General features: G+C 49.8%; 1 protein-coding gene and 1 long non-coding RNA gene across 4 annotated transcripts; one reads left to right on the top strand and one right to left on the bottom strand.

Moving 5' to 3' along the window:
• Positions 1-30,830: 30,830 nt before the first annotated feature.
• Positions 30,831-46,524, bottom strand: LOC138436113 (uncharacterized). The gene is made up of 2 exons (XR_011255340.1): positions 46,410-46,524; positions 30,831-33,027 (listed from the first exon to the last, which is right to left on the bottom strand). It is a non-coding gene; the product is annotated as an uncharacterized lncRNA (long non-coding RNA).
• Positions 39,679-57,219, top strand: CBX7 (chromobox 7). Of its 3 annotated transcripts, none has more exons than XM_069581644.1 (6): positions 39,679-39,985; positions 42,152-42,195; positions 49,172-49,237; positions 53,251-53,317; positions 56,239-56,311; positions 56,685-57,219. In XM_069581644.1, the coding sequence occupies exons 1-6, from the start codon at positions 39,917-39,919 to the stop codon at positions 56,840-56,842; spliced, it is 477 nt and encodes a 158-aa protein (XP_069437745.1). In that variant the 5' UTR covers positions 39,679-39,916; the 3' UTR covers positions 56,843-57,219. The 3 variants fall into 3 exon arrangements, with proteins under 3 accessions (XP_069437745.1, XP_069437744.1, XP_069437743.1); XM_069581643.1 differs by having other exon boundaries at positions 39,685-39,985; positions 56,137-56,311; XM_069581642.1 differs by having other exon boundaries at positions 39,685-39,985; positions 55,960-56,311.
• The last annotated feature ends 13,238 nt before the right edge of the window (positions 57,220-70,457 follow it).

The following is a 70,457-nucleotide window of genomic DNA, read 5'->3' as shown; positions in this document are numbered from 1 at the left end:
TAAGAAACAGTGCAGAGATCCCATGTGCCCTTTACCTAGTACCCCCCAATGAGAACATCTTGCAAAACTGTAGGACGACATCACAATCAGGATGTTAACATGGATACAGTCAAGATAATGAACATTTCCATCCCTACAGAGATCCCCCCTGTTGCCCTTTTACGGCCACACCCACTTCCCGCTAATCCCTATCCTTCCTTAAACCCTGGCAAGCATGCAATTTTGTTATTTCAAGAATGTTATATAAATGGAATCATACAGTATGTAACCTTTCGGGGTCGGCTTTTCCAACTCGGCGTGATTCTCCGGAGAGTCATCCAGGTTGTTGTGGACATGAACGGTTCCCTTATTGTCATCGAGTAGTTTTCCACAGTGTGGATGTCCCCCAGTCTGTTTAACCATTCATTCACTGGAGGACATCTGGGTTGTTCCCAGTTTGGGCTATTATGAATAAAGTTGCCATAGACATCCCAGTACAGGTTTGTTTGTGAACATAAGTTTTCGTTTCTCTGGGGTAAATGCCCAGGAGTGCAATTACCGGATCACATAGAGTTGCATGTTTAATTTTTAAAGAAATTGCCACACTATTTTCTAGAGGGGCTATACCATTTTACGTTCCCACCAGCAATATAAAGAGATGGGAACACCAGACCACCTAACCTGCCTCCTGAGAAATCTGTATGCAGGTCAAGAAGCAACAGTTAGAACTGGACATGGAACAACAGACTGGTTCCAAATTGGGAAAGGAGTACATCAAGGCTGTGTAGTGTCACCCTGCTTATTTAACGTATATGCAGAGTACATCATGAGAAACGCTGGGCTGGATAAAGCACAAGCTGGAATCAAGATTGCTGGGAGAAATATCAATAATTTCAGATATGCAGATGACACCACCCTTATGGCAAGACGTGAAGAGCTAAAGAGCCTCTTGATGAAAGTAAGAGAGAAGAGTGAAAAAGTTGGCTTAAAACTCAACATTCAGAAAACGAAGATCATGGCATCTGGTCCCATCACTTCATGGCAAGTAGATGGGGAATCAATGGAAACAGTGACAGACTTCAATTTCTTGGGCTCCAAAGTCACTGCAGGTGGTGACTGCAGCCATGAAATTAAAAGAAGCTTGCTCCTTGGAAGAAAAGCTATGACCAACCTAGATAGCATATTAAAAAGCAGAGACATTACTTTGTCAATAAAGGTCCGTCTAGTCAAAGCTATGGTTTCTCCAGTAGTCATGTATGGATGTAAGAGTTGGGCTATAAAGAAAGCTGAGTGCCAAAGAATTGATGCTTCTGAAGTGTGGTGTTGGAGAAGACTCTTGAGAGTCCCTTGGACTGCAAGGAGGTCCAACCAGTCCATCCTGAAGGAAATCAGTCCTGAATATTCACTGGAAGGACTGATGCTGAAGCTGAAACTCCAAAACTTTGGCCACCTGATGCAAAGAACTGACTCATTGGAAAAGACCCTGATGTTGGGAAAGACTGAAGGCAGGAGTAGAAGGGGACAACAGAGGATGAGATGGTTGCATGGCATCACCGACTTGATGGACATGAATTTGAGTAAGCTCCAGGAGTTGGTGATGGACAGGGAAGCCTGGCATGCTGCAGTCCATGGAGTCTCAAAGAGTCAGATATAACTCAGCAACTGAACTGAACTGAGTTTCTCTGCATCCTCACCAACACTTGATGTTGCCACTATTTTTTATTTTAGCCATTCTGAGAGGTATGTAATGATAGCTCAGTATGGTTTAATTTGCATTTCACTCACAGTTAATGACATTGAACATATTTTCACATACTTACCTGCCATTTGAATACCCTCTTTGGTGAAGTGTCTCTTTATGTGTTTTCTAATTAGATATTTCCTTCTTTTGCTGTTGACTTTTGAGAGTTCTTTATGTGTCCTAGATACGGGTCTTTTGTCAGATAGTGTTAGTTGCTTGGTTGTGTCCATTTCTTTGTGGCCCCATGGACTGTAGCCCTCCAGGCTTCTCTGTCCATGGAATTCTCCAGGCAAGAATACTGGAGTGGGTAGCCATTTCCTTCTCCAGGGAATCACCCAGGTCTCCTACATAGCAGGATCATTCTTCACAGTCTGAGCCACCTGGGAATCCCTTCTTTGTGAGATGAGTGGTTTACAAACTTTTTTTCAATTCTGTAGTTTGTCTTTTCATCTTCTTAACAGGTTCTTTCACAAAGAGAAAGTTCTAAATTCTGATGGTGTCCAATTTATCAATCTTTCCTTTTATGGATTACGTTTTGGTGTCAAGTGTGAACATTATTCACCTAGCCTTAGATCCCAAAGTTCTTCTCCTGCGTTTTTAGAAAGTTTTATAGTTTTACGTTTTGCATTTAAGCCTATGGTCCATTTTGAATTAATTTTTTGTAAAAGATATGAGACTTAGGTTGAGGGGTTTTTGGTTTTATTTGGGGGGCTTTTTTTCCTCTATGGATATTCAGCTGCTCTGACTCCACTTATTAAGAGTCTGTCTTTCCTCCATTGAATTGCTTTTGTGTTCTTATAAAAAGAAATCCATCAGGAATATTTGTGTGGTTTGTTCCACTGATCTGTGTGTTACTTGCACAGCCAATACAACAGTCTTGATTGCAGTGGGTGTATAATAAATCCTTTATGCCTTATAAAAGTTTATACTAAATCAAGGAGACCAATTCCTCTCATTTTGTTCTTTTTTTTTCCCCAAAGTTGTTAAATGACTGAATCACTTTGCTGTGCACCTGAAACATTGTAAGTCAACTATATTTCAATAAATTATATATATTAAGAAAAAAGCAAAGTTGTTTAAATGATTCACGTGCCTTTCCTTCTTCATATAAATTTTAGAATAATCTTGTCTATAGCTACAAAAAAATCTTGCTGGAGTGTTTAAAGGAATTGTGTTAAATCTGCATGTCAACTGGGGAGAACTGACATCTTTACTGTGTTGAGTCTTTCAATTAATGAACATGATATATCGCTCCATTTATTTATCTTTGCTTTATATGATCAGCATATAGTTTCAGCATGTGAATCCTGTATATATATTTTGTTAGATTTACATCTAAGCATTTTATTTATTTTGAGAGATTATAAATGGTATTTAAAGTTTGGTGCCCGTATGCTTGTTTCTATGATATAGAAATACTATTGATTTTTGAACATATTATCTTGTATCCTGCTACCTTGCTGAATTTCACTTATTAATTCTAGGAGTTTTTTGGTAGATTCTTTGGGATTTTCTATATAAACAATGATGTCATCTGTGAAGAGGGATAGTTTTATTTCTTCTTTTCTGATCTGTATATTATTTATTTTTCTTGCCTTCTTACATAGGCCAGAACTTCCAGCACTTTGTTGAATAAAAGTGTGAGAGTAGATATACTTGTTTTGTTTCTGATCTTGGGGGAAAGGCATTTTTAAGTATAATGTTATCTGTAGGAGTTTTGTAGATACTTTATCAAAGTTAAGGACGTTCCCCCTCTATGCCTATTTTTTCTGAGTGTTTTTATCATGAATTATCATGTCAAATGTTTTTTCTGCATCAACTGACATGATCATGTGATTTTTTTTCCCTTTAGCCTGTTAGTAGAGTGGATTGCATTGATAGCTTTTCAAATATCAAACTACTCTTGCATCCCTGGAATAAATCCCAGTTGATCATGATGTATAAGTATTTTTATATGCTGTTTAATTATATTTGCTGATATTTTGCTAAGGTTCTTTGCACCTACATTCATGAAGGAAATTGGTTCCTTGTTCTGTACTGTCTTTGTCTGGTTTTGCTATTGAGATAATACTAGCTTTATAAAATGAATTGGGTAGTGTTTTCTTCTCTTCCATTCCCTGGAAGAGATCATGTAAAGTTTGTGTTAAAACATGTGGTAGAAGTCTCTGTGAAACTATCTGGGCCTGGAGACTTTTGGTAGGGGGATGAGTTTTAAAAATTACAAATTCAATTTCTTTGACAGTTACAGAATGTTTCAAATTATCGGTTTTATATTGAGTGAGTTGCGGTAGTTTGCATTTTTCTAGAAACGGGTATATTTCATCTAAATTTGTCAAATTTATGTGTGTAAAGTTGTTCATAGCATTTCCTTATAATCATTTTGGTGTCTGTGGTGTCTGTAGTGAAATCTCCTGTCTTGTTCCTGATATTGATAATTTGTATTCTTTCTTTTTTTCCTCTTTGTCAGTCTTGCTGGAGATTTCTCAGTTTTATTGATCTTTTCAAAGAACCAGCTCTCTTGTTTCATTGATTTTCTCTATTATTTTTGTTTTCAATTTCACTGATTTCTACTTTTATCTCTATTATTTCTTTCCTTTGCTTGTTTTGGGATTATTATGTTCTTCTTTTCCTAGATTCTCGAGATGAGATACTTTCCCTCTTTTCTAATATGTATGCTTAGTGCTCTAATTTTCCTTTTCTGTAATGCTTTAGGTGTGTCCCATATTTTGGTATGTTGTGTTTTCATTTTCACTCAGTTCAGTATATTTTTGGAATTCCTTTGAGACTTCCTCTTTGATCTGTGGATTATTTAGAAGTGTTTTATCTAATTTCTAAGTGTTTGGAGATTTTCCTATTATACTTCTGTTACTGATTTCTAGTTTGATTCCATTGTAGTCAGAGAACAATTTTGCATTATTTCATTTATTTTAAATTTACTGAGTTTAGAAAAAATGGTATATCTTAGTACATGTTCTAAAGTTGTTATTGTTGTTCAGTTGCTAAGTTGTGTCCAGCTCTTTGTGACCCCATGGACTGCAGCACATCAGGCTCCTCTGTCCTCCACTATATCCTGGAGTTTGCTCACATTCTTGTCCATTGAGTCAGTGATGCTAACCAACCATCTCATCCTTTGTCGCCCCCTTCTCCTTTTGCCTTTAGTCTTTCCCAGCATCAGGCTCTTTTCCAGTGAGTCAGCTCTCTGCATCAGGTGGCCAAAGTATTGGAACTTCAGCATGAGTCCTTCCAGTGAAAATTCAGGGTTGATTTTCTTTAAGATTGGCTGGCTTGATCTCCCTGCTGTCCAAGAGACTCCCAAGAGTCTTTTCCAGCACCACAGATCGAAAGCATCAAATCTTCTCCACTCAACCTTCTTTATGGTCCAGCTCTCACATTCGTACGCGTTCTGAAAGTACTTGAATGTGTATTCTGCCATTGTTGGGTGGTACGTTCTACAAATGTTGATCTGTTGGTTGCTGGTGGTGTTGAGTTCTTCTGTGTCTTTGCTGATTTTCTCTTTGTTCTATCACTTATGAGAAATGATGTTGAAATCTCCAACTGTAATTGGGAATTTGTCTATTTTCTCCTTTTAGTTCTATAAGGGTTTTCTTCACATACCTTGCAGTTTACTGTTTGGGGCATACATGCTTAGGTTTGCTGTGACTTCTGCGTAGATTGACACTTTTATCATCGCAAAATGTTTCTCTCTGCCTCTGGCAATTTTCTCTGCTTTGAAGTCTACTTAATCTGATGTTGATATAGTCACATCTGCTTTCTTTTGATTAATGTTTGCATGATACGTCTTTTACAATCCTTTTACTTTCAACCTGCCTCTATCATTATATTTGAAGGGAATTTCTTGTAGATGTCATACAGCTGGATCATGTTTTCTTAATCCACTCTGCCAATCTCTCTTTAATAAGTGTTCTTAGACCATTAGTTTTAATGTAATTATTAACATGTTAGGGCTTAATTTTGTTATTGTTTTGTTTTGTCTTCTCTGTGTTCTGTTTTAGATTCCTCTGTTTTCTTTTCCTGCATTCCTGTGGGTTACTTGAATATTCTTAAGAATTCCATTTTGATTTATCTATGGTATTTTTAAGTGTATATCTTTTTAGTAGCTTCTCTGAGTACTATAGGTACATAATATATCACAGTATACTGGTGTCATTATTTTACAACTTTCAGTGAAGTATAGAAATCATAAATCCCTTTGCTTTCTCCTATTTATAATATAATTGTCTTAAATATTTTCTCTAGATACATTTAGAGGCATGTCAGATAGTGTTAAAATTTTTTTTGCTTCAACTCTTGAATCCAAGAAGGAAATTCTCATGTGCTTACCCGTATTTTTTGTTTGCTATGTTCTTTTTCCTTCCGTATGTTCCAAGATTACTTTTTAAAAAATCATTTCCTCTGTTTCAAGAACTTTTTTTTAAAGCTATTCCTTTAGATTGGGGTTGATGATGACAATTCTCTTGGTTTTCCTTCACCCAAGAATGGCTTGATTTCCCCTTGATTTCTAAGGTATATTTTCTCTGGATATAGGATTCTGGGTTGAAAATTCTTTTCTTTCAGCACTTGAAAAATTTTGTGCCACTACCTCCCGAACTCTGTAGTTTCTTGAAAGAAAATCCACTGTCTTTCAAGTTATTTTTTTCTCCTGTAAGTACCATGTCATTTCTCTCCCGCTGCCTTAAAGACTTTTTCTTTGTTTCTAGTTTTCAGAATAAGTTTGACTGTGATATCTTTGTGTGGATTTCTTTGGGTTTTTCCTGTTTGGGATGTACTCAGCCTCTTGAATCTATAGGCCTACATCTGGGGGCAAATTGTCAGCCCTTATTTCTTTGCGTGCCCTTTTAGCCCTGACCTCTTTCTCTTCTCCTTCTGGGACTCCAGGGACATGAATGTTAGATCTTTAGTCCCACAGCTCCCTGAGACTTTGTTCCTTCTGTTCTACTTTCTCTCTCTTGTTCAAGTTAGGTAATTTCTATATTCTGTACATATAGTCTGTAACTTACAATGTTTCAATTTATGACTTTTTCACTTTATGATGGTGCTAAAATAATATTGGTAGAAACCATATTTTGAATTTTGTTGTTTCCCACGGCTTATGATATGCAGTACAATGCTCTCTCGTGATGCTGGGCAGTGGTAGCAAACCACAGGGTCCGGTCGGTCATAAGATCACAAGAGTAAACAACTGATATGCTTACAACCCTTCTCTGGACGCAGACCATTCAGTGTTTCACTCTCAGTTCAGTACATTACATGAGATATTCAATGCTTTATTGTAAAATAGGCTTTGTGTTAGATGGTTTTGCCCAACTGTAGGCTAATGTAAGTGTTCTGAGTACATTTAAGGTAGGCTAGGCTAAGTTATGACATTTGGTAGGTTGTTGCTGCTAAGTCGCTTCAGTCGTGTCCGACTCTGTGTGACCCCATAGACGGCAGCCCACCAGGCTCCCCCGTCCCTGGGATTCTCCAGGCAAGAACACTAGAGTGGGCTGCCATTTCCTTCTCCAGTGCATGAAAGTGAAAAGTGAAAGAGAAGTTGCTCAGTCGTGTCCGACTCTTAGCGACCCCATGGACTGCAGCCTACCAGGCTCCTCTGTCCATGGGATTTGCCAGGCAAGAGTACTGGAGTGGGGTGCCATTGCCTTCTCTTTGGTAGGCTAGATGTATTAAATACATTTTGACTTTTGATATTTTCAACTTGCAATGGGTTTGTTGGGACATAACCCCATCATAAGTCAAGGAAGATCTGGTTTTCACTAATTCTTTATCTCCTCCATTCTGTGGTTGACATTCTTCTTTAAAAATAAAAAAATATTTGACTGTGTGGGGTCTTAGTTGTGGCATGTGGGATCCTTCATTGCACGTGTGGGCTCTTCACTGTGACGTGTGGGCTTAGCTGCCTGGTGGCATGTGGGATCTTAGTTCCCTGACCAGGGATCAAACCCACGACCCTGCATTGGAAGATGGATTCTTAACCACTGGACCACCAGGAAAGTCCTAACATTTTTCTCTATACCTTCTATTTCTTTGCTGAGGTGTTTGACTTTTTTCATTTGTCTCAAGTATGTTCATAACATTTCTATTACCTCAGTCTTAGCACTTGTTGATTGTCTGTTTTTCAGGAAGTTTGGGATCTTCCTGGTTCTTGGCACAATGAGAAATATTCTATTAAAACCTGGACATTTTATGTTTTATGTTATAAGATCCTATCTTCTTAAACCTTCTGCTTTAGCTGGTTTCCTCTAATGCTGCTCTATCAGGGCAAGTGAGGAGGCTGCCGCCTCATTGCTGCTGGATAGGGTTACAAGTCCAAGTTCCCCACTTGACCTCTACTGATACATGAGGCGATGAGGTTCCTTGTTACAGCCTGGGTGGGAGTGGAAGTCCCAGGTTCCTACTTAGCCTTCACCCTGGTGGGAAAATTGGAGCACTCACTGTAACCTGTTGAGGGTTCAAGTATACTTTCCAAACTTGCTTTTTGCTGGCATGGTGGGGCTACAGATTTTTCTGAGGTGTTTGGCTGGAACAGAGTAATTAATTCATGTCTAAAATGTTTCCATTTTGCTAGGCTGCCTCTTTTCTGTTTTTCCTTTTTTGAGTAGAGAGAATAGGCTTTTTTTTTTTTTTTTTTGAGGAAGGGTTGCGTTTATTGTCTAGGCTTCTTGGCAATTCCAGGTTGATAGCTTCTTCAGCTCCAAGTCTGGGATGAATAAGGCAAATAAATTATAAGAAAGAAGGAAAACAACAACCAGAAAACTCATCAGTGTGTTTGTTTCTTGGGTTCTTGGATCCCAAGCTAATCTGTCTTCTTCTCCGCTCCTTTTAGAGTCTCTTTGTGCTTGCTTTGTATATTACGTCTAGGTTTCTGGCTGTACTTAGGGGGAGGAACAGGGAAGGAAGTAAGCCTCCTACATCTTCCCAGAAGATGTAAACATTTAAAATTTAAATTTTATGTTTACCTCAAAGGGAAATTATTGAATTAATTAAAATCCTTTGTTCTTAGTACACTTTCAATGTCCATGCAAGGCTCTCTCCTGTTTTATATAAAGTATGCACTTGTATTTGTATGTGTGTGTATTAAAAAAATCTCCCCTCATCCATGAACCAACTCCTATTCCCCTCCCTCCAAAGGCTCCATACCTAGAATACTCAATGTATGTCCTTAAGTACGTATGCAGCCCCGGAAGATATAGTTTTGTGTGTCTTTGTATGTGTGTGTATATGTGTTTACACAAATGGTAACATGTCAGATGATGCTTTCAAATTGTGGTGCTGGAGATGACTCTTGAGAGTCCCTTGGACTGCAAGGGTATCAAACCAGTCAATCCTAAAAAAAATCAACCCTGACTATTCATTGGAAAGACTGAGGCTGAATCTGAAACTCCAATAATTTGGCCACCTGATGCAAAGAGCTGACTCACTGAAAAAGAGCCTGATGCTGGGAAAGATTGAAGGCAAAAGGAGAAGGTGGGGGGACAGAGGATGAGATGGTTAGTTAGCATCACTGACTCAGTAGACAAGAATTTGAACAAACTCCAGGATATAGTGGAGGACAGAGGAGCCTGATGTGCTGCAGTCCATGGGGTCGCAAAGAGTTGGACATGACGTAGCAACTGAACAACAACATGTCAGACATCCCATTTTATTTATTTCCCTTTTCCCCAAATAGGTCTTTTTGGTTTGACCCATGTTGTTCTACGGGTGAGCTACTTCTAACCACCACGTGCATCCACCACCTTTTACTAGCGTGCTAAGTCGTTTCAGTCGTGTCCAACTCTGTGCCACCCTATGGACTGTGGCCTGCCAAGCTCCTCTGTCCATGGGCTTCTCCAGGCAAGAGTACTGGAGTGGGTTGCCATGCTCTCCTCCAGGGGATCTTCCCAACCCAGGGATCGAAACTGTGTCTCTTACATCTCTTGCATTGGCAGGTGGGTTCTTTACCACTAGTGCTGCCTGGGAAGCCCATAACATCTACTTACCTATTCCTTAGTTGGGGAAATCTGGGTTGCCTCTGCTTCACAGCTGCTGCAAGTGTTGCCAGGGATACACGGGGCGTGCCCCCTGTAGACCTGGGTGGAAGGTGCTCCAAGGTTTGCACAGAGGTGAGGGTGGCTAGGTTACAGGCGCATGCTGTCATAATCGCTCCAAGTCCTGGCATATGCTGGGAAGGCAGTACCTGTTTATGCTCTGGTCAACAGTGTCTGAGAAGTCCTGTTGGGAAAACTAATTAAAATAGCTTTGAGAATTCTTTGGTGAAGCAGACATTATTTTGGCAAGGTGAGTGCTGCCCCCTAAATCATGTTTGGGCTTGTAAATAACTAGGTGGCGTAAGGCAAGTTTCCCCTGGATTTCCCCTCGTGATCAGGGGAGAGTCCTGCCTGGGCAATGGAAGGGCACTGAGGTTTGAGGTGGGGAAACATTTTGAAACAGGGCGAGACTTGAAGCCTCAGAGATCCCAGAAGTTAAAATAACCTCTGGGGATTTGGCGTGAATGGGAGGCAAAGGGGACAGTCCCTATATCGGGCCTGGCACAATAAATGAGTAAATGAAGGAGCAATTGGCCTGTGTTTCTGCACACTTGCTGGGAGAGGGGTCTATGCTTCTGGGAACCTCAAATTTTATTTCTTACTTTGGCCATGCCGTGCACACTTGAAAAGAGACACCTGTGTCCTTGGGGCCACCAAACCCTTATCTATGATCTCCCTGCCTGTCTCTCCCAGCCTCCCATCATTCATTCATGAATACTCCAGACACCTAACAGGCCAACGGTGCCAACCCCAGGACACTCAAAGGTTAACGTTCTTCATCAGCGTAGTGCCCTCAGCTGAGACTCCTCTCAAGTGATCTTGGCCTGGCTTCCCTTTGATATCTCAGCCTCTGCACTGGACACCCTCCCCTGATCATCCAGGGTAAACCAACCCCATCCCACTCTCCCATCCCCTGCATTTTTCTCCACTGCTTGTCTGAACTTCCCTTTGGGGGCATTTATTGCAATTTTTCCATGTCTATTTATTTCTGCATCTATTAAATTAAAAAAAAATCTAACCTGCTAAATTAGGACTCTTTAATTCACAAGGGTAGGTGCCTGACAGGCTTTCCAGGTGGTGCCAGTGGTAAAGAACCTGCCTACCGATGCAGGAGACCTAAGGGACACGGGTTCGATCCCTAGGTTGGGACGATCCCCTGGAGGAGGGCATGACACCCCACTCTGGCATTCTTGCCTGGAGAATCCCCATGGACAGAGGAGCCTGGAGGGCTACAGTCCATAGGGTCACATAGAGTTTGACACAACTGAATCGACTTGGCACTCATACACACATGTAGGTGCCTGGCACATTACGAGTGGTTAATAAACCCTTTGAAGTGACTGTCAGATGAGTAAGAAGTTACCTATGGCTTTTTAGAGAAGGGAGAAACCCTCTCTGTCTGGGGCCAGAAAGGAGGGCTTGCTGGTGGTGGTGGTGACCTCAGACAGAATGTTTACCAACTGGAGTCAGGAATTACAGGTGGAGAGAACTACATAGCATGTCCAGGGAACCCCGGCAAAGCTGGTGGGGACCAACACAGAGGAATTTGGGCAATGTAGGTGGAGGATTTTTCTTTAAACTTTTTATTGAAGAGCAATATATGTAAAGAAAAGTATTTACATCGTAAGCATTCATTGGGATGAATTTTCATAAGCTAAACACACCTGTGTAACCAGTGCCTAAATCAAGAGACAAGACATTACCAGCACCCCAGAAATCCTCTTCGTGTCTCCCCTCATTCCTTTTTCCCCAAAGATATCACTGTCCTGACTTTGGTGTTTTTGAAGCTCACATAAATGGAATCACACAGCATATACTTCTTTGTGACCAGCTTCTTCCCCTCAACACTGTGACATACGTTTAATCTCATTTCATTCTACTGATAATGGACATTCACATTATTTCTGGATTGTGGCTGCACTGAATAAAGTGGAAGAAAAACATCTTGTACATGTCTTTCCACAAACATGTGCGTGCATTTCTGTTGGGCCTATGCCCAGGAGTGAAATTGCTGGATTCGGGGTCAGCATCTGTCCAGTTTCAGTGAGACAAGGCCAAACAGTGGTTGTACCAAATACGGTCCCTACAGCAGCGTGTTCTGAGAGTTCTGGTTGCTCCACGTCCTCACCAACACTCGATACTTTCTATGATTTTTATTTTAGCCATTTTGGCAGGTGTGTAGTGGCAGGTGTTGAGCTTTTATTTTGCATTCTCCTGATGACTAATAATGTTTTCATGTGTTTACAAGCCCCATGGAGAACCTCTTTTGCAACAGACCTGTTCAAAGTCTCTTGCCCATTCTCCACTGGTTGCCTCTCTTTTTCTGATCGATTTGTAGAAGTTCTTTGTATATTCTGGTTATGCATCCTTTGTTGAGTATGTGTTTTGTAGATACTCACTGAAGGACTCAACACCAGGGACTGATGTGGTTGAACTGTGTTTCTCAAAGCTCCCCTGGCTGTGGATGCAGGGCAGGCTGACTGTGAGACGGGGAGGAAGGGGTGCAGCGGTGGAGGTGACCAAGGGCAGCAGCTTGTGGCTTAGACGGCGGGGCCGGAGTCTAGAGCGACTTCAGTGGCAGCAGTAGCAAGCAACATCTGTCATGTCATGTCATGACAAAAACAAGATATGCATGGTGACAAAGAGAGGGGATGTCAAGGCTGGCTTCCAGGTTTCTCTGGCTGGCCGACAAGCTGACGCATTCTGCCCACCCGCCCGCCGGCAGCCAAAGGCAGCTTTGTCCTCCCAGGCCCCACCCAGGCCTGCTGGTCAGAGATGCTCTGGGGTCACCGTCAGGACATTGGAGAGAGTGCCCAGTGTAGAATCTGGGTCTCCCATGGCAACTGGGGGATAAACACCCCTCAACACACACACACACATGGCTGGGCTGGTCCAACAAGACCCTGTGCCCTAGAGGGGTTGGCAGCTGTGGGATCTGGGCCCAGTCAGAGTGGACAATGACCCCCTGTCTGCAACCTTCTCACCCCTGGTGAGCCCAGGCTCAGGGGATGAGGGTCCTAGTGCAACCCCTGGGGAAAGAGGAGAAACAGATCCCGCAGTGTCTGGCTTCCAATGAGCAGCGGGGACAGCGCTCTGAATCCCTCCCAGAAAGCCAGGACCCCCACATCTCTTGTCCTGGTGAATTTCTTGACAACACCCCGGCCCCCACTCTGTTTCTCAGGGTTCACTTGGGAGAGCTCCTCCCCCGCCCTCTGCAGCTTGCTGCACTGGGTTCAGCAGATCACAGCATTTCTGCGGTGATATGGTAATTAAACCTGACAAACTCTCCTTCTGTTACATGAGGCATGGAACGTTCACCATGTGCTGCACTGTGTCAGTGGCTTTGCATATGTGATGTCAATCACTCCTCCCAACGACCTCTCAGGAAAGTATTGGCTACATTTTATAAATGCGGACCCTGACTTGCCCAAGTTCACACAGCCAGAGTGGCAGAGGCTGGATTTGAACTTGGGCCACTTGGACCCTGCAGCCCCCTTCCTCTCTCTGCCGGACCTCTGGAATAGTGGGGGTGTAGGGGGATTTGGATGTCCTTCCACCCCGTGGCCTCACCATCACGTGACTCTGTGCGTGGGAATGGGCATGACTAATCTGTGCTATGGGAGGAGGGGAGTCCTGAGAGGGCTCAGGTTCATACTTGGGCTTTGCCCTACCTTGCAAGGTGAGTCACTTTTCTCGGGGCCTCCACCTCCCCATCTGAGCGACAAGGTCATCCCTATGCAGCCTTGCTTCCCGGGTTCTGGTAAGGCAGCCCCCTGCAGAGCTGAGCTCAGGTGGAAGGGGCTGTCCGCTTCCGTCATGGGCTCCTTGTTTGGCTTTTTCCCAGTGCCTAAGCTGACCTTTTCTGTTCCCTTTTTTGGTGTTAGGGAAGAGTCAGATGGCTTCCCCAACCCCGCATTTTCCAGCCTGCCTTTTTCTCAGCTTAATCAGTCTCCAGCTGCCCAAGTGTCCCAGGCAGACCCTGGGTTCCGGCCAACGGTGGCCGCCCCCATCCCAGGGCTCCAGGCCGGCCGGATGGGCAGCTGGTACTGGAAATGGCCTTGATAGGAGATTCCCCCCCTTTCCGGTGCTCAACCACTTCCTCTCTGACAGAGCACGCAGTCTCTAGAAGGTTCTGCTGCGGGGACCGAGGGACATGGGCTGAGCCCTCGTCTGTTGTTCTCCAGTGTCCTGTAATAGCAGACACTGCCAGAGGGAGGGGGGCAGGGGGGTCCTCCTTGACACCCTTGGGGCTTCCCTGGTGGCTCAGATGATAAAGAATCTGCCTGCAATGCAGAAGACCCAGGTTCCATCCCTGGGTCAGGAAGATTCCCTGAAGAAGGGAATGGCTACCCACTCCAGTATTCTTGCCTGCTGAATTCCATGGAAAGAGGAGCCTGGCAGACTACAGTCCATGGAGTCGCAAAGAGTCAGACACACTTGAATGATTAATACTTTCACTTTTCACTTTTTTCTCCTTAGCACCCAGTCCCTTGCCTCCATCCTGACAACACCCGCTGGTCCCCAGCCCATAGCTGGATTGGGTAGACCCCATCCCAGCTCCAAATAGGCCCTGATTGGTTTAAGCCAGTTACTACATCTCATCCTGTGGTGGTTGTGATTGGTTCAGGGATAGATACCTGCCTTAGGCAGGGCCAATCACAGCAACCGCCTCTCCCTGAGGTCTCCAGGAGGTAGACTTTCTCTCCATTGGACCTGAAGAGAAGCAAGTAGACCCAGGCCTGAGTGGAGGACATCCTGAGATCCCCAGGGGAGAGCCAGCCTGGGAAAGGAGCAAATGTGACCACGTGGAGCCGAGAGATGGAGGCAGAGAAACCGAGTCCTGTCACCCTGTTTGGCTAACTGGATCAAGCTTTGCTTGAAACCTCAAAAACCCCTGTGCTTTTGGGTTACTATATAGCCCATAGATTTTAGTCTTTAAAAAGCCCCCATTGTTGTCCAGTTTTCAAGTCGTGTCTGCCTCTTTGAGACCCCATGGACTGCAGCACGCCAAGCTTCCCTGTCCCTCACCATCTCCCGGAGTTTGCCCAAGTTCATGTCCATTGAATCGGTGATGCCATCCAACCATTTCATCTTCTGTTTCCCTCTTCTCCTTCTGCCTTCAATCTTTCTCAGCATCAGGGTCTTTTCCAATGAGTCGGTTCTTTGCACCAGGTGGCCAAAGTATTAAAGCTTCAGCTTAAATTGCCCCTATATGTTGGGTTTTCTCTTCCTTGGAACCCAGAAATCCTGAATAAGGCCTGTAGAATGATGAGGGCCAGGCCTCAAGTCCTTTCCCTGCATGTCCCACTCACAGGACGGAGCCCAGGATCCAGCCCAGCACCAAAAATGTCTCTGCCCCATCCTTAGTCTCAGAGCCAGAAGAACATTTATAGGCCTTAAGTCCAGGGCCCCCCATTTTTCAGATGGAAGCACTGAGGCTCATCACTCCTCACCCCTTTTCCTTTCTACGGACTTCTTGCTTGAGGCCTCAGACAGATGGGAGGAACTGAGGATGCAGCCATGCTGAGTCCCCAGGCCTCTCCACCCCCAACTCCAGGTCCTCTGAGGAGGTGGGCTGTATTCTGTATTGCTACCACCACAGTGGGCCTGGCATGCGCACAGAATGTAAACAGCTCTCACTGGGGTACTCTCAGTAGCCTACAGTGCCGGGGGTCAGCGCAAAGGTGTGATCAAGCCTCCTTCCTCATGACCTTTGCCATGGGCGGAGTTCCTCACTCTGGCCCCCGGCACTACAGGGTCAAGGCCAAGACTTTATCCTGACATCTGAGACCCAATCCCTTCTCTTTTTTCTTCTTCATCCTCTCTACTCCTCCCTTGAGCCAAGGAGGGGAAACTTGTCGCCAATGTGCAGGCCTTGTCCCTGCAAAAATCTGTTGGATATCGCTGAGCCAATGGGTTGCATCACTTTAAAGTCATGATCATGAATCTCTAGGCTTTTGGTATTTCTTCCAACTATTAGCTGCATCATTAAATAAAAGCTTAAGACAACAACATTTTATTGTCTCACAAGGATTGTGGGTCATGGATTTGGGAGGGTCTCATCTCTGTTGCTCAGGGTCTCACTGAGTGGCTGAGGCTGGAACATCTGAGCCCTGACTGGGCATCTCTCTCCTTCCATGGACTTAGAGACTCCCCAGGTTGTCTCTTCATGGGCTAGCTTGGCCTTCCTTACAGTATGGCAGCTCAAGGCTCCAGCATGGGTATCCTACAAGACAGAAGCTCTTCTCATGTAGCTTCAGAAGGGTTGTACTGTTGTTCCACCCATTCCATCAGTAATGAGTAAGTCACAAGCCTGCCCAGGTTCAAGTGGAGGAGAATTAGACTCCATTTCTTAGCGGAGGCATGGAAGGTTCTAGAAGAGCTTGTGGGGTGGGAGATGTTCCCATCTTGGGAAAAATACGATTGGCCAGTGTGGATGGGTGATGCTGACACATTTTTCTGGTCTGCTTGCTTCCCCTTCATGGGAGAGGGTTCTTTCTCACCTTCTCCTCCTTCTGCAAATATCCAGGGCCCTCCTCCCTTATTTATGACCCATCATCTTGCTGCTTTTTCACTGAAATAACAGAAGGAATCATGGGAGAATGCCCATATGCTCCTAAAACCTGGCCCCGCACCTGCTCACATTGACATCCCCCTGGTCTTGTGGATGGAGTATCTGAGAGTCACCCTAACGCCCACCTAAGACCTGGATTTTATCCCCTTCTTGCAGTTTGCATCCCCTTTCGCACTATCAGTTTCCTCTCTTCCAGGAAAACTCTTCAGAAGAGAATGCTAATTCTTCTCCCGTCTTAAAAACAAAAAAGAAAATGAGTCAAACCCTAAAACAACCCTGTCTTCACCCCATCACTCAGGTTCGCTGCTCCCAAGCCTGCCCTCACATTTGCAGTGCCCGGGAGAAGAGCAAAGGAGAGAGGCCCACATACCCTAAGCCGAAATATCAAAATGATGTGAACACGTGGACTAGCTGTTAAACCTGTCCTCTTTCTACTTGAGAAGCTGATCTTCTTAACGAAGTGTCTGGATTCAGAACTCTCCCACTCCTTGAACATGGTCGCAGGGGACAACCAGCCTTGGCCTTGGTGCTTGCCCTGGTTCCCAGCCCAGCCCCCTTCTTTCTTACCCTGGCTCCACCCACACCTTGAATGGCCCTGAGCACCTGTGTGTGGACACCTAGCTCAGACCAAGCTCCGTCCAATGCCTCCTGCCTCCGCCCCCACCCCTGCAGCAAACAGCTGTCCCCTGGACACGCCTTGGGAAGAGGCCTGCGTAGGGCTCTCTGAGCATCTTGTCTGGGTTTCAGGTGGCACAGTGGCCCCCCTCTTCAGCAACACTCCCGAGAAGCGTTGGCTTCACTTGCCCTTTTGACTTTCTCTGCTCTATTCTTTTTCAAACCCCTCTCTTTCCTAAAAGGCTTGCTGCCATCACTTGCAGGAACTGTATCTCTTGTGTCCCCATCCACTTGCATGCTGCTAAAGGCTGAGCACCTTGGCTGAGGACCACCCCGACCCCTCCGCCCTGCTTTCCTGGGCCCCCACCTCCCTGGCTATTCCTCTCAGGCTGCTCTGCCGGTCCGTCCTTCCTTCTCTGACTTCTAAATGTTGGGGGAAGCCCAGGGCTCAGTCAGTGGACCTCTTGCCTACACCCATTCTCTAGGCGATCCCATCTTCTCTCATAGGTTAATTACCACCCACAAGCCCATGACAACTAAATGTCATGCCAGCTCCACCGGGAGTGATGGATGACTTGCATTTATCGCTGGGCATCTCAGCCTCAACCTGTCCAACCTCAGTGCCTGCCTCCCTGCTGCCACCCATCCCGACACTGCCCCACCCAGCCAGCCAGCCTCCCACAGCTGGGGTACAAACCTTGGAATTAGCCTTCCCTTTCCTTTACCTGTCTCTGGCCGATGGGGCAAACAGTGTCAGCTCTGCCTTCAAACACATGTCAGATTCCTCATCTTCCTCACCTCCAGGATGCAAGCCCAGTCCAGCCCCTGCCTCTCCCCAGTCCCTTGCTGACCCACCCAACCCCAGGCTGCTGCAGGTCCTCACCATGGGCCCCAAGTGGACCTCGCCTCCCCTGCTCTCCCCTCGGGCTCTGCATTTGCCATCCCTCTGCCTCTTCCCCAAGTCCTCCTCCTCCAGATCCCACACCTCACTTCCTTTAGTCTGGGATCAAAATACCATGCTCAGGTGAGACCGTCCCTGACCACCTCATAGCAAGTGAACTGTCACCTCCCATTCAGCCTCATCTTTTCTCAGAGCACTTCTTACCATCTGGCCTCTCATACATTTTACTCACTAATGGTTCTATTGCCTGTTTTCCTCCCCTTGAATAGAAGCTGCCCTTGGGGGTCCCCGAACAGTACGTGCGCGTGCTTGCTAAGTTGCTTCACTCATGTCCAACTCTGCGACCCCATGGACTGTAGCCCGCCAGGCTCCTCTGTCCATGGGGTTCTCCAGGCAAGGATACTGGAGTGGGTTGCCATTTCCTTCTCCAGGGGATCTTCCCGACCCAGGGATCGAACCCTAGTCTCCTATGTCATCTGTGCTGTCAGGTGGCACCACCTGGGAAGCCCAAACAGTGCGTGGCGTATAGTATACTTAACAACAGGAGTGTTTCTTAAGTGAATAAATGAGTGAATTGCTGAGCAATCCTTTGAATGCCCACTTAGCTTCAGCACGGCGGGCTTCTAGTGAATTGCAGCCTGCATGTCCCTCCTGCTCTGTAGTTAAATGATGCTCCAGACATAGGGCAGGTCTCCTAACACCACCCTGTTGCACTTCCCTGTTACCCCTTGCCCTCCCTGAAGCCCTCTTGTGAGAAGTCACCTCCTCCCTGAAGCCCTCCTGTGAGCAGTCACTTCCTCCCTGAAGCCCTCCTGATTCACCCATCTCTCTCTTTCTCCGGTGCCTTCCCGTGGGGAACACATTCCATCCATGTCAGGACTGTCTGTGCCTGGTGACTGTCCCACACTCCCAGTGGACAGTGCACTCGCCAGGGGGGGTTATATCTTGAGCATTTCTATAATCTCTCTCTCCACTGATCCCCAGCACCTAGTAGGTGCTCATTCAGTGTTGGCTGACTTTAAGCTGAACATATGGCTTAGTTTTAAGTTCAGCGTTTTCTACTAGGCCTTAGTTTAAGTCCTGTTTCTTTATTTTCTAGTTTATTTTTAATGTGTTTTTTAGTACCTTTATTCTCCTTTTTAAAACTTTTAAAACTGACACGTACTCATTGCAGAAAACATGAAAAATATGCAAGGGTATAACTAGGGTCATGGCATCCGGTCCCATCACTTCGTGGCAAATAGATGGGGAAACAGTGGAAACAGTGTCAGACTATTTTGGGGGGCTCCAAAATCCCTGCAGATGGTGTTTGCAGCCATGAAATTAAAAGACGCTTACTCCTTGGAAGGAAAGTTATGACCAACCTAGACAGCATATTCAAAAGCAGAGACATGGCTTTGTCAACAAAGGCCCATCTAGTCAAGGCTATGGTTTTTCCTGTGGTCATGTATAGATGTGAGAGTTGGACTGTGTAGAAAGCTGAGTGCCGAAGAATTGATGCTTTTGAACTGTGGTGTTGGAGAAGACTCTTGAGAGTCCCTTGGACTGCAAGGAGATCCAACCAGTCCATCCTAAAGGAGATCAGTCCTGGATGTTCATTGGAAGGACTGATACTGAAGCTAAAACTCCAATAATTTGGCCACCTGATGTTAAGAGCTGACTCATTTGAAAAGACCCTGATGCTGGGAAAGATTGGGGGCAGGAGAAGGAGACGACAGAGGATGAGATGGTTGGATGGCATCACCAACTCAATGGACATGGGTTTGGGTGGACTCCATGAGTTGGTGACGGACAGGGAGGCCTGGCGTGCTGTGGTTCATGGGGTCACAAAGAGTTGGACTCGACTGAGCGACTGAACTGAACTGATAAAAGACAAAATTACTCTTAATTTAACAATCCAAAGATAACCATTATTAGCATTTACTAGCTAAGTATCCAGATATAAGCATTATCAGCATTCAACTTTTTCTTCTGGGCACCCATTTTATTCTGTTATTAAATCTTATATTGTGACCACATCTTACGTCACCACTATTTTTCAAAGTCATCATATTGAATGGCTGCATAATATTTCACTGTGTCAGTTTATCATGGTTTATTTCACTGAGGGCTCACACACACTGCCCCCCTGACCTCTGCACACATACACAGCCCCCACCCATCCACCCCCACACTCTGACGGCACGCTGTGCGGTAAACGCGCTGACACACACTCCGGCAGCTCCCCATCTTCACAATGGAGGTGATTTCCCAGCCCGGGGTGAACAGTGCACTGGTCATGTGGACCCAGCAGGGTGGGGTTCCAGTCTTTTCCTCTTACTGTCCCTCAGACAGACAGATGTCGGGACAGACAGCAGACAGCAGACAGAGAGAGCAGACAGGAGACAGGCAGGGGTCAGGGGAAGTAGATGCAATGGCTTTGGGGTGTCTGGGCTTTTAAGGAGGTCTGGGATGGCGAAGGTGGGGCGGTGGGCCGCAGGGCTGCGCTCTGACAGGAAAGCCGCGGGGCAGAGCAGCTGACAGATGGGGCTTCCTTTGCTTCTGTCGAGGAAGAGTGTGGACAGAGGGACATGCAGAGCGGAACACTCGACCCTCAGAATCCTGGGGCCCTGGAGGCTCTGCCCTCCAACGGCCAATGCAGGCGCGGAGGTCCAGCGCTGAGACCTCTCAGGGCTCCTGACTCCAGCAAAGAGCCTTTTCTGGCTCCCCGTGTGGCCTGGACCAGAGTTCCCTGGTCTCTGTCCCAAGAGCAGCAAAGAGCTTTGAATTGCATTAAGGGGGAAGGAGGGCAGACGGCTCACAGGGTCTCTAGGACTGGGCAGAAGGGCTCGGGGTGGCTCTTGAACTGCACGAGAGGAGAGAAGGAGGGAGTCCAGACAGTGGTGCCCCAGATTTGACCCCCAATGTGTCCATTCCAGCACATTCCTCCCACCCTTCCCCACCCAGCCTTGGGGGATCTCTCGGGTCCCCCAGTGCAGAGGACAGCTCAGAGCGGACAGGGGCCCATGTCTACAGTCACTTGTGCATGGGTGTGGTCTCCTGAGGATAGGAGTTTCTGAGGTCCACCCCTGGGAGCTGTCCTGTCCCTGCTCTTTCTGTTTGCAGAAGGAGACTGCTCTGCTCTGTTTGCAGAAAAACACGGAAAAGAATGAACTCAGCTCTCGGCAGTCTGGGGAAGAACAGTGAATGCATGAGGTCCAGGGTCAGCTCAACATGGCTGACTGTGGGGTCTTGGACAAGTCATTTCCCTCCCAGGATCCCCCAAGACACACCCATGCAGGAGACTCTGGAGACTGACCACCCTGGGACTGCACCATTTCTGGCTTTTCTCTGAGTCTCAGAAGTCTGCAGATCATTGCTGCAAATGGAGTCGGCCTAGATAAACAGTGGAAATCACCCTAACCTGCCCCAGCTCTTCAGTGCACAGAGGAGCTGGGTTTCTGCTCTTGATCAGGGGAAGAGGCAGTTACCAATTGTGACACCACAGGGTAGCAAGGCAGACTGCCCAAAGGAGGGAGACAACCCTCCCATTTTGCAGATGGAGAAACTGAGTCCCATAAAGGAAAAGTAAGTGTCCCAGGTACCAAAGACTAGAATTTTGGTGCCCTCTGCCTCTCCCTCTCCTTCCCTGACCCAGCCACCCCTGCTCCCCCCAACCATTCTCCAGGGCTTCCCTGGGTGGTAGTGGTAAAGAATCTGCCTGCCAATGCAGGAGACACAAGAGCCAAAGGTTCGATCCCAGTGTTGGGAAGATCCCCTGGAGAAGGAAATGGCAACCCACTCCAGTATTCTTGCCTGAAAAATCCCATAGACAGACAAAAATCCCATTCCCTGGGGATGGGGGACAATCTGGGGAGCCCCACAGGCAGAACTGAAAGCAGAATCCTCTTCCCTAGTGACAACGAAATGAACATTACCATATGTAAAATAAATAGCCAATGGGAATTTGCCATATGACTCAAGGAACTCCTACAGGGTCTAGGTAACAACCTAGAGGGTTGGGATGGGGAGAGAGGAGGGAGGGATGTTAAGTGGGCGGGGACATGAGTAAGCCTGTGACTGGTTAGTGTTGATGTTTGGTAGAAACCAACACAATACTGTAAAGCAATTATCCTTCAATTAAAAATAAATTTTAAAAAAAGAAGCCAGTCAAATTACAAAAAAAAAAAAAAAACCCTCTCCCCTGTTGGCCCCCCAGGTCTCTCCTTCCTGGGTTGGGGTTTGTCTGCTTCTGTGATAGCCTGGGGTGAGTGGGATGGTACAAGAGAGGGGTCCTCTGTCCCCTCAAGTTCAAGGGGCACCCCAAGTGGGATGCTGTTCTGCCAGGCCAGGCCAGCGTGGCACTGGGCCAGCGCCCCCGGCAGCGCCTGCTCCAGGCAGCTGGACAGGCTCCGGCCAAGAATGCCAGGAATGCGGAGCGGCTGTGTCCTTCCCGCTCCTCTTCCTCCCCCCACACCGAGAACAGGATATTCCCTGTCCAGGGAAGCCCGCGGCCATCCCCTTTATGGGAAAACCACAGGGCACAGGGCATGTGGTGGGCACTGCTCCTGCCCTGGGATGGGCACTCCTGCCCTGGGATGGGCACTCGGTACAGGAGAGCCTTGGGGGGCTGGCACCGCAGGGGGAGCACACAGCGGGCCTGTGCAGGATGGATGTTTGTTGAGGACCTACTATGTACCTTGTGCTTCATTCACGGGTTGATAGTCAATCACACCAACCCTATCAGGTGCTCTCTCCCAGGTGAGGAAACGGAGACTAGGAGGGGCCAGGGAACATGCCTGAGGGTACCAGCTGGCAAGTGGCAAAGGCAGACTTGGTCCAAGCCAGTCTGATAGTTGAGCCAACTTGCTCTTAGTTGAGGCCCTTGCTCTTAGCCACCAGGCCAGTTGGCCTCATCTCCACTGTGGCCCCTAGAGGCTGTCTCCTGGGGCCCCCCATGACACCTGCAGAATATGGGGGCATGCTGCGGAGAGGCAGACCCTTCCCCCCATGGGCAGCTGGTCTGTTTGGCAATAGGCAAAGGATCAAGGTGGGAGGTTGTCTCTGAGATACAGGGGCTGATGCTCAGCTCTGACCCCCACCCCCACCCCTGTTCTTGCAGAAGCCCAGCATCAGGGAATCCAGGAGTTTGACCAGGGTTCAGGATCCAGGAGGGGCTCTTTCTGGACCCTCAGTGATGAGCAGGGGGGTTGTCACTTGTCAGAGGGGCAGGGATAGGAGGTAGCCTTCTGGGAAGGCTGAAGGGAGATTCAGGGGTGGAGGGGGGAGAAGTGAGGGGCACCAGGCTCCAGCTGTGAGATTCTAGAGGTGCCCCCACACCCCAGGCTGCAGACCCATCTCTCCCTGCTTGCTCTGGTCCTGGGTCTGGGCCGCCCCTCTCGGACATCACCCTGGCCAGCTCAGATGCAGCCTTCCCATCCCTGACCTGGATCAGGCACTATGGGTGGGTGGGGACAGACTACAGCGCCTCAAAGGGCTGTGCTGTAGAGGTTGCCTAGAGCCAGGCACACCCGGACCCAGACCCAGGTGATGGGAGAACAAGGGGTCATCGACACAGGAGGGCCGACCCGTTAGAAACAGAGGCACCAAGGCTCAGGGGGGAAGTGGCCTGCTTGAAGTTCACAGAGCTGCCACCTTGCAGCTGGGGCCCACCAGCCCTCACCAAGGGGGTCTGAGCTGGAGTCACCAGGCCCCCCACCTTCCCCTGGCCCCTGAGGTCTGTCTGGTTCTGTTCCAGCGTGTCATCCTGCACAGGCTCCTGGTCCCCCAGGGGGAGGGGGGCCAGGGTCAGGTAAACAGGATCCCCTGCCGCACTCCCTGACCTTGTTTACCTCCCGAAAGAATGTGAGGGCGTTCTTCCCCTTCCCAGGCTATGAGTCACCCCTCAACAACGCCGCCAGGCTCCCGCCACTGCCTGCCCGGCCTCCATTCACCGCCCCCCCACCACCACCCCAGACCTCGGACCCTTGCCTCCTCACCCGATGATGTCAACCCTGTCTCCCCCTCTGCCCACCCCCCTCACCCTCTGGAGCCCACTGGGGGGCCTCGAGTCGCCATGGCAACCGCTCACAACAGGAAGCAAGGCCCCAGTGGAGGCCTGAGCTGGGGCAGAAACACAGGAAGCGGCGCTGAGCACCGCGCAGCATTGTCAGTCTCGGTAAAAAGCAAAACAGGACAAAAAGATTTAATGAGAACAATTAGCCCAAAGAAAAAGGAAAAAAAAAAAAGGGCCGAAAAAACAAACAAAGCCAAACAGCCTGAAGGCAGGAGGCTGGCTGAGCTCCAGGGACCCCGTGTTTCCCCTCCTGACACAATGTCGGTTAAATAATACTTCCTTCTCAGAAGGAGGCTCCTGGCCGGAGCGGGGGCGCGGGGGGGGGGGGGATCCTTCCCAGTGGCCCCTCTGTTGAGCCCCCCAAATTCTGGGGAGCAGATGGGCTAGTTCCCCACCCCACGCCAGGTATTATTATTCCCCAAGTCCTACGAGGGGTACATTAATTCAGGGGAAAGAAAGGGCAGAGGCCTGGGGCACTGAGATGGAAACAAGTCCTGGCCGCCCCCCACCTCCCACCCCCGGCTGGAGATTCTGTGTGGTGACCTGTCTCTTTCCAGCCTCAGTTTCCTCCTTCATTTCCATCCTCGCCCTCATCGCCACGTCAGCATCCTCCTCCCGCCTCACTGATTGGCGCATGCGCATAGATGCGCGACACGTGTTGCATGAACTCGTGAAGGAATGAATGAATCAGCAGAGGTTCATGGAGGCAATTTTCAGTTCAGCATGAACTGAGAGTCAGAGACGGACAGGCAGCCCCGTGAGGGGCAGCGCTGTCAATGGAGGTGGGCAAGCAGAGGTTGGGAAAACTTGGTAGGATCCTAGAGAGAAGAGTGAGCCGTGGGATCGGGGGGGGGGGGGGGGGGGTGGGGGGGTGGGGGGTGAAGGTTCCTCTGGGCTCTCTCCCACGTGCTGAGGGCTGTGCCTGGATGATACAGTCTGGCTCCTAGGCCCTGACAGTTCTGGAAGGCAGCTGGAGGCACTGTGCCCATTATCTGGAAGGGGACCAGGACCTCGGATGAAGCTAAGGCTCAGGGGCAGAAGGGCAGCATCCAAGGCCTTGGGAACATGATGAAGATGAATAACACTGGCTGGATGGTGACAGAGCGCAGGTCACCCTCTGCAATGATCGCCCCAGTATGTGTGACAGGCCCAGCAGTTCCTGCCAAAGCTGGTGATGGAAGGAAGCAGTGTGTGTGGGGGGGTGGGGTGGTGGTGGTTGGGGTGAGGTGGATGCTTAGATGAAGAGGCTGACCAAGCTTCACAGCCACCTCCATGCAGGCCGTGGGGGCCCCTGGAGGAAACAGACCAAAAAAATTAATAGAAGTTTGTTGGCAATGAGGAAGAGGATCGCTGTTCTACCCAGGGCCACTGGACACTCAGAGGTGTCACAAAATAAGGGGAGACCTCGTGGGAAAGAGAGGTGAGAGCCGGATCAGGAATGACCTTGAGGGCTATCAGAGGGCTATCCCAGGGCTATCAGGCCTGGGAGCTGGGGTCTGATACTCTAGGCACCAGAGGCCACTGGTGGCTTCCCAGCATGGCAGGCATACCTGCAATTGGATAATTTAGGGAGACGTCTTTGGACAGGGGCTTCTCCAATGGCTCAGGGGGAAAGAATCTGTCTGCAATGCAGGAGACACAAGAGATGTGAGTTGGATCCCTGGTTTGGGAAGATCCCTTGGGGAAGGAAATGGAAACCTACTCCAGTATCCTTGCCTGAAAAATCCCATGCACAGAGGAGCCTGGTGGGCTACGGTTCAAAGGGTCGCAAAAGTCGAACATGGCTGAGCAACTAAGCTTGCTTGCCTGCTCTAGATAGAGTAGGAATTGGGTTGGGGGTGGGGGGTACATATCAGGAAAGAAGAGGATGGGAGATCAGGGAACCTGGGCACTGCTGACTTGGTTTCTTTTCTTTGGAACTAACTGAGAATGACGCATAAGCATTCAGTCAATATTTATTGAATGAACGAGTTATAGCCACCTTACACTGAGATATTTATCTTGCACACATTGTTTTGTTCATTCTCACTACAGCCCTGTGAAGTAAGTCTTATTCTTCCTAGTTTACAAATGAAAAAAAAAAAAGGGGGGGGGGCTCAGAGAGGTTGAGAATCTTGCCCCAGGCTGCACAGCACGACATGGTGGAACTGGATTCCAACTCAGCTGACCCACCTGCCATCTCAGACGTGCCGCACTGCACTACTTGCCCCTATGCTGGCCCCATGCCAGCCCACAGAGACACTCAGATGTCAAGCCCCTGCCATGCCTCTGAGGAGCCCCTGGGTTGGTGGCCTCAGCTTTCCCAGCCATAGTCTGAGGGGCGGTGGAGGAAGGCCAAGGCCCCTCCAAGTTCTCCCACCACCAGCCTCGAGGAAGCAGGAGCCAGATGGTCACCAGGGAGGGCAGGGAGGCTGCCCCAGGCCCAGGTCGGGGGAGGGAAGACTGAAATGGAGGAGGGGACGAGGGTTCCGAGAAGAGATCAGAGAACCGCGGGGTGTCCCCACAGGAAAAGGAACCGAGACCAGGGCTGAGGGTGAGGAAGGAGAAGCAGATGTGGTGAGGGGCGGGAGCAGGTGCGCTCAGGGCCCGGGAGGAAATGAATCTGAGTCCCAGAGCCTGGCCTTTGGGTCCTGGGCTCGCTCAGCCGGAAGCCGGGCCCCAGACAGAGCAGCGTCTGGGCTTTGGGGCTGCACCTGAGGCCCTCAGGTGGGACTCAGAAAGGACTGGCCTGCCCACACCTGTCCTCCTGCCTCCTCATCCGGCGCCCCACACGCACCTGCCCCAGGAAATCCTCTTGGGGGCTGCTGAATGAGCCACAGGAAAAGGGATACAGGCTGTCTGTGGGCGGTTTGTGCCTACAAGAGGGAGGGAGAAGGGCTGGGCGGTGCAGGGAGAGGCCCCGAGGGGAATGGGATGGGTCTCCCAGGACAGAAAGTAGCAGAGGGTCATCACAGGTGGCTAAGAGTCCTGTTCTACCCCAGGGTTGGGGTCTCTGTCGAGTTGTTCCCCTCTGGACCTCAGTTTCCCCATCTGTGAAATGGGGGCTCTTTTTCTCTGGAGAGACAGGAGGCTGGGCAAGCACTTAAGAGTGTGTCAGCCTCTGGACCAGCGGGGCTCAGTCCTGCCTCCGCAGCCACACCAGATAGACCCGAGGGTGAGAAGCTTTAATAACACAGAATCCGATGTGGTCTGCAGCGTGGAACGTTCTGGCTCCGTCGTTCATTTGCTGTGTGGCTTGGACAAGATGCTCAACATTTCTGTGCTGTTTCCCACCTTCAAGAAGGGGGTTGTAACAGGGTGGACCTCCTGGGGTGCTAGAGGCCCAGAGAAGTAACACGCCTATGAAGACAGGATACGGTTATGGTTATAAGAGCCTAGAAACCATCCTAAGATGCTTTCTAAGTGGGGATCCCCAAAACAACTCCATCTCTGGGCTCTGTGCCCAGCCTGGCCCTGAGGACAGAGGGCAACAGGCCGAGGAGAAAGAGGGAGAGACACTGGGAAACTGTCTGACCCAGAGGTCGGAACCGTGTCCTTCAGCCTCGGCCTCCTGGCCCTGATCATAGGCATCGTGGGTGGGTCGAGCCCGTGGGTCCTGCTCCATGGCCTCTCTCCCTGGACTGGGTGGGGGCTTGAGTCCCCGGGAGGCACTGGGGCCTGGGAGGAGAGCGCACGGCCTGGGGTTCTCAGTGAGTCGCTGAAGGCCTCCGTGTGCTCCTTGTAGAGTGAGAGCTGGAAGCGTGAGGATCAGGAACTTCATCGATGTGGGCCGCTCACCCTGCAGCCAGGAGGTGCACCCGGTGCTGTTCCTCTCCCGACTTCCAGAACCATAAGCTCCACACCTCCCATCAGCTGCCCCCTCTCTACTGGTTCTTCCCCAGTCTGCCTCCCTCCCCTACAGCCCAGACACACCCTCAAGTGTCTGCCCTGAAAACAGACAAGCCTCTGGACCCCCAACTCCCACCTATGCCTCTCCGCTGTTCCTTTCGTGCACACCACCTCTCCACCTTCGCGGTCCCTCTTTAGCCTGCTACATCTCTCAGCAGCCTTCAGCATCTTCCGCATGTCTCTCCTGCTTGGTTCCAAGGTGCCCCACCCCCACCTCCCAAGCCATTCTCCTCTGACCCCTGGGCAGCTCCTCCTCAGTCTGGTTGACCTCCCCTGATAGCCTGGACCCTCTGGCCTACTTCCTGTGCCTCCACGCCCACCCTCTTCTCTCCTCCCAGCCCTGGGCATTGCATCCACGCCTAATCCCTCCCTGGCAGGACCCACCTCCTGGCTGTGTAATCTTTAGCTACTTAGCTTCTCTGTGCCTCAGTTTCCTCGTCTGTAAAATGGGGCTAATGGTGGTTCCTACACCATAGCGTGATGGAGGGATTAATGGAGTAACACAAGTAAAGTGCTCAGAATGTGCCTGCTCATAGCAAGACGCAGCCTCAGTGCTGGGTACCTGTCACACGACCAGTAAGTGTCAGAGTGGAGATCTGAACCCAGGGACCCTGGATCCATGTCCCATTTTCTGCTGTTCTGGTGACACATGCATCATCCAAGGCACTCCTCCCTGGGCTGGGGGAGGAGCAGGGGGATTGCAGTGTAGCGGAGTCATCCCAAGTCCAGTAGGTGGGATCTCAGGCACAGAAGAGCAGATGGGCAGGACCCCTTGAGAACCTGAGGTGACCCAAGGGCCGGCCTAGAAGAACCCTCTTGTGTGGCTGCGGTGGGTCCTGCAGGTTCTGGCTCTCGCCTTCTTGGGCGTCTATCCTATGAAGGAAGTCGAGGAACACGTCTTGGGCTGTCAGACACCTGGGTGCCTGGCGCCACCTGGTGGTCAGAGCGCATCTTGCTATGTCCCCAGGCTTAAGAGGACACCTGACATCCTGTAGCCTTCCCTCTGCAATCGACAGGGCCTCTTCCCCTCAGCTCCCCACCCTTTTTAAAAAAATGATTGTGCCAGTCTTTTTTTTTTTTTAGTTGTATTCATTTATTTGGCTGCATGGGGTATTAGTTGCAGCACACAGGATTTTTGATCTTCACTGAGGCGTGGGGATCTAGTTTCCTGACCAGGGATCAAACCAGGGCCCTCTACATTGGGAACGCAGAGTCTTAGCCACAAGGTCACCAGGAAAGTCCCGAGGCTGACTCTTCAGCAGCCTTCCCGCCTCCTACTGCAAAGACCCCATATAGTGCCCTCTTCCCCTGGCTTTGCGGTAGGCCAGTCTCTCACTGAGCATGTATTTATTCACTCAACAAATGCAAAGCCCCTCTTGTGAGCCTGTCCCTGGGCAGAGCACCCGGATGGTGAGCTGAATCGAACATGGTCCCTGTCCTCCAGGAGGAGCTCCCAGTCCAATGGAGGAGGCGCACACAGACGGGTAGCAGGGGCACAGCTGTCACCGAGCAAAGCCCAGGAAGGTTTGCTGGGGTAGGAAAGAGTAACCCAGGAGGCTTCATGAAGGAGGAAATGTTTGAGATTCATTTTGAAGGATGGAAACAGTGACTGGCTTAGGCCCTTAGCAATCGGAGGAGGGACAGGGGGAGAAAGTCACGAAGGGAACAGCGTATGTATAGAGGCCCTGAGCTGAGAGCCACTGAATGGTGATCCTGTGTGTATTTCCAGCACCACCAAACAGTGAACAATTCTACCCTGAGACAGTGTCAAATCCCACAGGTCAAGGGCTCAGTCCCACAAGGCCAGCCGTCCCCACCCCGTCCCCCATTTCAGAAGCCAGTAGTAAGTCCAGGTTGTCACCTATGCTTCTGTACCACCAGCCATAAGTCGGAGATTCCCATAGCCCCTTATTTCTGGATTGATTACTTTGCTAGAGCAGTTCACAGAATTAAGGAAAACAGCTTACCCACTGGATAGCCGGTTTATTATAAAAGCATACAGCTCAGGAACAGCTAGGTGGAAGAGATGTACAGGGCAAAGCATGGGCAAGAGGTGTGGAGCCTCCACGCTCTCTTTGGGTGGGCTATTCACCCAAGACCTCCAGGTATTCACCAATTCAGAGATCTCTGAGCCCCCCATTTTGGGGTTTTATGAAGGCTTCATTACCTAGGCACGATTGGTTAAATCAGTGGCCACTGGCTATTGATTCAGCCTTCAGCTCTTCTTTCCTTGGAGCTGAAAGCCTCTGGTTAATTTCCTTGGCAACCAGTCCCTACCTTTAGTCACTTTCCGGAAGTCACCTTATGAACATAAACTCAGATGTGGTTGAAAGAAGTTTGTTATAAATATCAGGATACCTTTATCACTCATCACTTAGGAAATGCCAAGGGTTTTAGGAGCTCTGTGTCAGAAATGGGGAAACCAAATTGATATTTCTTATTAGAATCATAATATCGCAAGTGGTTAGTAGGGAAGGATATGGTCACTCTGGCCACAGTGCCAGATGAAAGAGGTGTCAAGGACTGAAGTGCGAGGTTCTGGAGGCTTGGTCTGAGGGTGGAGGTAGTGGTGGTGACCCCAAGGGTCGGGAGGAAAGGATGGAATTGAGAGATGAGTCGGAAGTGAGTCAGAAAGAGAGTCTGCGACACCCCTCAGGGCCTGAGAGTATCTATTTTAATACTAAAAAATAAAAACATATTTAACTTTATTATTGATTTAGAAGTCAAATGTTAATTCACCCTGTTAATGAACAAGGAAAGCCACAGGCGCATCCCAATAGATGTAGATAGAGGTATTGACAATATTCAACACCTTTATAATAAAAACTCTCAGCAAACTGGGAATAGAAGAAAGCTCTCCTAATCTAATAAAGGGTGTCTTCCAAAAAATCTGTAACTAATATAATAAAAACCTGAGTGCTTTCTCCCAAAGATCAAGAAAAATGCAAAGATGTCTGCCCTCTATGCCTCTAGTCAGCACTGCACTGGATGTCTTAGCCAGCGCATCGAGGCAAGAAAAAGAAACCCATACTGACTGGATGTAAAGGAAAACTCTTTATTCACAGACAAGATTACCTACATAGAGAACTGGATGGGATTTACAAAACAAGCTAATAGAACTAATAAATGAGCTTAGCAATGTTGTATGATACAGGTCAATACAAAATATCAAATTTAGTTGTCTATGCTAGTCATGAACAATTGGAAACTAAAATTTTAAAACACCACTTTATAACAGCACGAAACACTTAAGGATAGCTCTGACAAGCTGTGTAGCAACTGCACCCTTGAAGCTACAGAACATTGCTGACCATTTTGACATTTTTGAAGAAAATCAAATGAAAACTAAACGTTCAATGCTATTGAATGGAGAGTCATAACATTTTCATGGATTGGAAAATTCAATAATAAGATGTCAGTCAGGGGCTTTCCTGGTGGCTCAGTGGTAAGGAATCTGCCTGCCAATGCAGGGGACACGGGCTCGTTCCCCGATCCAGGAAGATTCCACATGCCGTGGAGCAACCAAGCTTGTGCACCGTTAACTACCGAGCCTGTGCTCTCGAGCCCGGGAGCGGCAGCTACTGAGCCCAGGTGCCGCAGCCACCGAAGCCCACTCGCCCTAAAGCCTGAGCTCTGCAACGAGAGAAGCTACCTCAAGGAGAGGCCCCCCAGCCACAAGCAGGTGTAGCCCCCACTCATTGCAACAAGAGAAAGGCCCGTGCAGCTACGAAGACCAAGGACAGCCAAAAATAAATAAATAAAACTACATATATAGAAATGTCAGTCATTTCCAAATCAAACTGCAGGTTCAAAATAATCTTCATAAAAATTCTATCAGTCTTTTTTGGGAGAAATTGACAAGATGGATAACCATGTGGAAAAAAATGAGCCTGATCCTCGCGTCATATCACATACAAAAAGTAACTTATAATGAATCACATTATCTAAAGGTAAAAGGTTTTGTTCTTTGAAAGACACCACTAAGGAAATGAAAAGACAAGCTTTCTGGGAGGAAATATTTGCAAAACATATATCTCACAAAGGACTTGGGATATTAAAATAATTCTTATAAACGGAAAATAAGACAAAGAAGCTGATTTGCAAAATGGGCAAAATGTTTGAAGACACATTTTACCAAAGAGGATGTGAAAGTGAAAGTTACTCAGTCATGTCCAACTCTTTGCAAACCCATGGACTATATACAGGCCATGAAATTCTCCATGTCAGAATACTGGAGTGGGTAGCCTTTCCCTTCTCCAGAGGTTCTTCCCAACCCAGGAATCGAACCAGAGTCTCCTGCATTATAGGAAGATTCTTTACCAACTGAGCTATGCAAATCAACATATGAAAAGATGCTCAATATCGTCATTAGAGAAATGCAAATTCTATCAGTATACCTGCAACAAATAGCTAAGATTGATGATATCAAGTGTTGGCAAGGACGTGGAGCAATGGACCTCTGGGTGTTGAAGGGAATGTAAAATAGTCTAGCCATCGTAGACAACAGTTTGACAGGTTCTTAGAAAGTTGCCATTTACACTCCAATGATTCCACTCCTAGGTTTCTACCCATGAGACATGAAAATTGCTTTCTAGGCTTGCTGCAACAGGTATTTTCCCGAAAGTTCTTTCCACTGGTTGTTGTTCAGTAGCTCACTCATGTCCTACTCTTTGCGACTCTATGAACTGTAGCATGCCAGGCTTCCTATCCTTCACAATCTCCTGGAGCTCACTCAAACTCATGTCTATGGAGTCGGTGATGCCATCCAGCCGTCTCGTCCTCTGTCGCCCCCTTCTCGTCCTGTTCTCAATCTTTCCTAGCATCAGGGGATTTTCCAAAGAGTTAGCTCTTCACATCAGGTGGCCAAAGTATTGGAGCTTCAGCACCAGTCCTTCCAATGAATAGTCAGGGTTGATTTCCTTTAGGATTGACTGGTTGGATCTCTTTGCTGTCCAAGGAAGCTTTCCACTGGACTCCTAGACAAATCTCTTTGCTTCATCTCCTACAGCTTCCTCTCAGTATCCACCCTGTACAGAGACTGCAGCTACTCACCAAAGCCCACCAGCTCCTCTGCTTCCTTGGCACCTGGTGATGACCCACTTCCTTCCACCTGCACTGGGTCACATGCATAGTTAGTTCTTGCCGATGGAATGTGCTTGGGAGGTTTATTAGACTTCTGTGAAGAGAATGTCTCTTATTTACTCTCTTCCCTTGTCATCTGGCTTGATGTCCCTGTGGAGAACACAGATGGGAGAAGTCTGGGTCATAAATGAGTATGTAGAGCAGACTCCCCCAGCCCCTCCCTGGCCTCAGTAACCATCACTGGCTCCAAGGTGGTCAAGAAATGAATCCTTGGTGTATTTAACTACTGGGACTGTGTGTGTGTGTGTGTGTGCATATGTGTTGGTCTGATAGCTAGCCTTACTTACCCTGAATAACACCTTGCCATTCTTGATGAAGTAGATGCTCAAATAATTTCCTAATGACGGATGCTCAGGAATTAAATTTTCAGAATTCTTGCAGGTCTGAAAATTATCTTATTTAGCCATCACATTTGAGTTTGGCTAGTGAGGCTAACCTGTTAGTTCCCTACCTGGTATCCATTCCCTTACTTATTTCTTGCCCTTTTTCTGTGTATGAGGCAGCAATGTAATTTGGCTGAATACCCGTTTTCTCAGACTCTCTGGCAACCGGGAGAAGCTCTGCAACACATTTCTGGCAACTGAACCATAAGCAGTTTCTCTGGGTAAGCTTTGTTTTCCTGCTAAAATCAGGTTAAAAGGGAACATAGGCACATGGCACCACCCTCTACCCTCCTTCTTGAAAGGAACATGGGTGTGTTGTCTGGAGCTGAAGCTGTCATCTTATCACCAGATGGCAACAAATATAAGCTAAAGCCTGTGGAATCACAGAGATGCTGTCCCTGATGTCTCTGGTCTACTGAACAAGCAAGCAATGCTTCCTCATCTGGTTAGATGAGAAGAGTAGCCTCTTATTTGTTTACAGCACTGTAAGTCATAATTTCCGTTGAATAGAACATTTTAAACTGGCCCAGAAGGCATATACTTTTAGATTCAAAGTAATTTTTGTTTAGAATTCAAAGACCTTTCTCTGCTGTCTTCTGGCCTCTGTTACTGGTAATGCCAGACTGATTCGTGTTCTTTTCTTTGCAACCTTTTTAAACAGAAAGCTTTTAATGTTCTTTTTATCCTGATGTTCAGACATTTGTTAGTGTGTGTCTGCCCTGCTCATCGCTTGATAAATCCTTTCAACGTGATGGCCGTGTCTCTACTCACTTCTGGGAAATTCTTTTCTATTTGGTCATTTCCTCCCCTTTGCTTTCCCTGCCTTTTCTTTCTGGAACTCCTGATACAGATGTCAGACCCCATAGATTCCTTTTAGCTTTTGTCTTTTCTTTCATATTCTTTTTTTTTTTTGTTCTATATTCTAGAATCCGCTAACTCCTCTGTTCATTTTTTAAATTTCAGCAGTTTTTTATGTTCAAGAATTCTTTCTTATTTTCTGATTGCTACCTTCTCAAAGCAGCTTATTTCTGCTTTTCACATGTGGGATCTCCTAAAATATCTCTGAGGAGGTTTCATCCCAAAGTTATCTTATACCCTGAATTATTTTGAGTCAGTTTTTCTATTATTCTTTGTATTGCTCTTTCAGCTGCAATTTTTCCTCAACAATCTAGTACTTTTTAAGATAAAGACAAAAATCCTTAACACAGTCTAAAACGCCCTGTAGAGTCTGGTCCCTAACTATAGTTTCAGAAAGATTTCTTTTAAATTTAATTTTTGGATTGTGACACATCACGCTTACAAGAGTGTAAAACTTATGGACATTCAAAGAATAATAGTAAAGCTGACGTCCACATAAACAGCTTTCAAATCAGAAAAGGGGACATCACCAGGACCGTGTGTTCCCTTGCATCCACTTTCATATCTCTCCCCAAAAGAAAACCACTATTCCACTCTCTGCAATCATAGTTTTCTTGTTCCCTCATTAGTTTTTACCATCCACACCTGCATCCCTGTACAAAGTAGTGTTTAGCTTTGCCTGGTTTTGAACTCTACGTAGGTGGCACCGTATGGTTTATATTCTTACTTCTTATGTTTAACATTATTTTGAAAGACTCATTCACCCTGATGTGTATCACTGTATGTAGTTTACTCAAGTTCAGTGCTAGGTAATAATCCAGTGTGTGAATATTCCAGACTTGCCCAGCCTAGTGGATGTTGGGGCTGTTTCCAGATTCAAGTTTTTGCAAATGTCCTTCCTGCGAACATTTTAAAATGAGTTTTCTGTTGCACATGTGCAAAAATCGTCCTCACATGTGTCCCTGGGAGACAAACTGCTGGCTCCCAGGCGACATACAAATTTCCATTTACTCAGTCGCACTAAACTGATTTCCAAAGTGGTTGAGTCCACTTTTATTCTCACCAGAAAGTATCTGAGAGTTCTTGTCAGGACTTGCCATTATCAGCCTTCACAATCCTTGCTTAGCAAGTCGGAGTGAAGCTATATCTCACTGCGGCTTTGTATTTGCATCAGTTGTGAGGGTGAATGCCTTTTCATTTGACTGATCACTTGTGTTTCCTCTTTACAAGCGCCTGTTCCAGCCTTTGCCCACCTTCCCCGCTCCTGGATTTCTGTTCTAATTTGTTGTCTATCCTCCTACAGGTCCACAGGAATTCCTTACATATTCTCCTTTGTCCGTTTACAGTGTTTTAAATACTGACTTCTCTTTTCACTCTCTACATAGTCTTTTGAAAAAGAACGTTCATAATTTGAATGTAACTGCAGTTATCAACTGTTTCCAATGTGACTTACACTCTTGTTTCTCGTGTAAGAAATTAGCCTCTACCTTACGCTAATAAATATATTTTAAAATATTATTTTCTAGAAATTTCAGAGTTTTGCCTTTCACATTGAGGCTTGGAGTTAATTTGGGGTAAGGAGGAGGTCTAATTTCACCCCACCCCAATATGGAGAATTGATAATCCCAGTTACCCTTTACTGAAAAGTTCATACCCACTGACCAGCAGTTTCAGCCTCTTGCTCCTTCTCTCTAGATAGATTGATCTGTCTGTGGTTATAGTCCTCTGGGCTTTCATTTTGGTTTCACTGTCCTATTTATCTGTTCTTGTGTCAATAGTTCACGGTCTTATTTGCTTTAGCTTTATAATGTCTTGGTATCTGCTAGGGGTGCTCTCATCACCACCAGCCTCTCTCTGTTCAGCTCCTTCAAGGGCACCTTGACTTGTCCTAGCCCTTTGCACTTCCATACAAATTTTACATTCAGTTTATCCAGTTCCCAAAAAATTCCTCCAGTGAGTTTGATTAGGCTTGCCTTGACTCTTGACTTAGACCGATTTGGGGAGAATCGTCGTGGTTCCAGGACTAGGTCTTTCAATCCATGGGCATGGTTTAACTCTCCATTTTTAGATGGTCTTTAATGTCTCACAATGAAAATTTATGATTTTATTCCAGAAGGACCTAGATGTATAAATCAGTATATTTATTTCTAGGTCCTTTACATATTTTCATTATACTAAAAGTGATATTTTCTAATTATTTACTGCTGCATAGGGGAATAAAAACACAACAGATTTTTGTATACTGACTTTTTTAATCCAACAATTTTGCTAACATGCCTTTTCAATTCTAATAATATTTTGAAGAAATTTTGGATTTTCTAGACAAAACCAGAAAATAGTGACAGTTTTATTTCTAATCCCTTTCCCTTAGTTTCATTTATTATCTTACTGTCTAGTCAACACTGTTCAGAAATCTAATGTGAGTCATAAATGCAGACCACAGGTATATTTTAAAATTAAAATTAATAGCCATGCTAAAAATGTTAAAAAGCAGGTGAAATGAATTTTTGTAAAATAGTTCATGTAACCCAATCTATTAAAATATTCAATGTGTAATCAACATACAATTATTAATGAGACCATTTTATGGTATGGTTTTTTTTGGTACTATTTAAAATTCAACATGTTTAATTTTACTCTTACACATCAATTCAGACTAGTCACATTTCAAGATCTCAGTAGTAATAGGGGGCTAGTAGCTACCATATTGGATAACACAGGTCTAGAATATATTCTGTGCCATGTTTAATGTAAATGGGGGTTGCAATCATCCTTGCCTTTTTACTAATCTCAACATTTCACTATTAATTAGAATATTTGCTGTAGGATTTTTGTAGATACTTTTACCAGGATAAAGTCATTCCCTTGTATTCCTAATTTGCTACAGGTTTTAAAACATAAACAGATCTTGAACGTTCCTTGTATCTTTTGTAATAACAATATGTCTTGCTTCCTTAACTAATGGTGAATTACGTTAATTGATTTTTTTTTCTTTTGCTTTGCAGTGTTTATTGCTAATGAATGGTAGCATTTTCCCCAGGATTTTCAAATTGAGGTATGCTTGCCTGCTGTTTCAGTTGTGTCCTACTCTTTGTGACCCTATGGACTGTAGCCCACCAGGCTCCTCTGTCCATGGAAAAATTCAATGCAACTAGTGTTTTCATAGAAATAACTTTTGCTTTTGCTGATAACTTTCTGCCCTTAACTTTGCTGCTTTTGTGACTATCTCCCATGTCTTGAAAGGAGAATATTCTGCACTTGTAGCTACACTGCTCTGTAAAAGTCCCCTAGTCAAGTTTCTTCATATTATTATTAAATGTATTTCTGCTTGTTCTGTTGATTACAGAGGGATGTGTTTTTAAATCTCCCATTATAATTGTGGGTTTTTCTATTTCTCTGTAGAGTTCTCTTGGTTTTTTTTTTTTATTTTAAGACTATGGTCTTTACATATGAGTTTGAAATTGTTCTTTCTTTCTGGTCAGTTGGACCATTTTCAGTGACCTTTTAATCTCTACTGATTTTTTTCTGATACTAAAATAACTGCACCAGTCTTCTTTTCCTTAGCCTTTGTATTATAAGATTTTTTTTTTTAACTACGCATTTCCTTTCACCCTTTCAGTGTCTTTGTTTTGGAAATGTTTCTTGTGGATGTCTCTTGTAAATTACAGGTAGTTGGATTTTTATCCTGCCTGGTAATCTTCGTATTTTAACTACAACATTTAGTCCACTTGCATTGTTTTATAGTACATTTGAATTTATAACTTATTTATTTGTCCCACCTATCTTGTATTTTTCTCTCCATTCTTGCTTGTTTTAGGATTGATTGGATTGATTTTCTCATTGTTTTTCCCCTCTAATAATCTGGCTAAATACTATATACTGCATTTCCATTCTTTCTGTTTACCCTGTTAATGACAACTTACAGTCTTAACTCATCAGAGTTTAAGTATATTTGCTATCTATTTTCGTTTTCCTTCTGAGGAATAGAAAGATAGAACACTTTAATCCATTCACCCAAGTTCTATGCCATTGTTGTGTATTTTAATTCTATTTTTATCCAGAAGACATTGTTATTGTATTATCAATGTTCTTCATTGTTCTTTATTCTCTGTTTCATCAGACCTCTGTCTGTGATCATCTTCCTCCAGCCTGAAGTTCTTCCGTTGGAATTTCCTTTAGGGAGGGTCTGCTACTGGCAAAGTCAGTTTTTGTATTTGTAAATGTTATCATTTCCCCTTGTTCTGAAAGACATTTTCACTGGGTACATAAATCTTGAAATAAAATTTCACTCAGTTTCTAAGATGATGGTTATTTTCTTTCAGTGCTTTGAAGGTATCATTCTACCGCCTCCGGGCTTCCGTTGCTCCTGATAAAAAGTCCGTGCAAATCATTTCTTTTTCTTTTCTCTTTTTCTACCCCGGACGCCAGGCAGAGGCGTCTGGACTTTATTCTGAGGGGCACAGGGAGCTATGGAAGGTTTTAAAGCACTAAGGTGATCCAGTCAGATCTGCATTTTAGAAAGCGCACTCGGGCACTGTGGACTCGGAGGGCATTGAGAAGTGAGAAGGCAGTTGCTGCAGTCCAGAGAAAGGACAAGGGGTGTGGATGGGAGGAGGTCAGAGAGGCAGGACTTGGGGGGTCAACGCAGGCAGGCGGTTGGGAGCCCAAGGGGCACGGATGACTCGGGTTCCTAGTGAAGATGGAAAGCTGGCGCCGTAGGACAGACAAAACCGTGTTGGAGTGGATGGGGATAATGAATGGATTTGTGTGAGATCTCAAGATCCATCCATTCCACAGAGTCGAACACCTGCTACGTGCAGAGTGTCAAGTGCGTGTCACTGGGGACTTGGGGCTGCGTGGCGTCAAAATCCGTCCCGCTGCTCACCCTAGATTCGCTGCGGCCATACCTGCCGCCAAGTATTGCCTAGCGGGGGCCCCTGAGGCAGCGGCCGCCTGGGGACCAGGCGTCTCAGCACAACCGCCCAGACGGACAGACGGACGTTAAGGATGGACGCGGAGGCGCCTGCTCAGGACCGGCAAGCCACACCGCTCCGGAGCCTGGATCCAGAGAGACGGTGGTACTGAGACACCCTGACAGGTTGGGAAACCTTGGCCGTCCCCGCCCTCCTGACGCCCGAGGGTCCGCGCCGCGATCTCATCTATTCTTTGTTGAGAGGCGAGGCAAATGGCCTCACCGCTCTCCCCCGGGCCCTCATATTCCCAGCAGGGGCCAGGCCTTTTCCAGACCCTCAGAGTCACCGGGAGGACTTAAGAAAACACTCCTGGGTGCTAATATCTCGTCCAACACACCCGCCTAGCGGAGCCCCCGCCAAATAAGTCCCGCGGGCCGCCGGCTTTGGAGAGACACGCCGCGCGCGAAGCCCGGGGGCGGACCTCCAGAGGGGCGGGCCCGAGCGGGAGGCGGAGCCATGGAGGGGCGTGGCCGGCCAGACGGGAGCCGAGCCCCCGCTCCGCCCCGCCCCGCCCCGCCCTCGCCCCCGCCCGGCGCGCTCGCCTGCGGGCTCGCTCGCGCAGAGGAAAACGTTGCGCAGGTTCAAAAATGGAACGTCGGCGGCGTGAGGGAGCGCGAGGGGGTGTGCGCGCGTGCGCGTGCGCGTGCGCGCCCGGGCGAGGGTGACGGGGACCCCGCCGGCCCGAGCATCGCGCGCCGCAGCCGCGGCCCCGCAGCTCCGCCCCCGGCCAGGCCCGGCCCCGGGCCCGCTCGCCCGCCGCCCCGCATGGAGCTGTCAGCCATCGGCGAGCAGGTGTTCGCCGTAGAGAGCATCCGGAAGAAGCGCGTGCGGAAGGTGAGGCTGCCCGGGGGGCGGCTCCCAGGACCCCTGTGGGGTCCCCTTCTGTCCCCAGTACTGTCTCCTCTACCCTGAAGGCGAGGGAGAAAGTGGGGGCGGGGGGACCCAGGCAGCCCCGCGCTGCCGGGCCCGTATCCCCAGCCCGTGCCTCAGTTTCCCCCGCCACCTTGTAGGGAGCGTAGAATTAAAAGTTGTCGCCCCAGGATGCTGAGGGCAGCTGAGCCAGCCAGAGCTGGAGATTAGGATCGGACTGGAGGGACCTCGAACGCTATCCGTTCTCACCCTCCTCTCATTAAATATGGGGAGACTGAGGCCCAAGTTGAAGAAACGGCTTGCCTCGTGTGTTCGCATTGGAGCTGGGTCTCGAACTCAGGACTCTCTACTCTTGGTGCCAAGTCCTTTGAAGTTGGAGGCGGAGCTTTGGAAAAGCCTCCTCCCGCCTCTTAAGTTTAACTGCTGGACTTCGACCTTTTCCGATCCCCTCTACACCCCCACCTCCGCGTCTCTCCCCGACTTCCAGTGCACACCCCCTCAGTCTTCCCCTCCCCGACTCCCAGCTCCACCCGGCGGCTCGGTGAAGCCGCCTACGGCGCTTCGGCATCCTCAAAGCTCCTCCCCCTTTGCCTTCGCCTCCCAAACATACACCCAGCGATTTAAGGAGGCATCTGTTCTGCTGTGTTCTGTCCCCGCGCCTCGGGCCTGGACTTTGGCCATGCCCATTTCCGGTGCACACGTTTGCAAAGTAGTCTGGCCCCAGGCTGGAAGTTGGGACTGGAAGGCTTTGGGGAAATTTCCTGTCCCAACACTTAGAACCACTATCCTTTTATCTCCTCCCTGCCGCCCCTTGAGAGGCTCTAGCGGCAGGGCAGGAGTTCACCTCCTCCCATTTGACGGAGGCACAAACTGAGGCCCGGGCTGGGGAAGTGACCTGACCAAGGTCAAACAGTAAGTTAGAGATGAGTGCAGAGCCGGAGTTCAAGTTGGCTCATTGCCAACTCATCTTTCAAGGGAGAAAACTCAGCCCTGTTATCTTGGGCTAAGGGTAATGGGGTCAAAGTAGGCCATGACCTTTTCTTTTCTTCCCCCAACTCCAATGGGGTTGAGTTTTGTCTTCATGTCGGGGCTGCCCCTTCTCCTTCTCCCTTCGCTCAGAGTTTCCTTAATTTGAATTTGTTCCTCAAAACCCAGTGCTTTTCCATGCAGTGTAGCCTAAGCAGGTACAGTAATTACCCCTTTCTACAGGGGGCTGTAGTGCCAGAGAGTGAGGAGCATTGTTCCTTTCACATTCATTCAAAATTTTGAGGACCTCTTATATACCAGGCACCAGTCTAAGTGCCAGGGGAGGGAGCCCCAGGCTTTGTGGAGCTGGCATTCTGGTAGAGGAGACAGGCAGCAAAAGAGGAAGTAAACAGATGCTTTCCACTGGGGTTGTGTGCCACACAGAAAGAGAACTGTAAGGTGGGAGGGAGGGTGGCCAGGGCAGGCTTCTTTGAGGAGATGACATTATCTTGGTCTTAAAGTTCTAGTGTGGAGGGGTATCACTTGTCAGATTGGGAAGGCCCCTGTCACCTGTGGGGAAGGGAGGAACCTGGCTCTTATTTTCTCACTCCTGGAGGGAGGGATGAGCACTGTTTCTCACGGTGAGGATTGTCCGCCTTCTCTGGGGTCCTGCCAGGGTCTTTTGACTTGAGAGTAAGTTGAGAGTCTTGGAGTCACTAGCCTGTCCACTCTGGGCCAGAGGCACTGTCTCACAGGGATGGGGCTGATGGGGCTAGAGGCCTGGGGGACTCCCCAATGAGGAGTTTTCTAGGACTTGGAGAGTCTTCTAATTTAAAAAAAGAGAATTATGGTCTTTGCACTGGCACACTGGACACTGGATCTTTGGCCATGCACATTCCCCACACGTGACATGGGCTCCAAGCTTGTACCACAGGTACCACTGAGGTGTGTAGGGAGGGCCCAGTGCACACCTGTGCTCTAGCAGGGAGGATGGTCTGGGATGGACATGGAGCAGCCAAAGACTGAGGATCTCTGGTTGATGGGGATCTTGTGTATATGTGTTGGGGGACTTCTGTCTGTAGAGGGGATTGGGCCTTCAGCCCTGCAAGTGGTCCTCGGAGCATCTGTGTATCTCACTGTGTCTCCTTCTCTCTTTCTCCCCAGGGTAAAGTTGAATACTTGGTGAAGTGGAAAGGATGGCCCCCAAAGTAAGGCTCCTTTGTGTGTGTGTCTGTCTGCCTACCTGTACCTCCTTCCATCTGCCTTTTCCCGGCTCTCCTGCCTCACTTTTCACTCCAGCTGCTCTAGTAATTGGCCAGCTGACCTTGATTAAATTGTCCTCTTTCTAGGCCTTAGTTTCCCCTCTGCCAGCTGAGAGATTTGGAGCATATGAGGGTCAAGGTGGGTGCCAGCTTCCCTTCAGAGCTGTGCTCCATCTTCTGGTTGGAGCCTCTGCTCCCCTGCTTCTGGCCTCTCCTGGCATTCAGTGGTGAAGACCCAGCATCTTGGCTTCAGAAATGGCCCCCTGCAAGGTGGAGGGGCACTCAAGCTGCAGCATGTACCAGTGGCAGGTGGAAGTTTGTGACATTGAGCAAGACAAGTTTAGCCAGTGGGGCATGAGTCTTCAGTGCCATAGAGCTGGGGACAGAGCCACCTTTGGCTAGCACTCTCCAGTGTGCAGAGCAGGTTCCCCCACAGACTTGTGAGACAGCTGTGGGCCTCATCTCCAAAGATGAGGAAACAGGTTCAGAGAAGGTAAGCAGCTGGCCTTAGGTCACACAGCAAGGGGAAGGCAGAGTTGGGGCTTGAAGTGAGCCCCTCTTCCTTGCCTCCTCCATCTCCCAGTTGGGAGGCGGGCCAACTTGGGTCTAGGACCTCTCCCAGTTGCCCCGCCTCTCCCGCTGAGCCCAAATCAGGAACCTTCTCACCAACCAATCACCTCCCAGCAGGAGTTGTTGCGGGAGGGGAGGGAATGAGCAGGTCGTGGGGCCTCCCCATTGGCCTGTGGGCACCCCACCTCCCTGCCTGGCTTCCTAGAGATAGATTCCTGGAGTCCCCCCTGGTTCCAGAGCCCCTGCTATCTGTGCCAGGGGCTTTCTGCTGTGTTGCTGTTGAGGGTGACCTGATGTTTGGGCCCTGGGAGTGTCTTGGACGCACAGTGGTGAGAGACGCAGCAGAGGGGGAAACAGCCATGCTGCCTCAGCTTCCCTCTCTGCGAAATGGATTCAGTAGTCCAGGCCCAGCTCTCCTCTCACAGGCTTCTTCACTTTGTGGGGTGAAAGGTCTGGGGTGTGTCCCAGATGGCCTGCAGGCATACTGTTGATTAGGGCTGGTGGCTGGCCAACCAGGTAATGCACTCATCCTTTCCTGCTGCCCTTTCCCAAACACCCTGAGACTGAAGGATAATCCCCTCCTCCACTAGGCAGAGGAGAGGTGGGCTTCCAGTCTGGGTGAAGGGGCAGTAAGAGGAGGTGGAAACCTAGAAAAGGAAGGTGCTCAGAGCGGGCATACTCCCTGGGTAATCACTCCCCTCTTAGCTTCTGCACCAAAAGACATTGATTGCATGGGACTGTGGACGCTAGCCTGTTGGCCTTCAAGGCATTGTTGGCTATTCTTCCTGCTGTGTAGATTCCCTTCTCTAAACAGATGTATTTGTCTATTTCAAGTTCCTTCCACCACTTTTCTTTATCCTGAATGAGTATGTCTGCCCATCAGAGCTTCAGTCACGGGAAGGACCTGGCATTCCAAGAGAGGTCCCTGTATAGTTCTGCTGGCCTATGCCCATGCCCCTGGGGCCCACTTGTTCCCTAACATGCTGAGATCACCAGATGGGTCCTCATGACTACCTTTTGTGACCCCCCCCACACACACACAGGAGTTCAGGGAGTCCTGTGTGGCCAGAAGACCTGAGGCATCTCCGACTTCCTCACACTTTGGTCCTTGTTCACAGCTTAACTGCTGGGATCCCTTGGACAGGTCCCCAGCAGAGCAGAATCTCTGCTTCCTCATCTCCAAATTGGAATGAATCATCCAACACAGCAGTGATGTGAGGATTAGATGACAGATACAGAGTACCTAGTGCATGCTTAACTCAGACAAGGCACTTAGTAAATGTTTGCTATTAATAGTAAGTTACACAGCTGGGCTCCTAGGTCTCTCACCAGCTGGAAAGGGGTCTGGGGGATTCTACTGCCATCTAAAGTAGCTTTAGCCCTCATTCAGATCAGTCCTCTCATGTTTCAAATGAGGAAACCGGGGCCCAGAGAGGAGAGGTCACTACAGTAATATAAATGCCAACACAGTGCAGCATGGTGCCCACTTTATGCCAACCACTGCCACCTCACTTCACTTGGGGGACAATAGATTCAGTCACAGAAAGAAGGAGGAGAACCAGGGCTTCTTTATCACCCACTTTAGTCTCCCCTCCTCAGGGTGCCTTGCTTGAAGAAGAGGCTGAGAGAGAGGGTGGGGAGTGGAGTAGCGGAACTAGATGCTCCCTGCAGGCCTGGGAGCCTTGGCTAGCGCAGTGCCACCCTGGGTGGGAGGGCGAGTCAGACTCTCCTGCTCCCAGCACCCTCCCCATCCTGGGCAGGGAGCCTTCTATTAATACAGAAACCACGATGTAAACCAGCATTCACTCTGCCATGCCCCTGTTGAGCTTTTGGGTGCTTTGCCTGTTTTCTCAATGCAACAAGAGAGGAATAACTGCCCTTCCTCCCCAGCAGATGGGGTAGAGGAGCTATCCTGCTTGTTCTAGAAAGAACAGCAAATGGCACAGGGAGGGGCTGGGGGCACAGGGCTGAGGAGCTTAATAATCAGCTACATGCTCTCAGCCCCACAGAGGCCCTCATCTCAGCCTGCTGGGGACCCTGCTGCCCCTCTTTGGGAACACTTTCTTTCCCTCTGTTCTTATCCACTTGTGAATGCTACCCTATTTGTGGGGAGGATGGCCTCCATGGAGCTTTAGAAATGATAGTATCAGTTTATCAAGGTACAGCAATAACCAGGCTGATAGCGGTAAGCCCCTATTAAAATCAGGCATTGGCCCACGTAAGTAATTTGCCTAATGTCAACCCAGTGGACAGATGAAGAGACAGAAACCCTCAGCAGAGGAGGCCCCCCCCCCCCCAGATCATACAGGTGGCACGATTTGAACTATGGGCACGTCCCTTTCGTCAGCTGTAAAATGGGGCTGTAGCCTGACGGAGCCCCATGGAAGGCAGCCTGACACAAGGAAGGGTTCATAGCAGTGCCAGACACAAGAGGAGGCGTTTCTTTCTTCTCCAAGACCCTGCTGAGTAGCGGCAGCAGAGTCCTGAGTTTGGTCTTGGCAAGTGTGTGTTTATGCTCTGGAGGCTTTTGATATTGACTTAATTACTGCTTGTTTGCTTTTATTATGTACCACATTTTATTATGTACCACAAGTGCTGTATGTGGCTTAACACATCTGATTGTCACATCCCCCCTAAAAGACATGGACTGTTGGTAGCTCTGCTTCACAGATGAACTGGAGGCCGCAGCAAATGAGTCACCTGCTCACCACCGCCCCCGCCAGTCTCTCTGGGAGCCCGGCACACTGCTTCTCATTTGGGTGGCTCTAAATCGGAGTTGGAGGGGGTTGCTGGGTGGCCAGGCTCTATGGGGCGCCCAGCCCCTGGCACTGCGGGAGCCTGCGCTGCAGGGCCCAGGCGGGGCGGCCGCGAGCCTGTTTACCTCGGCTGGGGGCGGGGTGGCGGTCACGTGGCCGTGTTTACCTCGGAGCCGGCGCGCGCATTCCCCGCCCCCGCCCTGCCCCTCATTGGTCAGCCCGGTAATCTGGCGGGCGCGCCCCCGCTGGCGTGCGTGTGCCCGCGCGGCTGCCCGGTCGCTGGGGGCGGGGCCCACGGCGCGGTGGAGTGGAGCCCCCTGTCGGCCTCTTTGCGTTCCGGCCCAACCGGCGGCGCGGAGACCGAGTCTCAACAGCCGCGCACTCCTGCCTTGTTTGAACCCGCGCGGTTCACAAAGCGTGACCTACGCTCGCCGCGGCCTCTGGCTCCCCACACTGCGGAGGGCTGCTGATGACCGCCTCTTTCGGAGGGGCGAGGGTATCCGAGAGGGTGAGGCGGCCGTCCAGCGACCCCCTCCCGCCTTTCCTCAGCAGGGCCAGGCCTCCTGCTGGCGAGTCTCACCCTTTCTCTGCGCCCGCTGTGTGCCAGGCCCCGGGTCAGACACTAAAGACGTGGTCAATCAGACCGTGCCCCTCTCCCAAACACGTCACAGCTCAGTGGGTAGCCAGATAGGTCGCCATGTGAGGACCCAAAGGGAGAGGATGGCCAAGATTCAGCTGAGTTCCAACCACAGACTGGCTACTTACTGGCACAGTGACCTTCGCAAGATGCTTCATCTCTCTGCCCCAGTTTCCTCTGTAGCGTCTGTAACCTACCTCATAAAGGTGTTACAAGGGATGGATGAATCCCTGCGGTTGTCTGCTCTGGCACCTAACCGTTACGGTGGAGGCGGTGGTGATGGTGATTCTTAAGATGAGGAAATTGAAGTACAGAGGTGGTTAGGGACTTGCCAGAAACCACACAGCAGCTACATCACCAAAAAATGGGCAGGGCAGTGGGGAAATGGGCAGGGCAAAGGAGACTAGAGCACTGAAGAGACTTCTACAGCTAGAGGATATGGAGGGTGGAGGGCAGGCAGAGGACACAGAGGAACACAAAATTGCCCCTCTTTTCTTACTAGGTACAATTGAGGAAATTCAACCTTTGTGGGGAGGAAGGGTTGACGTCTCTTCCAGCTGCTGATTGCTTTCAGTTTGGGCTTTACCAAACTATAAAAAAATAATGTTTCACTTTTGCAGTTCTTCAGAATGAGCAGAACTCTGCAGAGACTTCTATAGCCATTCCCAGAACACATGGGGACTGGGGCCGGGCTGGGCAAGCTGGGGAGAGGTCACAACCTGCCAGCCAGGACACCAGCTTGATTCATCAATATGTATGGCAGGTGCCAAGGGCAGCAATAAGGCCATGGAGAGCAGCTGAGGGGAGGGTTCGTTGTGCTTGGAGAGGATGTCAGGGGAAACTGCAGGACCCTGACTCTTAAAGGGTGAGGAGGTCCCGGGAGGAAGAGGGCCCCCAGGAGGAGAGCACAGCAAGTGCCAAGGACAGGAGCTGGGACGGTGCTGGGCATGTCACACTCTGGGCGCAGACCTTCACAGCTGAGTTCACGGGGCCTTACACAGAGTAAGTGTGCAGAAGTGTCAGTGAAAGAAAGGAGGAAAGGTCTGTTGTCGGGCAGCTTGTCACTCAGATATAGGCAGGACTACTATTAGGTTTCACAGTAACCAGGACAGTTAAGGATGAAGGTTTTAGCTTGTCTGGTTAGAAGATGGCAGGGGCAGGGCCCGGCCTCTCTCTGCCTTCTAACACCTCCCTAATACCTACTCACCTCCCTTCTTGTCCAGCAGTCCTGGGGGCAGCCTTGGCCAGAATCACAGCCTGTTGCTCTGGGTTTCTTTCTTTTTTTTTTTTTTAACATGCCCATACACATTTGTATGTATATCTGTATACATACATAAATGTTTTCAAGTTGTATTTTTTATGTACTAGCATCTATTTTGGAGAAGGCAATGGCACCCCACTCCAGTACTCTTTCCTGGAAAATCCCATGGACAGAGGAGCCTGGTAGGCTGCAGCCCATGGGGTCGCAAAGAGTCGGACACGACTGAGCAACTTCACTTTGACTTTTCACTTTTATGCATTGGAGAAGGAAATGGCAACCCACTCCAGTATTCTTGCCTAGAGATCCCAGGGATGGGGGAGCCTAGTGGGCTGCCATCTAGGGGGTCGCGCAGAGTCGGACACGACTGAAGTGACTTAGCAGCAGCATCTATTTATGATGAATCATCCTCCCCCCACACATACTTTTGGAAGTTATTTAAAGTTTGCTTTTAAAATTATTCAAATAAAATAGCAAGCTAAGTTAAAGGCAGATACTAGGTAAATAATCATGCAGCCGGAAGAAGGATGGCTGAGCTCTGCAATTACTCAGGTCTGTCCTGGCTGTCTAGAATGCTGCTGTCTGGCCTGGGAGTGGTGGAAGGTCCCTTGTGGAAAGACCTAGGGGTCTGCTGTAGGATCACTGCACCAGACAGTCTCTGAGCATTTACCAGATTTCCTTCTGTGTGACAAGGGACCTTCAGAGCTGGCCTTGATGATGCAGGTGTGTGCTGAGGAGGGAGGGAGTGGCTGGGCCAGGCAGAGCCCACACGGGCTGGGGCGGCAGGGGGGCTAGGGACAGCAACAGTAAGAACCACAGAGCACTTCCCGTGCACCGGCTGCATTAAACGCGTGAACGCACTTAGTCAGCGCGAGAGACCTTTCAGTTCAGCTCAGTCGCTCAGTTGTGTCCCGTGGACTGCAGCACGCCAGGCCTCCCTGTCCATTACCAACTCCCAGAGTTTACTCAAACTCACGTCCATGGAGTCGGTGATACCATCCAGCCATCTCATCCTCTGTCGTCTCCTTCTCATCCTGCCTTCAATCTTTCCCAGTATCAGGGTCTTTTCTGATGAGTCAGTTCTTCGCATCAGGTGGCCAAAGTATTGGAGTTTCAGCTTCAGCATCAGTCCTTGCAACAAATATTCAGGACCAATTTCCTTTAGGATGGACTGATTGGATCTCCTTGCAGTCCAAGGGACTCTCAAGAGTCTTCTCCAGCATCACAGTTCAAAAGCATCTATGGATGGGAAAATCAGCACAGAGATATTGAGCCACTTGTTCACAGTTGTGCCGCCAGCCAGGGCAGAGCTGGGGTTTGAACTCGGGCAGTCTGGCTCCGGAGTCCGTTTTTCACCACATGCTCTTGCCTCTTATGGGAAGGGAATCCAGGGATGTATGGGGCCTGCCCTCTTTCAGTTCAGTCGCTCAGTCATGTGACCCTGAGGTGAACATGGGGGTCTAGTCAGGAGCTGGACGAAGTCATTTTTAGGGTGATGTGATCAGAATGAGGAGAGTTCTGGTGTTGAAGTCCCCAGAAGGCCCCCAACCTAGTCTGGTGGGCTAGGGACAATTTATGGGATTAGGAAACAATTTCAGGCTGGATCAGGAAGGGGCAAGTCCTGCCCATAGCAGCTGTGGCCTTTGAATGTGAGGCAGGGTTGGAGGCGGGGCAGCTCTGACCGCTTGTTTGTCTCCCCAGGTACAGCACGTGGGAGCCGGAGGAACACATCCTGGACCCCCGCCTGGTCATGGCCTACGAGGAGAAGTAAGGGGCTCAGCCGGCCCCGGGGCTGGGGCGGGGACGGCAGGCTCTGAGGTCTCGTGGGGAACTGTTGCCGGCTTGACTCTGAACAAGGGTCATGGGCCTGGGGGGACAGGGTTCTGGCAGGGACAAATGCAGCCGGGGAAAGGTACTGGATACCGGGTCCCAGGGCAGCCGAGGGTCCTGTTCATTTCCTGCTGCTGGGTGATGTCAGCCACTCTGCTAACCACCCCAAGCCTCAGTTTCTTGGCCATTGTTAGCCACCCCTAACCATACTTGCCCCGGTTTTCCCAGAAGGTAGGGGTTTCAGTTGCCATGGAGAAGGTGAAAAAGGACATAGAGATGCCTTGCATGTGAGGGGTGGCTGTATCAGTATTGCTCTGTCATCAAGCCCAGCGATAGGCCAGAGAGAGCTTTCCCCTAGAGACCCTCTCGCTGAGTCTGATGAAGCTCAAGAAAGGTCTGGGTGGGGGAAGTGTGACTTTAGAGCTAGGACAGCTGGGTTGCAGTCCCTCCTGCTTGGCCCCCTCCTAGCCGGGTGGCCGTGAACAAAGCTGCCCCCAAGTCTCAGTGTCCCGTGTTTGCCAGGGCTCTGCCGCAGTTCTGAGGGTGTGTTAGCGATCGCCAGCTCCTCCAATGGGCCGTGAGGGCACACCTTTAATGGAGAGCTTTTGCCGAAAATGTCGTTTCTCCTGGGTGGAGGGCTTTTTGAGCATGATCTAGCCATTGCCTTCTGATGAGCCTTGGTGTTACCAGCCTCCCTGCCAGCAGACTGCCCAATCTTTCTGCCTCTCCCCCACCCGTCAGCCCTGTAGAGTGCAGGGCCATTTTATAAAGTCATTTTTGTTTGGTTCCTTTTAGTAACCTCTTGAGACAGGGATGAGGGTCTCGTTTGACAGATGAGGAGACCGAGGCTCTGAAGAGCTAAAGGACTTGTCCAGGAGCCTCATGGCTGGGAGACAGTCCAACTAGGGCTTATCGGGTGGGCCTCCTGACTCCCAGTGATGCTGTTCCTCTGCCCTCCCCACCCCCTTCTGATCGCGTCTCCCCCAGGAGGCCTCTTGCTGCTGGTTCAAAGGAAATGTTCCCACTGGTCTTTCCTTTAAAAATCACAGTGTTCCTGTCCCACAGCTTCTTTCTGTTTCCCGAGTGCTGGTGGGACCTTGATCCAAAAGGGTTGTGACACTGGGAGAACCCTGTGGAATGTCCTGGATTGTGGTAAGACCATTGGGCAGGCATCAAGGGCCTGGATCAGCATCCTGGCTCGGCTGCTCCCCAGCCGTGAGGTGCTGGGCAGGGCCTTTTTCCTCTCTGAGCCTCAGCTTCCCTGTCTGTAAAATGGGGAGAACGGTGCTGACCTCGTGGGCTCTCGTGGGGAGCAAAGGTGTGTGAAGGCACGTCACGAGCCATGAAGTGTGGACACTTGCGCGCGGATGTTTTCCTCGTGGTAACGGGGGGTCACCTAGCTCGCACTGCCATTTGTTCAGCCAGTCTTTATGGAGATCGGCCTGTGTGCTGGGCACTGTTCCAGGGACTGGGGCACAGCAAGGCACAAAAACAACAAGTGTCCCTGCCCTCGTGGGGCTCGCAGTCCAGTGTGGAGGCCCGCAGTGACAAGTAGGCCGGTGATCATATAGATGCAGACGTGTGGCTGCTGTTTGGACGGGCGGGGTGGGGCGGCGGTGCTGCTTTCAGCCCGGTGGTTGGGTGCTGGCGTTTGACCAGACCTGAGCTGAGGGAGGGAGGGAGGGAAGGAGCCCAGTAGGCATGTTATGGAAGACCATCCAGGGAAGAGAGCACACTGAAGCAGAGACCCTGGGCTGAGGAGCGGCATGGAGGCGAGTGGGGCTCTGAGCGTGGCTGGCTGGACTGGTGTGAGCTGGGCAGGGGTGGGGCATTGTGGAGTGGGCATGGGCAGCTGAAGGGGTTGGGTGCAGCTCAGACTCTACCTGTGAGTCCTGGTAGAGAGGGTTTGGATGTTCCTTTGAGTCAGAAAAGTCAGTAGTTAAGGGACAAATGAGACCCACTGTCCGAGACCTGCAGACCCACAGTGTGGTTTGCCTTCCTCCTCCTCTCTGGGTCTTGGTGAGAAGGAAGTGGAAGGGGGGTGATGAGCATTCTAACACCTGCTTTGCAGTGTTTTTAAGGGACTCAGAAGGAGTCTGGTCACGGAGTCCCTGCGTCCTGGGAGGGGCCGAGGGGACACTGAGGCCTGGCTGGGGCCACGATCCCCACAGCCCTGGACACTGAAGGGCCAAGGGTTCCTGGGTTGACAGAAACTGGTCCCTGGGTAGGTCAGGACTGACAGAGTGGAAGCCCCCACCTCACCCTCCTGCTCCCCCCACACACAGTTACAGGGCGGAAACTTGGGCACTACAGGTGGGAAGCCAGGTCACATGGCCTAGGCTGCAGGCCTGCCCTCACTGGCCCTGACTGGGCTCCCAGGATTGACCTCACCAGGCCCGGTGCCCAGAGCTCAGCATCTTCACCAGTAGCGAAGGTTGTCGGAATTGTGGCATCGCTAAGTGACTTAATCTCTCTGTGCCTCAGCTATAAGATGAGGATAGAAACTGTGCCTCCCTCATAGGGTGAAGGTCACAGCATTGAGAACAGTGCCTTGTACAGAGTGCCCAGGACACGGTAATAAATATAAAAATGAACAACACTTACACAAATATAATAGACGTCATCATCTTCTTTTCTCTCAAGGCCCTTTCCTCCCCCCGCCCCCACCACACTGCCTTCTCCTCTTGCTCTTTTTTCTTCCTCTTCCTTCCTCTCTATGATCTTAGTCTTTCTACCTCCGCCCCCCCAGCCCTGCTTTGAGAAATGTCAGGGACCTCTCGCTCCCCGCAGGAGCCCCAGGGCCCAGCTGAGAAGGGAAGCTCGTGCTCCAGACCAGGAAACTGAGGCCCAGAGAGGGAGGGTGGCCAGCTAGGGTGTCCCCTGGGTCAGATAGGGGTGACCTGGGCTCCCAGCACCGGGCTCTGAGATTAGATTCTCACTCTCCAGTATCGGAGAGGCCTGATTGGTCTGGGTATCGCATGCTCTTGGTGCTTCTCTCAAACACTGGTTCTGGGACCCCAGGGCAGACCTGCTGAAGTCAGCTCCACAGGGTGGGAGGGACAGCTCTGCCCCCAGCGCTCCTGGAGGTTGATGCCTGGAAGCGGGCAGCAGCCACTCCTTCAAGGAGGGAGACAGGAGCCATGGACCCACTGGCTTAACTGGGCTCAGACTGAGAGACTGGCCTAAGGCCTCAGAAAGCATGAGTGGAATGAAGTCAAGCACAATTACTTTACATCATCCCACCACTTCCAGCACATGGTTGGAGGATCTGGCGTGTTGCATTGTGTGTGTCTGGATGCGTCCTCAGTTTGTGCCTTGCATGTGTGTGAAGTGAGGAGGGCATCCGGCAGAGAGTCTGACATCTGCTGGGGACTTAATGCAAGTTAGTTTTTCTCCCCTTCCCCAGCCAGACGATACAGGCAACAGGAGCCTGTCTTCCCTACCAGGTTCATGCAGATGCCAAATTGGTGGGGAGTTCTGAGCAGAGCTGCACATGCGGAAGGACTAATCCGCCATTCTCCTCAGCTCCTCTGGGCCCATTCAAGGCAAATTTGATTGAGAGGTTTCTATACAAGTCTCCTAAGAGTGGAAACTGGAAATTGTTCTGGGGGTTGTTCCCTGTGCATGGAGAGCAGAGGTCTGGCCTGACCTTGGGGCCGTGGAGACCCACATGTTTTTGGAGATGTCCGCTGAGTCCCGCCTCAGCAGATGGGACCAGTGGCTGTGCCCTCGCCTTTAGTCAGTTGAGAAGAGGGAGCTCTGGGAGCTGAACACTGCCCCCCACTGTCAGGGCCTAGAGAGCAATGGGGGGGTCCTGACCCCAGGGTGGGTGGTAGCCTGTGGTGGGTGCCCCCCCCTTGGCAGCAGAGGGCCAGGTGGCGCGGACGCCTTACTTCCCCTTAAATGTCACCAGTGTCTCCTTTTCTTCTGCCGTCTACTTTGCATCCCAGGGAGGAGAGAGACCGAGCGTCGGGGTATAGGAAGAGAGGTCCGAAACCCAAGCGGCTTCTGCTGCAGGTAACCCCGCCAGCTCTGGTGCCACCCCTGAGGGCCCCTTGCTCCTACCCACCCACCCCACCCCACCCCACCCCCAGCCCTACCATCTGTGCATTTGTACTGGCTAGTTCTGCTAAACCACTAGCCCTCCTCTGGCTCCATCCAGGGCACTGTGGAGGGAGGGGTGGGTGGGGCACTTAGTGGGTAAGTTTCAATGGGAGGAGTTGGGAAAAGTCAGAATTCGGGCTGGTACCCAGGGGAAGACAGCATGGGTGGGAGATCCAGTGGAGGGAGGGAGGGTGGATGTATGGCTCATGGGATCCTAGAATTTTGAAAGCTTAGAATCTTGTAAATAAATTGATGCTCAGATTCCCCAAAATAGAAAGTTGTAGTATTTGAGAACCTTAGGAGCATAAACTTGAGAGCTGAGGAAACAAGGGGAGTCTGGAATGTTAGAATCTAAGGAGATTCATAGAATTTTAGAATCATAGCCTTGGAATGTCCTAGAAACGTGTCATTTTGAGTGAGAAGAAACCCTCTGTTTGAGGTCTTGAGGGCACTCTGCTACCCTTCACTGGTTTGCACTGAAAAGAGGATGCAGGCGAGAGTGATGTAGTTCCGTGACTCAAGGCATGTCTCTGGGCTCGAGTTTTCTCTTCTGCAAAATGCGGATGATAACAATACCTGCTGTCCTTAATTTAATAAGGCCCACCTGGGACTTTAAAGCCAAAACTTAAGGCTTCTTGGTCCATGGGCAGTGTGAGCCATGTCCAGCCTCCTGTCGACTCTAAATTGTAGATCACATGAGGCTTTTGCCAGATTAGATGGGTCTCCCTTCCTGCAGTGGGTGTGATCCCTGGGGTTTGGTGTTGATTGGGTCCTGAGAAAGAGATAGCATGTCAGACATCTCCATGCTGAGCTCTGCGCTCCATGCTCTTCACAAATGAAGTTTATCTGCACACCAAACCCACAGGGAGGGTGCATCAGTCATCTATTGCTGTGTAACAAATTAACCCTTAACTGAGCAACTTAAGGCAGTAAACACTTAACACCACAGTTGCAGTGAGTCAGGAATCAGGGAGTACCTTAGCTGGTTCCTTAGTGGTTCTGGCTCAGATTACAGTCATGATGTCAGCTGGAAGTCCACTCATCTGAAGGCTTGATTGGGGCTGGAGGATCTGCTCCTAACGTGGCTCCCCATATGCCTGGTGCATCAGTGCTGGATGTTGACAGGAGGCCTGGTTCCTCAGTGCTGGGCCTCTCCATAGGGCTGCTGGCAGGCCTCATAGTAGGGCCACTAGCCTCCCCCAGGGTGGGTGAACAGAGAGAGCAAGGACAAAGCATCGTGTCCTTAGTGACTTAGCCTCGGAAGTCCCACACTGCAGTATTCAGTATAGAGGGGACTCCACACAGGTGTGAATTCCCAGAGGCAGATATTTGGGACCATCTTGGAGGCTGGCTGCTATAATTTCTTCATTTCATTGATGGAAGAAACTGAGGCTCAGGGAGGCCAGTACCAAGTCACACAGCTGGACTAAAACCCAGATCTGACTCCTGGTGCTCGCAGACCCATTGGTAACTGTAATTCTCTCATGGTGAGGTAGAGAAGAACAGAACTGCATGAGAGTTTCCCCGGCCTGCGAGCCAGGTTGAAGGAGTGGTCTCTGATAAAGCTGCACATGGGGTAAGCCCTGCAGTGCTGAGGCAGTGCCGTAGCTTCACAGTCTCCTCCCAGTTCGGCCCTCTTCACATCATCATGACAAGCCGCGCCCGTGCCAAGTGATGGGGATTAGCAGGTGGGACTGGAGCATGGAGCTTGCACCTGTGATGACCTCTGTCCCCAGCTTGAGATGTTTGACATGCAGGTCCCATCTGTGGGCCTCACTCTCTTCTGGGAACTCTTGGCCTCTGGTGACAGCAGAGGAGCTCCTGTCCCAGAATGGCCCAGGCCCTCAACATCTTAGCACCAAGGATCTTTCTTGGATTTGTATAAATTTCCCCTAGGAGTCAGTAAGACAAGTGCACAGATTTTAAAACTTCAGCCTTTGAATGATGGAACACGTGCCCTGCAGCCCCTTTTAACATGAATGAGGCAGGACATCGACGGGTCTGGACCCCCCCCAGCCCCTGCTGCGGCTCAGAGCTGAGGAGGGCCCTGGGGGAACCAAGGGGCGTCTGCGGCCTGCCAGCAGTGCACCGTCCCTGTAGCTGGGTGACACGGTGCACCCGGGTGCTGTGTTAACTTTCTCCAAGAAACTTCAGAGCCCTGTGCCTCCCATCATCTCCCTGGCAGCTGACCGTTTCAGCTTTGGGGGCCTGTTAGAAGCAAAGATTCCTTTCCTATGATGAATAGCTCCTTAATTTATCGGCCGCAGAAATCCTGGTGTTTTTTCTGTCGGTCAGTTTTCCATCTGTACCTCTTGTCTGCTCCTCTGCTGTGGACGGAAGGAAAGCAGCCTGCAGCCCTGGCCCCTGATATGAGGCCGCGCCTCTGGGGCCAAGATGAAGGCCGAGCTGGGGCTGGGGTGCCGGGTGGGGTGCGGGCTGGTTCTGAGCCCTGAAACTTGGGGAAGGGACCCCGGGCGGGAGGGAAGCTTGAGCCAAGGCGCGGCAGCAGGCAGGAGGGTGGGGCTGACCCGCCATGCCCTGGCTTGCCCCCGCAGCGGCTGTACAGCATGGACCTGCGGAGCTCCCACAAGGCCAAGGGCAAGGAGAAGCTCTGCTTCTCCCTGACGCGCCCACTCGGCAGCGGGAGCCCCGAGGGGGTGGTCAAGGCGGGGGCACCCGAGCTGGCGGACAAGGGCCCCTTGGTGCCCACCCTGCCCTTCCCGCTCCGCAAGCCCCGCAAGGCCCACAAGTACCTGCGGCTCTCACGCAAGAAGTTCCCGCCCCGCGGGCCCAACCTGGAGAGTCACAGCCATCGACGGGAGCTCTTCCTGCAGGAGTCACCGGCCCAGGACGTCCTGCAGGCGGCCAGCGAGTGGGAGCCTGCCGAGCAGCCCCCCGAAGAGGAGGGTAAGGCAGCCCGGCCCCCGGCGCAGACCCAGGGACCCTCAGAGCTGGCAAGGCCCCTCGAGTTGTCAGGGCCCAGAGAGGGTCTCCTCAGCCTGCGGGGGACCCTGGCACCTAGCCCAGAGCTCTTTCCGTGGTCCCACTCGGAAGGAGCGCGTGTCCAGCCAGGGAAGATAAATGTGACCTCTACCCGTGTGGCCAGCCTCGAACTAGGCTCTGACCTGGCTGGAGACTCAGAGGAAGATCTGGTGTTGGGGGTGGGGGGGCTGGAAGGGGGGTTCACTTGGCCCCCCATGCCCACCTTCCCCACCTTGTTGTCAACGCTGCCTCCCCCCTCGTCTGTCTGTCTGTCTATCCGTCTGTTCCACGACTGCAGCAGAAGCAGACCTGGGCGAGGGGCCCCCTTCCTGGACACCCACGCTCCCCTCAAGTGAAGTGACAGTGACCGACATCACCGCCAACTCCATCACCGTCACCTTCCGCGAGGCCCAGGCCGCCGAGGGCTTCTTCCGAGACCGGAGCGGGAAGTTCTGATCCGCCATTTTTAACTCTTAAACTGTTTTCTGGGGCTCGGGGTGGGGACATCCGGAAATGAGGAGGGGGTTAGGGCGGGATAATTATTTTATTTAAAAAAACAACAACAACAAAAACATTGACCAGGAGAAGGGGTGATGCTCCCAACATTGTCCCGCCCACCCGCCCCTTTCTCTGCGCGGATGGACAGACGGACATTTACAGAGCTGGGGCGGGGCGAGGCCTGGGGAGGCCTGGCACTGCTCTGTCGCTTGGGGCGCTGTCTCCAGGGCAGGACGGGGACAGGGCCAGCCTCCCCCAGACCCCTCTGGCCCCCTTCTTCGGAGAGAGAGCAACTGGTCCCGGGACTAAAGGAGGTCGGGAAGACCTGAACCCTCCCCCGAGCATCCTGCCTCCTCTCTGGTTGGTCACCCCTTTTACCTCCTGTGTGTGTGTTTGGGGAGGGCTCTTTCCTTTTAACTTTGCACTCCAGCTCTTTGGGGGAGATGGAGACTGGCTTTGAGCAAAAGCGACGGGGTCTGAGAGGTTAGGGGTGCCGGGAAGGGTTGGAGATGGCTGGGCACAACCCAGAAAGGTCTCTCCCTTCCCCAGGTCGGGTGGTTGCTAGTTAATAAGCCCCTTGCGCTGAGAGCTACTCCCCAGCCCACCCCACCCCACCTGGCCTGTGAAAGCCAGTCACACGCGCACCTGGCCTCACAGGTGTGTGCACTGTCCCTCGTGCCCTCATGACTGCGCGCACAGCTCTTGCAAACTTCTGTATAGAAACCCTGACCAGGTGAATGGGGGGGTGAATGACAGCACAAAAGAGCTTGCCATAGGCGACCCCCACTCAGCCCCCTCTCCCAGCGCTTCACCTGACAGGGTCTGTCATCAGCATGCTGGCGCCCTCAGTGGAGGGTGGGGGTCCGGCTGGGGCAGGGCGGCCAGATGGCCTCCAGTGCTCCAGGGATGGGATGCCCTCTTGTGGTTTCACCTGGCCAGTCACGGGTGTGCAGGTGTGTGTGTGTGTGCCCTGTACCAGCGCAGTCGTGGGTGTGCAAGTGTGTGTGTGTGTGTGTGCCCTGACCAGCGCAGTCACAGGCGTGCAAGTGTGCATGTGTGCCCTGCATCAAGCTCGGAGGCACTTGGGTTCCATTCCTCTCCTGCGCGCCCCCCTCCCCGCTGGGGCCCCTGTTCTCTCTGACTCAGGTGACTTTCCAGCCCTTCCCCTCCCCTCTTTTTCTGTGCCCCCCCCCCAACTCAGCCAACCAGACATGGGTGTGGGTGGTCAGGGAGGGAGAGAGCGTCCCACCACCTTCTCAGGGCAGCCCTTGACTCCTAATACCCTTCCTCCTCCTGTTCTGGGTCTCCTCCGCATCCACCCTCAATGCTGCAGCTGGGACTAACCTTGTTTCCCCCTGGGGGGACCTCTGTCATGTCTTCCTGTGATCGGGCTGTAGTGGAGGGTGGGTCGGGCTGTGTCCAAGTTCCGCCCCCTGCCTCCGCCCTGGCAGGGCCTGTGTCTGCCAGAAGAGGGGGCGCTCTGTTTCTAGTTTGCACAGATGCGTCCTGTGGACTGGTGGCTTCTCCCTGTAGTGAGGAGTGACCTCTTCCTACTCTGGCCCTGTAGGGAGAAGCCAGGTTGGGGGTAAGCACCAGGGGAGCAAGCGCAAGACTGGCTCCCTCCCCTGTCCCCATCTCAGGCCAGGCACTGGGTCCCGACCCCCGCTCCCCACCCCAGGGCCAGCTCCGTGCTCTGCTTTGTCCTCAGGAAGTAGGCAGAATCCTGCTGAGCCGCCTCCAGTAGGACAGTTCTTCCCCAGACCCCTTCTTCCCAAGTTCCCAAACCAAAGACACCCTGCAGCCCCATTTTTCCGTGGGGTTCCTTGCTGCCCAGATCCCAGATCCCTGTGTGTGGGTCCCCTCTTCCTCCTCAGTCCTTTGTTGTCCAGGGTCAATTCAGTGCTTCCATTGGGGGATGGCACCACCCCCCACCCCATGACTTGATTCACCCCCAGCCTAGGGGTTTGTGTCTAGAGGAGTATGTGGGGGTGGACCGGGGAACTGAGGGGCTATGGGGAGCCCTCCTGCCTGGAGCCCTGGGAAGGGGATGGGCAGCCAGAGTGGGCTGCTGTCCCAGGTCAGGGGCTCCTGGCAGAGGGGAGGGTGGTGGCAGGGGCCTCACTGTGACAGAAAGATGCTGGCCCTGGCTTTGGACTTGGCTGCCAGCTTCTGATAGAAGTCACACCCACGCCGTCCCTGGGGACAGGTGGCCTCCTCCGGCCTCACTTTAACGAGCTGTTTGTATCATGTGCTGGTTTGGGGTGGGGGGCTCTTTTGTGGGACGGGGTGGCTGCTGCGGTGGAACACTGCTTGACTCTCAACCCTTCACGGCCCTTAGGGTGCCCTGCTGTCTGGAGGGCTGAACCCTGGGAGCCAAAGCTCTTAGGACCTACCCACCCAGGACACAGGACAGAGACCTTTGCGAGGGGTTGGAAGTGGCCTTCAGGCCTCCTCCAGCCCTGAGCATCCCAGTGGGGCTTGGGGTGAGGGGACAAGCTGGGCACGACCTCCCTCCCCACCCCATAGCCACCCCAGAAGGCCAGTACTCACTTGGGGAGGGGGCATTGAAAAAGTTGGACCACCTACCTTTCCTTCCCCCAGGCCCACCTGTTTTGAATGTAGAGACCGGTTGGTACTTTTGTTTTGCTGTGGGGTGGGGCAAAGGGCATGTTCTCTGCCCCTGACACAGCTACTCCCCTGCTGATGCCGCAGGCCACTCAAGGACCACCTCTGCTCTCAGGATGGTGGTCCCATCGCCAGCTTCCTCCTTGGCTCCTGCCCCGGGAGAGGGCGCTTCGCTGGTCCGGTGGTTTTTGCCTGTGCTTTATAACTGGCCTGCCGGGCCTCCAGGGCTCAGCACAAGAACGCTTCCTTTGCACAGAATGAGCGTCGAGCTTTGTTCAGACTAAGTGAATGTATTTGGGAGGGGTTGGGGGGCACGAGTCGATTCTAAGCACATGCCTTTTCTGAGTGAGCGTGTGCCGGGAGAGCTGGAGCAGATGCAGAGCGTGGTTTTATTTTTCTACTGATGTTGGTAAGAGACTGTATAGCATCTATTTATTTAGATGATTTATCTGGTAAATGAGGCAAAAAAAATTATTAAAACATTAAAGGTGATTTTAGAAAAAAAGCTGTTGGACACCTGATCATTGCTTGCAATGGCGTCACAGCCATGCCGAGGGAAGAGCTGCAGCCCTGGGGTGAGCCCTCCAGACCTCTCAGACCCATCCCCGCCCCAGATCCATCTTGGGCCGGCACCAGGCGTCCGCATCAGCTTGTTAACCTTGAGATCTGGAGGTGCTCTCATATCTACATTCTCCCTGTCTGGTTAATTTTCCCCTCTAAGTCTCAGACCCTCCCATGCAGCCCCACACGTGGTTTCAGCATGCCTCTCCTGTGTGTCAGCGGGCCTTGCAGTTCTTCAGGAGGGTAGGGCATTTCCTCCTGGGAAGGAGTGAGCTGTCTCTGGTCAATGCTGGGATGAGGAGGGGAGATGAAGGGGAATTGAGAAGAAGAGTGACCTTGAGGGTTATCTGCCTCAGATGTGGCCCTCACATGGGCACCAGGTGGCCCATAGGCTAACAGGGCCAGCCAGAGGGGTCAGGGGATTCTGGTGGGCAAGGTTCCTAGGTCCTTTATCCCTAATGTTTTCATCCCAGGGCTTCGGGTTCTGATTCCTTCCTGTTGGCCCTCAGCATAAGAAGCCCGTGAGGCTGTTCAGTCTCCTTTGCAGCTCTGCCTCTCTTACAGCTAAATACTGGGCCCCACGGCCCGCAGGATATGTCCCATGGCTGCCGGATGTCAGGGGCCTTTTAAACACTGTAATAAATAAAATGCAAAAAATATGACTATTTACATACACGAGGAGCTTCCCAGGTGGTGCTAGGGGTAAATGCAGGAGTCCTAAGAGATGTGGGTTCAGTCCCTGGGTCGGGAAGATCCCCTGGAGAAAAAAATGGCAACCCACTCCAGTATTCTTGCCTGGAGAATCCCATGGACAGAGGAGCCTGGTGGGCTACAGTTCATGGGTTGCAAACTCAGACACTACTGAAGGGACTTGGCACACACACCACGCACATACATCTATGAAACATTACTTTCCAAAACAACACCTTCCAGTGCTGGGGACGAGGGTTCAATACCTAATCTTGGAACTAAGAATCCCATATGCTGCGGGGCAACTACTGAGCCCAAGAACCACAGCTAGAGAAGTCCAGGTTCCAAACAAAGCCTATGGGCCGCAACTAAGACCTGATGCAGCCAAATAAATATTTAAAATAGAAAAAACCTACAAGGCCCAAGTTGAGAGTGGGCTGACCTGGGTCTGCCAGTTCTTTGTTCGAGCTTTCATACTGAGCCAAGCCCACATTCAGGGCCACCGTCTTGTATCCAGGGTTTCATCTCTGCCACCCGTCCCAGGGCACAGCACAGTCAGGGATTATCACAGAGGTCTGACTGTGGGGGACCCGTTTCCACGTCCCACCCTACGGATCTCCTTCTGAGACCCATGTCCACGACCCTGTCTTAGCTTCAGTTTCTGTTACGGGTGGAATTGTATTTCCAGAAACAGCCCCCCGCCCCCTTCACCTCCCTGAATCCACAGGTTGAAGTCTCAACCTCCAGGGCTTCAGAGTATGACTTTATTTGGAGATTGAGTCTTTACAAAGATAATCAAATGTAAGCGATATCATTACCCTGGACCCTAATCCAATTGACTGGTGGGAAATTTGGGCCTGAGACAGAGAGGGGAGGTGATAAGAGCAGACACAGGGAGAAGGTAGCCATCTGCCAACCGAGGAGAGAGGCCTGGAACACATCCTTCCCTCAGCCTCAGAAGGAACCAGCCCTGCCAACACCTTGATCTCAGACTTCTAGCCTCCAAACTGTGGCAGAATAAATTCCTGTTATTTAAGCCATCCAGTCTTACTTCCTTAGAGCAGCTAGCTCCTGAAAACTGCTACTGTATCTATGAGAACAGAGTCTGAGACTAGGCTTGGGTATAGGTCTGAGACTTTATTTTGGAGGTAGTCCCTGGGAGCAGGGTAAGGACTAGGGAGAGATGGATGGGGAAGGAGGAAAAAAGCATGTCACTGAGGTTGATGCCATGGGCAAGAGGGGTTGATTCCACCTGGACTTTGTGAGAAGCATTCCAGTGCCCCGCTCCAAATGGTCCCCCACCACCGGGAGGACTGGAGATGGGAATGTTTATCTGAAGCCTCCTGTCTGTCATTGGCAAGGGTGCCGGGGCGCTGACTCCCTTGTACCTAGAGGCCAAGGGTATCAGGAGAGTCCATGGGGCAGGAAGTGAAGATGGCCCATCCATCCTCCCATGGCTAAAATCATTGATAAGGACAAGAGGACAGGAGGCAAGCAGCCAGAAAGATGATCCAGCCAGCTTTGCGTTCTGAGTTTCAGGTGGCAGTGGGCACATAAGTGGTAGATGTTGAGGCCCTGCCCCCAGGCCGCCGGTGCCAGGCTTTGCACCAAGGCCACAGAAGCGGGGCCCAGGACCAAGGACACCTCTGAAGCTGACTGAGCCCCTTTGTAACTGTTGCCCCCAAGCCCCCATCATCACCAACAAGCTTCCTGACTCCCAGTTAGGCAAAGATGCCCAACCCAGTAAATACCCTATAGCGCACCAACCGGTCATCTAACGCCAGCCTTCCAGCGGGAATTTCCTTTGTCTTGAGGCTATAAAAATTGGCTACTGACCGACGAACACGGCCAACTCTCCCTGGCCCGTCAGGAGTTGTCGGTCCCGCGTGCTCGCAGTGCCCACTTTATCTCTGCTCTTTGTTCTTAATAAACTCACTCTTTTCTGCTGTACTCTGTGTCTGGAAATTCTTTCCCAACCCACGCTCAGATTGCCTCAACAGTAGATAAAGCCACAGGGGTGATGGAGACGGGGCCAAGGTCAAGGTTGGTTTGGAGGAGGCGAGAAGGCAGCATGTGGGTGAGTTCCAGCTGCTTCTTAGTTCCTGACCCGGGGGAGTCTGGCCTCTGCCCTGGCAGCTCCTTGAAAACTCTGTTAGAGCGTAGGGGACTCAGCAGGCTCTGCCCTCAGCTCCGAGCCTGGACTCTGATTATGGGTCCCCAAGAAAAGTCGCATAGATCTCTGGTGTGAATTCGCAGCCTGACACTCAGGTGTGTTACCTGAACACAACCTGCTGCAGTGGCATCATTACTGTGCTCGTTTTCATGGGTGGGACAAACAGAGAAGGCGTAGCTAGCTATTCAGGTGCACCTAGCCAGGTCGTAGAGAGCTGTGTCTCACTACAATGGGCTTCCCAGGTGGCGCTAGTGATTAAGAACCCGCCTGCCAATGCAGGAGATAGATGCTGGTTCTATACCTGGGTCAGGAAGATCCCCTAGAGGAGGGCATGGAAACCCACTCCAGCATTCTTGCCTGGAGAATGCCATGGACAGAGGAGCCTGGTGGACTACTGTCCATGGGGTCACAAAGAGTCAGACATGAGTGAGTGACTTAGCATGCTGCAGGGGGCATGGGTTAAATCCCTGGTTGGGGAAGGAGGATCCTGTATGCCTCAGCCAAAAAGGAACAAGAACAAGTTAAAAAGGAAAAGCTGAAGAACAAGAAAGAAAGCAAGTCAAGAAGGAAGACAAAACCTGGACAAGAGAGGAAGGGTTTAAAGCAAGTGGGATTAAAGGCAAGGGTCCGATGGAACCCAGGAACAGGAGGGGAGAAGACAGCGGAGGAAAGGAGGCCACTGACCTTGAGAAACCTTGTGGAGACCCACAAGGCCAGGTACCACAAGAAGGAGAGAAGAGGACCCGCAGAAGGTGAGGAGGGAGAGGGCCTTGGCCTGGGACCAGGCAGCCAGCAGCCTTCCTGACTTTCTGAAGCTGTCCTTGAAAGGGGAAGAAACATCAGCTCCCAGCATTAGGGGACTCAGTGTAGCCATGTACGGACATGAGAGTTGGACCATAAAGAAGGCTGCTGGTTGAAGAATCGCGTCGATGCTTTGAGATTGTGGTGCTGGAGAAGACTCTTGAGAGTCCCTTGGACAGCAAGGAGATCAAACCAGTCCATCCTAAAGGAAATCAAGCATGAATATTCATTGGAAGGACTGATACTGAAGCTGAAGCGCCAATCTTATTCCCTCTCCAATACTTTGGCCACCTAAGGCAAGGAGCCGACTCATTGGAAAAGACCCTGATGCTGGGAAAGATTGAAGGCAGGAGGAGAAGAGGGTGACACAGGAAGAGATGGTTGGGTGGCATCACCGATTCAATGGACATGAACTTGGGCAAACTCCGGGAGATAGTGAGCGACAGGGAGGCCTGGCATGCTGCAGTCTGTGGGGTCGAAAAGAGTTGGACACAACCTAGCTACTGCACACCAGTGCTCTTCGATACGTGGGATCTTCCCGAATCAAGGCTCGAACCTGTGTCTCCTGCATTGGCAGGCAGATTCTTTACCACTGAGCCACCAGGGAAGCCCTGTACCCACTTCTTGCTGAAGACAGGCCTGGCTGGACTGAGTCTCTCTTGACCCTGCCCTCCACAGCCTCGCACCACACTGAAGCTGACACTCTTAGTCTCTGTATCAGGGTCCCAAGGCCACCAGAGCAAGGACCACAGGCAGGGGTGAGGCAGGGACTGAAGCGCAGGAACTTATGTCCCCACGCTTCTAGAGGCTAGGAGCTTGAGGTCTTGGAGTTGGAAGAGCTGTTTCTCCTGAGGCTTCTCTCTTTGGCTTGTAGACGGCCGTCTTCTCTCTGTGTTTTCATGCGGCCTTCCTTCTGTGTGGGTCTGTCCCCTCTATAAAGGACTCATACTGAAGCAGGGTTTACCCCTATGACCTCATTTAACTTAATCCCACCTTTAAAGGTTCTTACTCCAAATGCAGTCACATTCTGAGATCCTGGGGGTTAGATCGCCAACATGATTTTTTTTTATTTGTATATTATTTTTTTAAAAAAACTTTTTATTTTGTATTGGAGCATAACTGATTGACAGTTGTGATAGTTTCAGGTGAACAATGAAGGGACTCACCCATTCATATCAGTTCAGTTCAGTCGCTCAGTCGTGTCCGACTCTGCGACCCCATGGACTGCAGCATGCCAGACTTCCCTGTCCAACACCAACTCCCGAAATTCACTCAAACTCATGTCCATCAAGTCGATGATGCCATCCAACCATCTCTTCCTCTGTCGTCCCCTTCTCCTCCTGCCTTCAATCTTTCCCAGCATCAGGGTCTTTCCCAATGAGTCAGTTCTTTGCATCAGGTGGCCAAAGTATTGGAGTTTCAGCTTCAACATCAGTTCTTCCAATGAATATTCAGGACTGATTTCCTTTAGAATGGACTGGTTGGATCTCCTTGCAGTCCAAGGGACTCTCCACAGTCTTCTCCAACACCACAGTTCAAAAGCATCAATTCTTCGGCACTCAGCTTTCTTTATAATCGCTCACACCTGTACATGACTACTGAAAAAACCATAGCTTTGACTAGATGGACCTTTGTTGCCAAAGTAATGTCTCTGCTTTGCAATATGCTATCTAGGTTGGTCATAGCTTTTCTTCCAAGGAGTAAGCTTCTTTTAATTTCATGGCTGCAGTCACCATCTGCAGCGATTTTGGAGCCCCCCAAAATAAAGTCTCTCATTGTTTCCAGTTTGCCCATCTATTTGCCATGAAGTGATGGGACCAGATGCCATGATCTTAATTTTCTGAATGTTGAATTTTAAGCCAACTTTTTCACTCTCCTCTTTCTCTTTCATCAAGAGGCTCTTTAGTTCTTCACTTTCTGCCATAAGAGTGGTGTCATCTGCATATCTGAGGTTGATATTTCTCCCAGCAATCTTGATTCCAGTTTGTGCTTCCTCCAGCCCAGTATTTCACATGATGTACTCTGCATATAAGTTAAATAAGCAGGGTGACAATATACAACCTGGACATACACTCCTTTCCTGATTTGGAACCAGTCTGTTGTTCCATGTCCAGTTCTAACTGTTGCTTCCTGGACTGCATACAGATTTCTCAGGAGGCAGGTCAGGTGGTCTACTATTTCCATCTCTTTAACAGTTTCCCACAGTTTGTTGTGATGCACACAGTCAAAGGCTTTGGCATAGTCAATAAAGCAGAAGTAGATGTTTTTCTGGAAATCTCTTGCTTTTTCGATGATCCAGCGGATGTTGGTAATTTGATCTCTGATCCATACATATACACGTATCCATTCTTTCCCAAACTCCCCTCCCATCCAGACTGCCACATAACATTGAGCAGAGTTCCACGTGGTATACAACAGGTCCTTGTTGGTTATCCATTTTAAATATAGCAATTCCAATGTGAATATTAAGGGGGGACATAAATCAGTTCATAACAGTTGCCTATGGACACCCAATTCATTTTCCGGCTAGTAGAACCTTCATCATTTTGGATGAGAGGAAATGGCAGTTATCCAGCAAAAGGTTCATTTCCTCAGTTCCCCTCCCCAGCTGCCCACAGCAAGGGGTGCTGTATGACCTATGACAGGTAAGTGAGCGCTCTGAAGTGTCGCCCTGAATTTGCCTCCTCTGATGTTTCTTTGGAGCTTCCCTGGCGGCTCATCTGGTAAAGAATCCGCCTGCAATGCCGGAAACCTGGGCTCGATCCCTGGGTTGGGAAGATCTCCTGGAGAAGGAAAAGGCTACCCACTCCAGTATTCTGGCCTGGAGAATCCCATGGACTGTATAATCCATGGGGTTGCAAAGAGTCAGACATGACTGAGCTACTTTCACACATGTCTACAAAAATTCAGTTAACCCTCAAGTTAAGAAGAAAAGGGGGGAGCCAAACTAAGGATTTTAACCCGGGGAAGAGAGTCCCAGAAAGCTCTTAGAATTGTTCTGCCTATTAATTAGAAGTCAAGGGGCAGAATTATTTACATTTTTAAGACAAAGGATCCTACGTCAAAGTGACACTGCTATTTCACATAAAGTTCACCGGGGATACTTAGTCCAGGTAAGCCTGGACAAAGTGAGCAGTGAGTCACCATGAGTCCCTGCAGAGCCGGGAAAGAGTGCTGCTCTTTAAAAGTTACGTTGCCAGCGTCTGAAGAAAGGGAAAAAGTTGATCTTTATGGTTGAGCAGGCACTCCTTTCTTTGAGAAACTCAGGTTAGTGTGTAGCGTAGATGCATATTGCAAGTTAGGGAGGGAAGGCGGAGGCCCAAACATACACACACACACACACACACACACACACACAGAAAATTTTATGATTACTTTTTCTTGTCCCGCCCTATCATATAAATTTTATTTCATCACTTGTGATCAGGTTCAGGTCTTGCATCTCCAGCAGGAACGTCACGAAAGTGACCTGTGTTGTCATGGTGCCCCATCCGAGCGCCATTGCTCATGTTCTCCAGTTTATTTGATTAAGACGGCGCCTGCCAGGCTTCTCCACCGTGAAGTTACTTCTTTTGCTTTGTTAATAACCATTTCTGGAAAAGGTTCATGCATGCCTTGGAGATATTACAGATTTGGTTTTAGACTACCACGACAGAAGGAATACTGAAATAAAGCAAGTTGCAAGAATATTTTGGTTTCCTAGCCCATATAAGGGTTTTGTTTACACGATCCTGTAGGCTACTAAGTGTGCGATAACATTACGTTTTTTAAGAATGTACATACCTTTGGAATTTCCTGGCGGCCAAGTGACTAAGACTGCACTTCCTCTTGCAGGGGGCTCGGACCTAAGATCCTGCATGCCGCATGGTGCTGCCAAAAAAATTTTTTTTCAAGTACACACTTTAGCTTAAAAATACAAAACAATAAAAGCAAATTAAAATGGTAATGTCAAAGATCTCTGATCAGAAACCAACACAACATGGTAAAGCAATTATCCTCCAGTTAAAAATAGATTTTAAGTAATTAGTATCCAATTAAAATAAATTTATATTAAAAATAGATTTAAAAAGTAATAAGAAAAAAATCACAGATCGCCATCACAAACAAAATAATAATGAAAACGTTTGAAAGATTGAAAGTATTGCTAACACATGACACAGAGACACAACGTGAGCAAATATTGTAAAAAAAGCTGCTAGTGGGCTTGCTCCGTGCAGGTTACCGCAGCCCTTCAGTTTGTAAAAAGTGCAGCGCCTGTGAAACGCAAAAGAGGGCAACACGATTAAATGAAGTCGGCCTGTAATTTGAAACTATGGAAAATCCTCATCACACATTCAATGTAGTTATTAATATTTATTTATATTAGTATGGATTCATGGTTCCCTATTTTATTCAATGACTGTCTTTCATTATTATCACAACTTGCTCAAAAGCTCAACATTTATCAGTTTGGGCCAGTTTTAACCTAGTTGGCTACTATAGCTTTAAGGGTATGTTTGACATTTACTATGTTCAAAGTTTTCAAATATCTGACAAGGCAATTCCCCTCTCCACAACATTGTTGTTCTTTTTCAGAATTATTTTGGCTATTCATGCAGATTCTTTCTCTTTCCATATTGAGCTTAGAATTGGATTTGTCAAATTCTGTGAGAATTTCAAATGAAATCTTTGTTAATACTCTTCCGAATTTATAGACGAGAAGGAAAAGTAAAATGTTTTCCCTGGGAACAGTAAACGTTTCTTCACTTTATGTAGCTCTATTTTATGTCCTTTATTATATTGTTGCAATTCTGTTCATAAAGTGTACATATTTCTTCTTGGGTTTCCCTGGTGGCTCAGCAGTAAAGAATCCCGTTGCAATGCAGAAGACGAGGGTTCCATCCCTGGGTCGGGAAGATCCGCTGGAGTAGGAAATGGCAACCCACTCCAGTCTTCTTGCCTGGGAAATTTCGTGGACAGAGGAGCCTGGTGGATTACAGTCCATGGGGTCACAAGAGTCAGACCCTGCTTAGCAACTAAACCACCACGTATTTCATCTTCAGACTCATCCTAGCCATTTCATAAATTTTATCACGGTTATGAATAGCATCCCCTACACCAGACACACACAAATATTTCTAAATTAGTTATCACTAATTTGTGCCCACACCTTGATTCCAGACTTCCGCTCTCCAGAAGTGTAAAAGGATACATTTCTGTCGCTCAAAGTCACTCCACTGGCGGTACTTTATTATGGCAGCCGTGGAAACCAGTCTGATGTAAGTATCTAAAAATAGCGGTCTGATAAGCTAGTGATTGGGCTTCCCAGGTGGCGCAGGGGTAAAGAATCCGAAGAAGACGCTAGGGAAGACTCCTGCCCACGTCTTCACCAGGTGGGGCCTTTTTCTCGTGCTGGGCATTCCTGGGCTTGTAGACCATTACTCCAGCCTCCACCTCTGTCCCACATGAAATTCTCCATGCAAGTCTGTGTCTTTCCTCTTCTTAGAGGATTACCAGTCGTGTTAGAGGAAGGGTCCACCCTGCTTTGGCGTGATCTGACCACACATAATTATCTCTGCAGTGACTCTATTTCCATAAGGACAACATTCTGAGGTCCTGGGAAGGGTATTAATTTGGGCGGATACTGCTCAACTTGGTGCATACATATTTCACATTTATTAGTAAAAGCTCTCTGTCTCTCTCTGTCTCTTTTCTCTGAATTTTGGCTGTGCTGGGTTTTTGTGGTGGCACCCAGGCATCTCTTGTTGCAGGGCAAGGCCTTCTCTGGTCCTGGAGCACAGGCGGCAGTGAATGCTATGCTGGCTTAGTTGCCCCAAGGCATGTAGGATCTTAGTTTCCAAGGATTGACCCCTGCATTGGAAGGCAGACTCTTGTTTGGGCTATTCAGAGTCTTTTGTATTTCCACACAATTATTCATTGTACTTCTGTAAAAAAAAAAAAAGCCCATGGTATTTTGATAGTGATTGCATTGAATCTGTAGACTGCCTTGAGTAGCGTGCTCATTTTAACAATATTGCCAAGAACAACGTCTATCTTTCCATCTGTATCATCTTCAGTTTCTTTCATCAGTGTCTTCAGTTCAGTTCAGTCGCTCAGTCGTCTCCGACTCTTTGCGACCCCATGGATGGCAGCACGTCAGGCCTCCCTGTCCATCACCAACTCCCGGGGTTTACCCAAACTCATGTCCATTGAGTTGGTGTTGCCATCCAACCATCTCACCCTCTGTCGTCCCCTTCTCCTCCTGCCCTCAATCTTTCCCAGCATCAGGGTCTTTTCAAATGAGTCAGCTCTTCGCATCAGGTGGCCAAAGTATTGGAGCTTCAGCTTCATTCAGTGTCTTACAGTTTTCCAAGAATATGTCTTTTGCATCCTTAGGTAGATTCATTCCTAAGTATTTTATTCTTTTTGATGTGATGGTAAATGGGATTGTTTCCTTAATTTCTGTTTCTTTTTTTTTTTTTTTTTACTGATTTATTTGGCTGCACTGAGTCTTAGTGGCAGCACGTGGGATCTTCAGTTGCAGCCTGTGGGAACCAGTTCTCTGACCAGGGACCAAGACCTGGCCCCCTGCACTGGAAAATTCTGAAAGAGATGGGAATACCAGACCACCTGACCTGCCTCTTGAGAAACCTATATGCAGGTCAGGAAGCAACAGTTAGAACTGGACATGGAACAACAGACTGGTTCCAAATAGGAAAAGGAGTCCGTCAAGGCTGTATATTG

The sequence above is a fragment of the Ovis canadensis genome, chromosome 3 (genome assembly GCF_042477335.2).
Source record: "Ovis canadensis isolate MfBH-ARS-UI-01 breed Bighorn chromosome 3, ARS-UI_OviCan_v2, whole genome shotgun sequence".
NCBI lineage: Eukaryota > Metazoa > Chordata > Mammalia > Artiodactyla > Bovidae > Ovis > Ovis canadensis.
This window is presented reverse-complemented; position numbering and strand designations above follow the sequence as displayed.

Coding starts and splice junctions, on each gene's coding strand:
- CBX7 (XM_069581642.1), top strand. CDS start 39,917: ATGGAGCTGTCAGCCATCGGCGAGCAGGTGTTCGCCGTAGAGAGCATC. Junction 42,196..49,171: donor TGGAAAGGATGGCCCCCAAA/GTAAGGCTCCTT, acceptor TTGTCTCCCCAG/GTACAGCACGTGGGAGCCGG. Junction 56,312..56,684: donor GCAGCCCCCCGAAGAGGAGG/GTAAGGCAGCCC, acceptor CCACGACTGCAG/CAGAAGCAGACCTGGGCGAG.